This window comes from Chenopodium album, chromosome 9, assembly GCF_948465745.1.
Source record: "Chenopodium album chromosome 9, dcCheAlbu1.1, whole genome shotgun sequence".
Lineage (NCBI taxonomy): Eukaryota > Viridiplantae > Streptophyta > Magnoliopsida > Caryophyllales > Amaranthaceae > Chenopodium > Chenopodium album.
Window position 1 is genome coordinate 30,191,158 of NC_137842.1, and position 72,089 is coordinate 30,263,246.

The window sequence follows — 72,089 nt, forward strand, 5'->3', positions numbered from 1 at the left end:
TTTCGGTGATGATGACTTCGGGGAAGGCGGACGTGCCAGCCGCCTTTCCTTCTTCAACAGAATGGACCATCTTTTTGAGATGGTCCTTGGTGCCTCGCATGGTCGGTCCACCTCCGGCAAATCCGTCTGTTATTATTTAAACCGGCTCCTCATCGGTTTCGGAACTACTAGTAGGCTAAGGAGTGTTTTTGCTGGACTCCCCCAGATTCTCTTTTGAAGTCACCTTGAGCTTCACATAGGATTTTAGTACCCCTTTTCGGCCAGATGATCAAGCGTCCGCTTAAGGCTGAAGCATTCATTGGTGTCATGGCCGACATCCTCATGATAATGGCAATGCTTACTTTTGTTCTGAATTGGAGCGAAACCTTTAATTGGAGTTGGCTTCTCTAGGATCAGCTAATCCTTTATCTCCGTGTGGATGGAGTAGCTATCCTTGTAGAGCTCGTACCTTAGAACGTACGGTTTCCACTCTTTTTTCTTTTTGCTCTCTTCATGTTTTAGAGACGGCTGAGTAGGCTGACTCTCCTTCTGCCTGTCAGACTTTTTTTAGTCCGACTGCTTATTTCAGGAAAAGAGTTTGGTCACCTGTATATAGGATTCCACCTCCATCAAGGATCCTTTGAGGGTTAAGATTTTCTTGCGGACGAGTTTGAACTTAAGGGTTGACCCGTCCTCCAGACCCTTGAAGAAGTCTGTATATGCTACCTCATCAGACATCCCTTGAATCTGGATTCTCACCAGATTGAACCGTTTGACGTAGGAACGTAGCCTTTCTGTATCCCCATGTTGCATATTGCTCAAGTTGAGACTAGTTATCTTTGCAGGGATATTCATATAGAAGTTGGAAGCAAACAAGAACACAAGCGTCTTGAAGCTGTTCATACAACTAACCAACACGTTGTCGAACCACTGTTGGGCTATGCCTTTCAGGGTAGCTGGGAAGCAGTGACACCATGCGGCATCATCCAACCCCTGTAAGCATATGAGGTGAGTGTATACCAGAAGGTGATGTTCTAGGTTAGAGGTACCATCATAGGTCCATACCAACACATTCGTAACCTTGGCTAGCTGTTCGGCCTCGGATATCTCTCTGGAGAACGCGGAGGGCTGTATTCTAAGGTTTTATAGTCAAACCTACCAGTCCATTGGCTGATAATCATATGTCGCCTATCCTTCGAATAAGGAAGGCTGGATGTAAGGCAAAGCAGGCGGCCTCTATGATGGATGGGCCATAAACTACGCCAAGTTAATTACATGGGGTCCCGAATGGACAACAGGTCCGCTTGGCAGAGTCCCATGTATAGATTGAGAATTCCACACTGAGGTATTCTTGAACATATCAGATAAGTCGACGTGGATGTCGACTCAGACAGCTACTAGTTCTTCTTTTTCCAAGTGTATTGCTGAGCATTAGAAAATGTCTTTTTGTTGTCGTCCGGCTGCACATGCCGGATGGCTTTACTTTTTTCCTTTTTTGGGAAACGGAGCCTGGGCCTTCTCCTTCAAAGCAGGATGAGGAGTGGGCTGGCGGTCCCTGACCAACTTTTGTTTCTCAGCTTGAGCTGGTTTTTTGGCCGACTTTTCCTTCCTAGGAGCAGTCGTCCTCTTGGTGATTAATTCTTTGATTTCACCCATGAAACTTGTCATGAATTTTATGAGCTCGTCTCGGGTGACAGGGGCTGATCTTGCCGCCTGATTAGGATCAGACTGCTGCCCAGGAGGCTTGCTTGTTCCCGCATGCTCAGCATTCCGTTCCTGTCTCTCCTTGTGACGGATGCGTTTAGAGATGAATGACCCATCATGGGCCACATAGGTTTTGATGTCTCCATTGTCACTAGAGTATTGGGAAACCATCTTTGGGGTACTCTCCCTACAGACGGCGCCAAATGTTTTTGGTGTTTTGTGTCCCATAGGAGAGTTACAACTCAAAGAATGGATCTGACAAGGCCACTTGTACCTTCAAAAAAAATAAAGATCAGGATGGTCGGAGGTCCGCCTCCGAAGATTAAGTTAGTACGGATTCAAAGTATAACGTGCGAAAAGTATCTTCTCGGATTCCGAGATTAGGTGTTCTTTATTTTTTAGAGCAATAATTGTTGTAATGATTAAGACGTTGCCCCAATAATTGGGGGAATCTCCCTATTTATAGGGTCCTAGAAAGGAGTGCCCTGTCCTAGGTTTTGATTACCTAGGAATTAGGGTAGCGCCGTTTTGCGGCGAACCATGGGGTTTAGGCCTTGAAGGAGGCCATTTCCCAGGTGTCATATCTACATGACACGTGTTCACATCTGGGGAGTCCATTTGGACTCCTTGTAAATTGACACGTGTTACACTCTCATTGGGCCACTTGGCGGGGCATAAATACCCAAATTAGTACTCATCACTAGGTTTGGTTTTGTAGACACCTAAAGATGTCTCCCCATAACCAAACCCGATAATAAACAACCTTTCACCACCATTATTGGTCGGGTTGAGTATTTAATCTTTTGAGTGCTTAAATCCATGTTTCCATTAAATACATTTCATAAACCAATCAATTTCCTAGGTCATTTCCCTAAACCATAACTTGTTTTCCTCTTTTCATGTCCACATCATAAAACCGAGAGAAATTGATTTTATGGCATAATAATTTTTTTCCAATTATTATTTTGTTGGATAGGCCTTGAAATAATATTTCCAACCATATATTATAAGCCCAGTTCCGATTAAAAACGAAAAAGATATGAGCAAAATACTAAACTCGGCCCAAAACCGACACCCTTCTACTAAAACGGCCATATCTTAAAATCTACAAATGATTTTGACCTGATTTTAACTGGGTTGGAAATAAGACTTGATAAGATTTCTAATGATATATTATACGCCTTATTCGTTACAGATCAGTAGTTATTACCGCGAACATTGTAAAAGAACCGTGTCATGGCAAAATCTGACGTGGCATGGTGCCTGGTGTTGTGACACAGTAATTTACAACGTGTCATGATGCTTTTTTTATGTTTTTATGCGTAAAAATCTACCGTGGCACGGTACATGTTGTCGTGACACTTTACCTGTTGCTGGACAAGGTATTTCTCACCGTGTCAAGGTGCTTTTTCCGTGTATTTTCCACGTTTTCTCACGTGCTTGTGAATCTGGTTGCGATTTGGGCATACTGTAAACCACGACATGGCATTGTGTGTCGTGCCACAGTGGATAGTACTGTGTCACAGTGCCCGTCCCGTGGCACGGGATGACTCTGTGTTTTCTCCGTATAATCCTTAACGTGTTTTATCTTCTGTAGCATGTTTTTTGTCCCACGTCACACCAAGTTGTCTCGCGTCACACTAATTTTCCCCGTGTCACGGCATATTTTGCCGTGTCGTGGCGTCCTCTTCTATGTCGCGGAAACCTCTATCAAGTCACGGTGCCCCAAAACTAGGGTTTTAATCTTTTTAGGGTTCCGTGTGATCCCCTACTCATTTTCCTCTATAAATACCCCCCTCCTTTCTGCAATTCGGGGCATAAAACCATTCTCTCTTCCTCTCTTTTACACCAAAAATCATTATCCTCTCTCTCTCTCTCTCTCTCTCTCTCTCTCATATTCTAAGCCTTAAACCCATATTCTTAATTACACCATTCTTCCCTTATGCACTCCAAGGAGTCCATACTTAACCCGAGGTTCCGTCCTTAAACCATGGCGTGAAAGGTACGAATAACTGAGTGTTTGGCCAAATAAAATCTACATTTATTAAATTTAATTTTCATTTGATTTATATTTTTTATTGAAGTTACTAATAATTTATTCATGATGTAGCAATTTTAAGGAACGCGCGGAATGTGAGTAATTAATTAATTTAATTACTTATTTTATTTTAATATTTCTAGTATCATGATTAGGTTAATTTATATTTGATTTGACTAACGTTTTATTGTTAAATTGCTTCCAATGTTAATTTTTATTCTATTATTATATTTATTTATGATCACCATATTGCATGTTAAAGGGAATATGTAATTGAAAATCGCGCCTAATAAGATAATTTGGACGACCGGTTTAGGTACCTTTTAATCTTGTTATTGAATCAAGTGATCAAAAATTTTAGATTATGTGTGCATTAATATTCAACCAATTTAGCCTAATAATAGTTTGGATCGAATTAAATCTTTGTTTGCATGCCTTTGAGATCGCAGGAATCACTTTTCACAAAAAGAATCGAGTAGAGGCCAATACGGGCGAATGTGACTCCATGACTCACTTCGTACCATCATCTCCGATCCTCCTTTCGTGATTCCGAACTATATGGAGTTAGTAATCTCATGGATTATGAATGGGGTGTAACCTTCACGGGTCAATCGTTGTTACCTATCGTTGTCCCTTATTCGTTGTTGCCTTAAATGATTAGTGAACGGTTTACAAGTATCTTAAAAACTTGTTGCGGCTCCCTACTTTCCTTGTCCCTAGTCGTATTATTTCAATTCCCACTTCCTATGAGTGCCAAGAATATTCACCACATGCTTTAACGTAGGCGCACTTCGAACGACGCCTACAGGTTTTTAGTGGGACATAATCAGGTGTCTACAGAAGCCCCCACTTTGACTGAGTTTAGAGAAATGTAAGATTCAAAAATGAAAATCGAAGTAGTCGATAGAGATAGAGATGATTCAGAACGTTTTGCAATCCTAAATCATTCTTTTTAACGCCGATGCCTGCAAAAAAAATGTTAGTTCCACAACTAAAGGAGTTAATAGGAAAGAAATGTGTATCTGGCACTAGTGCATAGCAGCAAACACGTTTGTTAGTTTTCTACACCTCAAGAAATCAACCGAAAGATAATTTTCCATGTCTCGGGATTCTATCGTGAACCACTACGCCTCGAGCGACCTAATAGATAATGATCTTCCACGTGTCGGGAGTTTTATCGTGAGCTTATACGGCTTAAGCAACCCACAAGTGAAAGATGACAAGTTTCCACGCCGTAGGCAACATGTCATAGACTTCTACGTGTTGAGCAGTTTTTTAAATGATGATTTTCTACACCCTGGGAAGTTTAATAGTTTCCACGCCTTGGGAGTCGTATCGTGAGTTTTTACGACACGAGTAGCCTGCAAGTGAAATTCCACAAAGTACCCACGCCTTGGGACACAATCGCCAACTTGTACGCCTTGAGATGTGTGCATCGGTCGACAATTTTCCACATCTTTGGGAGACTTGCCTTATAATTACAGATCTTTACACCTCACTACCTCAAGTGATAACTCGATAATCTATAAGATACCTAAGACCCATCATGGATTAAACCATGTCTAACAGAGTTCAATTTCTCCTCTCGGACACTCCCTTCCATTTTGGACTTACGGGAGGTATCAATTCTAAGAGAATATCATGTTCTTTCAGTTGGTCGTCGAATTTGTACCTGAAATACTCGCCACCTCGACCCGGTCGAAGGGCCTTGATTTTCTTTGCAGACGTTTCCACTTCACGCTAAAATTCATTGAACTTTTAAAAGGATTCAGTTTAGTGCGACATAAGGTAGACATACCCATATCTACTAAAGGCATCCATGAATTTGATAAAATAGCGATAACCGTTTCTTGCGTATGTGCTTATTAATCCACATACATCCGTGTGTATGAAACCCAATAAGTTACTAGCCCTTTCTCCTAACTTGGAGAATGGTTGTTTTATTATCTAGCCAAGTAAGCATCCTTTGTAATTTTCAAACGACTCTAAGTTAAACAAATAAATAATCCCTTCATGGAAAGTTTCTTAACGCGTTTAATGTTTACATGATCTAGACGACAATGCCATAAGTAGGTTTTATTTGACTAATTGGTGCCTTGTCCCTCAGTTGGGATTGCCTTGCTTGGCCTTGTAGCACCAGGAAGCTACGCTCATATGTGGGCTTCTTGATGCGTTGCTCGCTGCTACGCGGCACACCATGCTTTGGTGCTAGAACCAGCTTGTGGGTGTCTGGCGTGTGAGCGACTAGGCACATCATCCCTCAAGCATGCTGGCCCAACATGTCTAGCACGCACAAGCATGCTGAGCTCGTGGCTAGCCTAGCTCTTGCATGGCTCAGCCATTGTAAGGCTACGGCTTAACCTTGACTTGTTGTTTGAGTAATTCTTGTCTTACGGATTCCTAAAATCGATTGGACGCTTGACGCTTGACGCTCGGCTTTAATGCTCAAAGTTTGGAATCTGACGTCTTAGTTCGTAAAATCTCTATCGACGTATTTAATCCTTTAAATTACTTTATTGCCTTTGTTTGGTTATACTATTGGGTGTGACCTGAAGGGTTCAGTTAAGAGCAAGCTGTAATATTAATTATACATTAATATTGCTGATCGGAAGCAACGTTCAGCGAGGCATTCTGGTCACTTGACCTCAATGAATAATTAGCTTTCCTAATTAATTTTGAACCCTCTATTGGAATATTTCACTTGTTCGAAGGACACTCTTCCTTTCACTTATGTTGATTATGAATGTTAAAATTTTGATATGACGCATTAATATTTTTTTTAAAACAAGATCTCACATGATATATTTTCTTTTGTACAGAAGTGTAACAAATTATAATTGTTTTTTAAAAAATAAAATAAGCTAATGGAGAATATAATAGTTTTCATTGAAATAAAGTTTCATAATATAAATTTTAAATAATTTCATTAATATTTAATTATATAAAAGTAAAGTCAAACAAGTACATCAGTATATGTGAAAATTTAATTGTGTAAAAAAAATTTAATGCAAATTGTTGTAATTATTATAGGGAAATTTTTAATTTTAACACCACAAAATAGTCTATAAAATCGATTTTAAAACTACACAAATAAAATAAAAAAAAATAAATAAAGCTTTTATTTTAACATCACAAGAAGTTTAAAAAACCGTTTTTCATCATCACTTAAATACTTCATGGATGAAATTCTTTAGTGGGCCCCACATTGCTCACGTGTGTCAGCATATTATTGGAAGAAAATTTAAAAAAAAATAAAAACAGTAAATTAGCCCAGCCACCACATCCCCACGCCGCATGGGCGGCGCTGATCACTGCCCCACCAGAACACCCCTACTCCCAGCCAAATACACCAGATTCTCCGCCTTCTCCCTCTCACTAAACCAGCAACCTTGCGCCAACGACTACAAAAAACAGGTGGCCGTTTTTCGAATCACCCTAAACCGCCACCAACAACGGGTTTTATGGGTCAAAAACGATCGATTTATGTTCGAAATCAACCACTTAGGCCCTAAACTGGTCGTTTTTTACTGTTAGTTGTCGTAAGTGGTGGTCGATTTTGGGTGGTTTGAAAAGAGACCGCCCATTTTGAGCGGCCGTTGGGAGGTTTTGTCAGTTTTGGGGAAGAGGAAAAGGAAGAGATGGAGTTTGCGGTTACTAGGGCTGGGAATGGTTGTGTTTGGGGGTAATGGCCAGTGCCACCCTGCCGACAGAAGGGATGGGTATAGCTGGGTGGTTTAGTGTTTTTTTTTCCTTTTTCTCTCTAAACTAATAATGTGAAGGCACGTGGCTTAATGAACCCTAATTAACAGATTTTTGGACGGCAACCGTTAAGTGGTGGTAAAATCAAATTTTTAAAAAAATTTGTGGTGTTAAAATAAAAGTTTTTTTTAATAGTTTTAAAATCCTTTTTTTCTTTGGTATATAGTGTTATAATTTAAAATTTCCTTGTTATGAGACAGATTGTTAATTATTATAGGACAGAAGGAGAAGTGTAAATCTTAAAAAAAAAAATCATTAAATCAATTTTAACACTTGAAACAAAGAAAATCCATATTAACTTTACTATTTAGTATGTGAAAATTTGTATCATACTTAGAGGTGTCAATTCGGATAATCGATCTGATGGAGTTTGGGTCGTATCTATTTAGTTCGGGTCTGTTCGGATTGGCTATGTTCGGGTTAAAATTATTCTTTTAACTCGAATCAAGTCGAGTCGGGTCATATTCAGGTCGAATCAAATTTGGGTCATGGTCTATTGATTCCGGGTCGGATATGGGTCGAGTCAACTCTAGATCTGTTCACTTGCGGTTTGGATAAATTCGAATCGGGTTCAAAACGGGTTTAAGGTTAATTTCGGGTTGGATGAATTTGGGTCGGGTTGATTTCGGTTTGGATGATTTTGATTCAGTCAAGTTCGGTTTGATTAAGATAAAGTTCATCCGTTGATCCATTAATTGGTCTATTTCGATTTAATTCCTTTCTGTGTTTGGCTGGATTTAGGTCGAGTTGACCAAATTCATATCCAAATAATTAAGGTTATTTTAAAACTAGAGTTATAATTGAGTTTTTACCTTATAATTGGGTTAATATCAAGTCGTATCATATATTTTATCGTTTGATTTTTAATTACGAAGTACGAAGTTTTACTTTTCTCATTTGATCAAGTTATGTGTAATTTTTATCTTTAAGACAAATTGAGATTGAATAATTATCGATGACTTATCATAGCTATATAAATTAAATAAACGATAATGAGCTAGTGATATATTGATAAATGATAGTTACTTATGGTGATATATACAAATAAGAATGTCATCTTTTCAAGGTTATTATAAATCTTCAACTGTATAATCTTCAATGTCATCTTTTAGATGAAACGAATATAAAGCTTAGAAAGTAATTTCATATAATTAGTATGCACATGAAGTATAAATGTTACTCCGGATTATTTCTTGTAGTAAAATAAGTTAACTTATTAATAATTAGTAAATACAGTAGTATAAGAATTGGAATAAAAAGGTCGATAATTAATTATGATTAGGTTAAATTCAGATTGGGTAAAAATCAAATCCATTTAAAATCAAGTTGGGTTGATATCAGTTCGGGTCAAAACAGATCGGACTAGATCGGTTATTTTTCTGGTCAAATTCGGATCGGGTTAAGCTTAGGCCGGGACAAATCGGTTCGATTTGAGTTTAAGTCGGGTCAAATCAAATTCGGGTTGTGTTCATTTCGGATCAAAACGGTGTCAGGTTAAGTTCAGATCGGGTCAAGTTCGCATTCGGGTCGAGTTTAGTTCGGTTACAAATCCGGTTTTGGTCTTGATTTCTCGGATCAAATTAGATTCGTTACCGTTCGAAAGGATAAATTTTTTCGGGTCATTTTGATTTTGACACCTGTAGGCATACTATTAGAGAGGAAGAATTCGTACAAATAGAGTATGAGCAATTGAGAATAATATACAAAGTGGTTGATACTTTAAACAGATGAACGTGTAGGTCTAAATCTCGTAATCATTCAATAATATCTAAAGCAAACAAAAAGGAAGATAACTTATTTTTTTATTACTTATAAAAATCTATTGTTGACTACATACTAATTAACAATATCAAATTTCTATCTTTCAAAAAACAAAAAAAAAAAAAAAAAAAAATCAATCAAATTTCTAGTTCATCTATTTCTTGCCGTTGTGAATAAGAAATGCGATAATGATCTCATGGGCCGGTGGGTGGGGCCACACATTGCACCCACTCAACAAGCCCTCATCTTGTCAATCACTAATTGATTTTTTTTTTTATTCTTTTTTTAAATTTAAGTAAAAATTAATCAACAAGATTAAACTACTTATGTTTCTTTTAGTAGTTTTAAACATTGCTCAATTGCTCATAGCCTCCAATATATCACTGTTATTTACAAAAATAAGATATCCTAAAGAAAGTGTGTCCAATTTAGTTAGTTCCCATGAAGCTGATAAGGATTCCTAGACAATAAAATGTTATCTCAACGATAAAACATTCCCAAGGTCAAGATGCTATAAAGAAATAATCAAGTACACCAATTTGACAATTTTAGTGGTAATACAATGTTCCAACGATGCAAACACTTCAACAAACAATTATAATATAATAAACCATTATGATATACTTTCTCTATTATGTTTTTTCTTTATCAACAATTCTCATTTTCACTCTAATTTTCACTTTTGTTAATGTATTATTACATTAACTAATATCTTTAATTACTAATTTGGAAAAACCAAATAAAATTAGAATATATATGAAAGCATAATCGAAATTAGTGAAACAACATAAGTCATGCCTATATTTTTCCTTATTACAATAAATTATCAAAAATGGACAAAAAATTGTAGTTTATGTAATCAATTGATGTACAAATTAAAACGTGACAAGTAAAAATAAACAAGTGTATAAAACTTTTTAAATGTATAAGAAAATGCACACTTTCAAATATGGAATGAGTTTAAGATTTATAACAAAATTATATGCTAATCGGAGTTGTTAATAATCTTTCCTCTACCATCTTCTTCTATATATATATATGTTTCCTTATTCTGCATTTACCTTTCTGTTCATAAATAGTAAATTTCCTTTTTTTTTATTTATTCTTATAAGTTTAGGTATAGTTCTGAAAGAAAATTTTCCTAATATATATATATATATATATATATATATATATATATATATATATATATATATATATATATATATATATATATATATATCATTAAATATTGAAGTTGTTAACCACAGAAAGTTTGTACTTTCTAGGCATTATGTTGCTTTAAATAACATGTTTTTTATAATTGGGTCAATCCCGTGATTAGGCAAGGTAAAGTCTTTTTCAAATTATAAACAAGACATGGAAGAAAACTTTTGTTTTTAAGAATGCAGCATGCAAATAAACGTCAACAAACAACGTTGGTAATTTGATTTTTGCTTCATATGTATGAAAGCCGAAAGAGTACATTTTTTTCTTTTTTTTTTTTTTTTTTTCTTTTTTGCTTTATACTTGTGGAGTGCTTTCAAGTCAAGTTTTCATAATGTAAAATGCTTTTATGTTTCATTGGTCCAAAATTAATGATTATTAAGGCCCTGTTTTTTTTTAAGCTTTTGGGCAGATCAGAGCAGAGCAGATTTCAGAAAAGCATAATAGATTAAAGAAGAGTAGATTGAAGCAGAGTAGAGTAGAGCATAGCAGAGCTGAGCCGAGCTGAGCATTAGATTTCATTATTATTATTATTATTATTATTATTATTATTATTATTATTATTATTATTATTATTATTATTACTAGATATAAGCCCGTGCGATGCACGGTTTTTAAATATTTCATTTTGTATATTTTTTTGTAATTTCTTAATATTTTTTGTTTTTATTTTCTATTTTATTATTTTAACATTAATTTAAGGTAAAATATTTTGTTAAGTTTTAAATTATTCTTATTCAAATTTTACATATATAGAACTTGAATTTATAAATTGAAATAAATATTATCTCATTAATTGGATAGTTAGATAAAATCATTAAATCAAAATATATTTTTTTTATTTCTAATTATTTGTTAAAATAATATAAATCCTAATGTAAAAGATAATTTTTTTTTTTTTTTTCATAATTTAAATCTTCAATTACTATTTTTTGTTTTCAATTCTCAAATTTCATTTGTTAATTTTTTCTTAAATAGCGATGAAAATTTAAATTCTAAATTAATATATAAATCTAATTAATCATTGGTCGAAATATTACTTTTTCTTATGTGGCGTGCGATGCACGAATTTTTATATACAATTTGTATATTTTTTTTTGGTAATCTCTTAATTTTTTTTCTTTCATTATAAGTTTTAAAATTTTGTATGAAAATATCATATCATTAGATATTTACATAAAACCATTAACATCAAATAATAATTAATATTTTTTAAATATCAAAATATAATTTTAGTTTTTTAAATAATATAAATCCTAATATCTAAAGATAATTGTTAGTTTTGTAACAAATAAAAATGATAAAATTTAGTGTTCTTAAATAATTCAAATCTTAATAAATTACTGTTCGTCGTTTTTACCTACGTGGAAAAAATTTAAAATTTTATTCGTCACTTTTGTTTAGGTGGCGAGTGATTTTTTTAATTCTAAAATAAAATAGATATTTAATTTTTAATTGGTCGAAAATATACCTTTTCTTATGTGGAGCTCCTAATGCTCTCCAAAAATTCCTACTTTATTTATATATATTAGATTATTATTATTATTATTATTATTATTATTATTATTATTATTATTATTATTATTATTATTATTATTATTATTATTATTATCATTACTATTACTATTACTATTACTACAACTACTACTTTTACTATTATTAATACTATCGCATTATTATTATAATCATTAAATATTATTATTATTATTATTATCATCTGATATTATTTTATTATTGTTCTTAATATTATTATTAAAAATTAATAATTAGTATTATCTTTAAATATTAGATATTATCTTTAAATATTAATTTTTATTATAAAAAATCAATTATTATTATTATTATAAATAATAAGCATTATTATTACTATTATTATCATCATTATTATTACTATTATTATTATTATTATTAAATATTCATTATTATTATTGATATTATAATTATTAAATATTATAATTTTAATTATTATTATAGTTATTAAATATTAATTTTTAATATTATTATTAAAAATTAATTATTATTATTATTATTATTATTATTATTATAATTAAATTTTGTTATTATAATAATTCAGTATTAAGTATTATTAGCAGAGCAGAGCAGATTTCAAAAGAGCAGATTTCAGCAGAGTACAACAGCTCTAAAGAATATGGCCTAAGTTTTTTTTCGAAGATTTTAAATATATATTATGTGTATACAAGTAAAATATTATTAAGACAATTTGAGAGAGTGTTAATGTGGTTAGTGACCATGAAAAAATCAATATAAAGTAAGTTCGTGTTCTTTTGAGCATTGCTCTATTTTGCTTTTTTTTTTCTTTTTTTTTTTTTTTTTTTCTGCTCTGCTCTATAGTGTGGGAAGCATTGCTCTGCTCTACTAAAATCTGCTTTGATATGCTGAAATCTGCTTTGATGTGCTGAAATCTACTCTGCGGCCCATAGACTCAAAAGAACAGGGGCTAACTAAAATACATATGTAGGTGCTTAAATATTCAAATAATGTAAGGAAGAATTGCACAAGATAAAGGGGAATGTATAGAAGCAACACAAGCACAAAAATGAATAAAAAAACATCGCTTTATTTAGAAATGTTATGTCAACATACATTAGCTATATATATCATGCAGCAAATTTAATTTACAACAATGAAAGTAGTAAAGACTAATTATAATTTTCAGAAACTCAAACCAAAGGCTCCTTCTAAAATTTATATGTAAACTTTTATAAACTTCAATTATCCATACCGAGATAACCCTTTTAAGCATAAGCTAAACCTAGTTCCCTTTTTTTTTTTTTTTTAGCTACGAAAGAACCGTCCTACCATTCTGTGACTTCTCACAAATCAACTTGGCACCGATTAGTGGGCTATATACTTTGAGTAGCCAATTCCAAAAAACAAAAAATTGAAGAAAAAAAGGTCAAAATTACAGTTAATTAATTATTGAACTGAAATAATATCGTATTAAAATGGATTTTGTTATTAATTTTTCAAACCCCAAGCAAAAACACAAGTAACCATATTAAATTACAAGTAACTAAATTGACCTAACTGAAATACTATAAACTAGATGTGTGATTTCTTGTAATATTTGAACTGATATAGTTTGGATATTTATTTTGTATATTCCTAGTAATCCCATAATCTCTAATAATTTATTTTTGCTATTCTAATTTTTTTACATAAATTTTTTGTAAATGTTTGAAAAAGGTAAAATTTAAAAAAAAAAAATCTTGAATATTTAAATAAATTGATTTTTTTTAAACAAAATAAATTGATTAAATTTAGTATTCCATTAAACAGTTACTTATGTAATACTTGAATTTATTTATTTAAAATAAATTATGAAAACATTATTTTATTTATTGGATATAAGTATAAAATCATTAATGTCAAAAGATTTTTTTTTTTTGAATAAGAAAAAATAGAAAATAATAATCCCACCTTTACCAATTCTTCCCAAAATAATCTCACCTTTTGTTTATTCCAAAACAATCCCACCTTTCACCATAATCTTCTTTTAACAATCCCTGACCAATTGGATGGTTTTGTTAACCGATTTTCTTAGATCTTTTGCCACATGTTGAATTTTAATAGGTTTATTCTATTTTTTAATAATTAAAAAAAAAAAAAAAAAACCAAACCCTTTCCACTACATTCCCCTCCCCATACTCCCCCTATCTTCCCTGGCAACCCATGGCATCAGAAATCCAATAGCAACCCTGAAGCCCCAATAATAACCCCTGAAAATAAAATACCGGAAGCCCGACAACAACCTTGGTACTCCACATTTGCCATCGCAACTTCACATCATCGTGTCGGCCCGGCCATTGACGGACTTCTTTAAGGTCGAAGCTTATCTTTCTATTCATCAAACTTCCTTCCTCTCTTTTTCATCAATCAATATGCTATTTGTATCTAATTTAATTATATATATAAATTAGGGTTTTAATTATTCTAAGTGAGGGGAGAGTTACAGTGACGGCTTCACAAATTCAAGCTCAACATCTAATAGGTGTGTTAATGGTGTTGTAATCCGGTTTATTGAATGTGGATGACGGCGAGACATAAATATTATACAGTATAGTAGGTGTCGTTTGAAGTGCGGTTACATTAAAGCATGTAGTGAATATGTTTGACACTCATAGGAAGTGGGATTGACATATACCATTAGGGTTAAAGAAAGTAGGGGGCCGCCAACAAGTTTTTAAGGAACTTGTAAACAGTTCACGGATCATAAAAGGCAACCACGAATAAGGGACAACGATAGGCAGCAACGATTGGCCCATGAAGGTTACACCCCATTCATAATCCATGAGATTACTAACTCCATATATTTTAGAACCATGAAAGGAGGATCAGGGATGATGGTACGAAGTGAGTCATTGAGTCACATTTGCCTGTATTGGCCCCTACTCGATTCTTATAGTGAAAAGTGATTCCTACGATCTCAAAGGCATACAAACAAAATATTCAATTCGCTCCAAAGTATTATTAAGCTATATTAGTTTAATGTTAATGCACCACATAATTCTAAAATATTAGTGATCACTTGATAAACAATAAGATTAAAAAGGAACCTAAACCGGTTGTCCAAATTTATCTCATCAGGTGTGATTTTCAATTAAATATTACCATTAAACATGCAATATGGGGATCAATAAATATAATAGAATAAACATAAATATAGTGAGCAATTCAACAATAAATTGTTAGTCAAATAAAATCATTAAAAACCTAATCATGATACTAGCAACAAGAATAAAAAAAAAAGAGTAATTAAATTAATTAATTACTCACATTTCGCGCGTTCCTTTAAATTGCTACATCATGAATAAATTGTTAGTAACTTCAATAAAAATATAAATCAAACTGAAATTAAATTAAATTAAATTAAAAGTAGCGTCGATTTGATCCAAACCCTTTGTTAATTATACCTTTCACGCCTTGATTTAAGGACGGAACCTCGGGTTAATTATGACTCCTTGGAGTGCTTAGGGAGGAAAAATGTAATTCAAAATACAGGTTTAAAGTTTAGAATATGAGATACAGAAGAGAATATTTTTGGTGTAAATGAGAGGAAGAGAAATGATTTTTGGTGCACTGAACTGTATAAAGGAGGGGGTATTTATAGAGGCGATGAGTAGGGGATCACAAAGAACCTAGAAAAGATAAAAACCCTTAAAAACACTATCGCGACACGGCACAATTTAGTGTGATGCAGTGCAATCTAGAGTGACGCGGGAAATAATTAACTTAGGGAAGATAAAAACGCATGAAGGGTTTACGCGGAGAAAACACGGAACAGCCCGTGTCACGGAATGGGCACCGTGACATGGGAAATTGTACTGTGACGCGGTACAAAATCCCGTGGCGCGACAACTATTCCCGTGAAAAGGGGGATTTTCATGCAGAAAAAACATGAAAAAAAGCATCGTGACATGTTGGGAATTACCGTGTCACGGCACCAGGCATCGTGCCACGTCTGATTTTGTTGTGACATGGTGTTTTTACACTGTGTGCGGTAATTCCAGTTTTGTATGCGTTTTTAAAACCATGATAATTTATTATCCGTGACTTGGAATAAGGGATATAATATATAATTGAAAAGCTTATCAAGTCTTCTTTCCAAAAAAATTAGAATCGTGTCAAAATCATTTGTAGATTTTATGATATGGCTTTTTTAGTAGAAGGGTGTCGATTTTGGGCCGAGTTTGGTATTTTGCTCATATCTTTTTTGTTTTAAATCGGAATTGGGCTTATGATTTATGGTTGGAAATATTGTTTCAAGGCCTATCCAAAAAAATAATAATTGGATCAAAATTATTAGTCCACAAAATTAGTTTCTCTCGGTTACGAAAAAAGGAAAAAAAGTTATGGTTTAGGGAAATGAGTTAGGAAATGGATTGGTTTATGAAATGTATTGAATAAAAACATGGATTTAAGCACTTAAAAGATTAAATACTCAACCCTACCAATAATGGAAATGAAATTTTCTTCATCATTGGGTTTGGTTTTGTGGAGACATTTTTAGGTGTCTACAGAAGCCCCTATTTTGCCCGAGTTTGTAGAAACGTCAGTTTCAAAAACGATAGTCAAAGTAGTCGATAGAGAAGGAGAATGATTCAAGACATTCTGCGATCCTAAATTACTCTGTAAACGTCGATACTTGCAAAAAAAATGTTAGTTCTACATATAAAAGAGTAAAGGGATAAAATGCTTATCAGACACCAGTGTATCGGTGCCAAATGAGTTTGGTAGCTTCCTATGCATAAAGGAATCCACCGGATGACGTTTCGTTGAAACACTTTCAATGCCTGAGAAAGTCGACTGATGAGTTTGGTAGCTTTCTAAGCCTGAAGAAACATATCGGATGATACTTTCCATGCTTGAGGAAAGTCGACATATGAATTTGGCATTTTTCTATGCTTGAAGAAACCCACCGATAATACATTCCATGCTTGAGGAAAGCCGACAGATGAATTTGGCGGTTTTCTATGCTTGAAGAAATCCACCGGATAATACTTTCCATGCTTAAGGAAAGTCGATAGATGATTTTGGCAGGTTTCTATGCTTGACGAAATCCACTGAATGACACTTTTTATGCTTGAGGAAAGACTTGATGATGAGATTGCAAGACTCAGTGTATCGAGAACCTTGCGCCGGGAATTGTTTTTGCTTGGGAGATGATCTTTAAAATGATGACGGTTCGCTTGTCCCAAAACGTGGGTTGTAGATGGTTCGCTTGTCCCCGAACATGGGATGTAGATGGTCCGCTTGTCACCGGACGTGGGCTGTAGTTGGTTCGCTTGTCCCAAAACGTGGGCTGTAAAATATTTGCTTGTCTCCGAACGTGGGATGTAATGGGTTTGTTTGTCCCCGAACGTGGGGTGTAGATGGTTTGCTTGTCTCCGGGTGTGGGCTGTAGATGATTCGCTTGTCCCCGAACGTGGATGTAGATGGTTTGCTTGTCCCCGGATGTGGGCTGTAGATGGTTTGCTTGTCCCCGAACGTGGATGTAGATGGTTTGCTTGTCCCCGAACGTGGGTTGTAAAAGGCTCGCTTATCCCCAAACATGGGTTGTAGATGGTTCGCTTGTCCCCAAACGTGGATTGTAGATGATCCGCTTGTCCCCGGACGTGGGCTGTAATTGAGACTTGCAAAATAAAATTTGCTAAAGGACTCGTATGGACTACGATTGACTTGACCAACTGACTTGACCAAGCTTGACTTGACATGACATGACATATGTATAACTTGTAGTTGTGTGTGTATATGGTGTTTGTGTGCAAACACAAGCAACAGAAATGCAAAAGTAAAAATTTTCCGTCATTTTTATCATGAGACGAGTGGAAGGTACCGACTTTCTCCCGAAAAAGAAAGACGTGAAAAATGAATTTTTGTTTTTGAACTTCCCAAAAGAAAAAGATGAATAAGGGAAGAAGTTTTGAACTTCCTCCTTGAGAAAGACGAAATGAATCGTATGGATTGAATTGCTTGTCTTTAAAATAATGTATGCATGATGCATGTTCTTAGGCCAAGAGGATAAGGACAATTACATCATGTGAAACGATAGATGAATGAACTTAGGTCATGGAGCTAAGCATCATATATGGTGTAAAGAAGCGATCTTGAACGTCACTTAGGTCTGGAAGCTAAGCATGTATATAAATGAAGTGATTGTTGCATAATGAATATTGCTTAGGTCAAGGAACTAAGCACAATATGCTTTGTATGATTAAAAATCATTGATATATAAATGTTGCGTGCTCGGCACATTATGCGATGCGTGAAACAATGAACATTGCTCAGGTCAGGTAGCTAAGCAAGTATGCAATGTTTCTTCTAATGAATGTTGTCTTTAAAGATGATGAAACACGCATAGTGTTGAAACAAGGTTTTATGATAAAGGGTTCTTAAAGGGAAGGATGATATGGATATGGATGTGGGAGTGAAGTGTGTGAATGTTATACTAAGGCCGGCTGCAAGGGTTATGGTGATGGAAATATACGTGAGAAGAGTCAAAGATGATGACTCTTTAGGCTGGGTAAGCTAATGTGATGTGGGTTCAATCCCCCAAGTCTAGCTCTAAATGTTTAGGGATAAGCATTGGAAATGACTCGATCATGTGTGGATATGAATATGAATGTGGCCGCACCACGATGTGAGGCTAAGTTGCCTACGTATCCGTTAGGAATCAGGCCAAACGTAGCTCTAACCAAACTTTGCACAAGTGTATGTACACCTCAAAGAGGTCTTTCAAGGGTTTTAATGTGGTTAAGTTGATGGTTTAAGGAAGAAAGGGGTAAAAGGCTTTAGACCCGTGAGCAGCCCCCAAGTTATGCAATTATGTATTAGACTTTGCAAGTTTTATTTTTAACATTTCTTTTTGCTTTAATTTTTTTTTTTTTTTAATCAATGTGGGCAATCTTAATTCAAGATGAGGTTCCATGGTGTATGCTGTTCGCAGATGATATCGTTTTGGTGGATGAGACTAAGGATGGGGTTAATGTCAAGTTGGAGCAATGGAGGCAAAGGTTGGAATCTAGAGGGTTTAAGCTAAGTCGGAGTAAGACTGAATATTTGGTATGTCGTTTTGGCACTCAGAGGGGGACAAGCAATGAAGTGGTGAGTTTGGATGGAAAGGATTTGACCATGAGTGAATGTTTTAAGTACCTAGGGTCGATCATCCAGAAGAATGGTGACATTGATCAAGACGTGACCCACAGGATTAAGTCAGGGTGGCTTAAATGGAGAGCGGCCACGGGAGTGCTATGCGACCGCAGCATTCCCTTAAAGTTGAAGGGAAAATTCTACAGGACTGCCATAAGACCAGTGTTGCTCTATGGTACAGAATGTTGGGCTTCTAAGAAAGAGCATATTAAAAAGATGGAGGTTACGGAAATGCGCATGTTAAGGTGGATGTGTGGAAACACTTTAAGAGATAGAATCAGAAATGAGGTTATTCGCAAGAAAGTAGGTGTGGCGGGCATTGTAGATAAATTAAGGGAAAATCGTCTGCGTTGGTTTGGACATGTAAGACGGAGACCCGAGGGTGCACCGGTGCGAAGAGTGGAAGAGTGGGACCATGGAGGGATTAAACGAGGAAGAGGGAGACCAAAGATGACTTGGTTGGAAGGAGTGAGGAAGGATATGAAGTGCATGGATTTACGTGAGGATGAAGTTTTGGATCGTAAGGGATGGAGGAGAAAGATTTATGTTGATGACTACACGGAATAATCAAATTTGGTTCATGTTAGCCGACCCCACTTTTGGGATTAAGGCTTTGATTGATTGATTGATTGAATGTGGGCAATCTTAGATCATGTGGTCCATCACTCACTTAGCATTCATGTTTCTCAGGCATGGTACCAAGAACTTGATGAAAGACGCAATTTGAGACGTGTTCATATCAAAAATATTGGAACACTTGCCCTTAGCTAATTTTTTTTCTATTTACTTATTATTTTCTTTTTTTTATTATTACATTTTTTTGTTTGAACTTGCTTTCTGACTATTACACAAATTGCACACCTTCCCATCCCAGGTTTAAGTGAATATGGGTTGAAAAAAAAGGTCAATTGTTAGATAATGCTCAAAGTGGTTGATGAAGAAATGGATATGTTATTGAACGGTTAATAGGGAATGATAGGGTTGCAAAGGTGCCTCAAGTCATTGGTGTACCTTGTGTTTAGTTAGGTAATTTTTTTATTTTTTAATTTATTTTTGCTAGTTACGTGATCGAATGTAAGAAAGAGGTGTTCATTTATGAAGAAGGTAAGAAATGTGACACATAGACACATGGATAAGAAGAACCTATGCTAGACTTTTTAGGGGGAAGGGTTTGAAACAAAAGAAGAAGAAAACATGAAATCTTGGTGAGAAGCTTGCGTCGTGATTTGTCTTTATGGCTGTTTATGAATAACTTCTTGCCGCCTGGTGAGGAAAAAAGTTTCTTGTTGTTGATGCTTTGATTGGAAGTAAAGAAGGAAGGAGTGACGCTCCCCTTATTCTTCTAACTATTGCCTAGTTATTTTAGACTCAAGTACTGTGTAAGGATGAACTCACTTAATGCATTCACTCAATACTTGAATAAGGAAGAGTGTATGAAACAATTTTGAAAACTGATGGGAAATACTTCGCTCGTTCCGATTACGACGGAAAACGACGCATGCATGGTCCTAGTATACGATCATAAACAATATAGTGCATTACTCAAAGACAAAGTATGTGCAATGACTCAACATGTGTGATAAGGTGAGTTTATTAAGACTCGCGGTATGATCGCATGGCTAGACATGAGGACGTTGTGAAAAACAAAGGACCCAATGACCAAATAGCACGGAAGACTAAAAGACAAACTAACTTGATTAATTTTGTCCAATTTTAATGTTTACGCTATTTACTAGGTGAAAACAGTCCATTGGCAATTGTTAGTCATAAATAAGATCAACCACAAACACAAAGAACACATGTTAAGGTTAGCGCAAAAATCGATCACAAGACACTAGGAAGAGGACTAGAATTCTAGAAGAGTTAGGACTCATGAGTATAAAAAAAATAAATAAATAAAAATAAAAATCTAAAATTCTATGTTATACGAGTTGACACGAATTAAATGACTTGGCTAAGACTAGCTTGGCACGAAAAGATATAAAAAAAATTAGAAAAAAGAAAGTTCACTGTAAAAAGACACCTAAACTAGACAGGTTGTAGTACATCGGTTATAACTTTTGATCTGTGACTCTGACTGGGAAAAAATTAACGCCAAATGAAAGATAAAACTTGGGGCTACAATCCATAGGTTGCACGACACGTAACTTTCTCTAGAACTCTGGATATGACCAAAACAAGTTTAATCTTGTGTAGTATAAGGGAATAAAAATCAGGGTGACTCAAAAAGTAAGTAAAAAAACTTTTATGACTCGACTCTAATAAAAAAAAAGGGTTTAATAAGAGAAAAAAATAAAATATATATATATATATAAATTATAATAATGCACATATAAGCACATTGTCACAAATTATGCAATGAAGTTCGCAACCTAAAGTCAAGTTCTATATTCGGCTATGGTCAAGCTTAAAAGGGTGTCAAAGGGTACCATGGTTAAGAGTTTGGACGCGTTAGCAAGGCAGCCTCCCTTGAGGATGTATGCCAATGGGCAGCTCCGCGAGTTCGTTATGAAATCGAACTCGACTCCATGGTTTGAGTGCATTTAAAAACTCGGATGAACCCTTATTGCCCTGAGCGTTTTTTGGTTGATAGAGCTTAAATTCCTCGGGCTAGCCACATACGTAGAACACGTACTATTGTGGCAAAATAGGTAATCTAAAATGCATATGCATATGTGACAATGCCAGTTAAATAGCAGGAATACAATTCAAGAATCTTTTAAGTCTCATCCACTAATCTCAATTAAATACCGATCACTTAAATCGATAAATAACCAAGAATCCTCCCCAGTGGAGTCTCTAAATTGTAGGCGTTGTTTGAAGTGCGCCTACGTTAAAGCATGTGATGAATATGCTTGGCCCTCATAGGAAGTGGGATTGACATATACGATTAGGGACAAGGAAAGTAGGGAGCGGTCAACAAGTTTTTAAGGAACTTGTAAAGCGTTCACAAATCATAAAAGACACCCACGAATAAGGGACAACGATAGGCAACAACGATTGACCCGTGAAGGTTACTCCCCATTCATAATCCATGAGATTACTAACTCCATATGGTTCAGATCCACGAAAGGAGGATCGGGGATAATGGTACGAAGTGAGTCATGGAGTCACATTCGCTCGTATTGGCCTATACTCGATTCTTATAGTGAAAAGTGATTCCTGCAATCTCAAAGGCATACAAACAAAATATTCAATTTGCTCCAAACTATTATTAAGCTAAATTTGTTTAATATTAATGCACCACATAATTCTACAATATTAGTGATTACTTGATTAAACAATAAGATCAAAAAGGAACCTAAACCGATTGTCAGAATTATCTCATCAGGCGTGATTTTCAATTACATATTTCCTTGAAACATGCAATATGGTGATCAGTAAATATAATAGAATAAACATTAATATTGGAAGCAATTCAACAATAAATTGTTAGTCAAATAAAATCATAATAAACCTAATCATGATACTAGTAACAAGAATAAAAATAAGAGTAATTAAATTAATTAATTACTCACATTCCGCGTGTTCCTTTAAATTTCTACATTATGAATAAATTTTTAGTAACTTCAATAAAAATATAAATCAAACTGAAATTAAATTAAATTAAAATAAATTAAAAGTAGAGTCTCTTTGATCCAAACCCTTAGTTAATTATACCTTTCACGCCTTGATTTAAGGACTAAACATCGGGTTAATTATGGACTCCTTAGAGTTCTTATGGAGGAATAATGTAATTAGAAATATAGGTTTAGGTTTAGAATAAGAGATAGAGAAGAGAATGATTTTTAGTGTAGAAGAGAGGAAGAGAAAATGATTTTTGGTGCCCCGAAATGTAGAAAGGAGGGGGGTATTTATAGAGGCAATGAGTAGGGGATCACATGGAACCCTAGAAAAGATTAAAACCTTAAAAAAAGCATGCCGCGACACGGCACAGTTTAGTGTGAAGCGGTGCAATCTAGAGTGACACGGGAAATAATTAACCTACGTAAGATAAAACGCGTGAAGGATTTACGGGGAGAAAACAAGGAACAACCTCGTGTCACGGAATGGGCACCGTTACGCGGTGCAAAATCCCGTGGCGCGGCAACTATTCCCGTGACACAGTGGATTTTCACGCAGAAAAAACATGGAAAAAAGCACCGTGACACGTTGGGAATTACCGTGTCATGGCACCAGGCACCGTGTCACGACACCAGGCATTGTGTCATGGCACTAGGCATCGTGCCTCGTCAGATTTTGCCGTGATGCGGTGTTTTTACACAGTGCGCGGTAATTTCAATTTTGTACGCGTTTTCAAAACAATGATAATTTTTTATCCGTAACTTAGAATAAGGCATATATTATATAATTGGAAATATTATCAATTCTACTTTCCAACCCAATTTGATATATGCTTGGAAAGCTTATTTCAAGGCCTATCCAAAAAAATAATAATTGGATCAAAATTATTAGTCCACAAAATCAGTTTCTCTCGGTTACGAAAAAAGGAAAACAAGTTATGGTTTAGGGAAATGAGTTAGGAAATGGATTGGTTTATGAAATGTATTGAATGAAAACATGGATTTAAGCATTCAAAAGATTAAATACTCAACTCGACCAATAATGGCGGTGAAAGGTTGTTCATAATTGAGTTTGGTTTTGTGGAGACATTTTTAGGTGTCTACAAGTATGAAAGTTGTAATGTGTTTTAAAGTATATATTTAAAGGAATGGTGTCATTCGAACAAGTGTATTATTCCGATAGAGGGTTCGGAGCTATTAGAAAGCTAATTATTCAGTTAGATCAAGTGATCAGAATGCCTAGGTCGAGGTTGCCTCCGATCAGTAATATTAATGTATAATTAATATTATAGCTTAATCTTGATTGAACCCTTCGGGTCACACCCAAGCAACTAACGATCTGACACGACGCATTAAATTAGAAGGAAAAAATGAGTTGCTTAAGTAATATAGACGTCGAAAATCGAGCTAGGAGCGTCGAGACCGAGCGTCGCAAGTCGGATCAAATTAATAAGAGACGAGACGGTAAAATCAAACTAATTAATCGACAATTACCAAAATACCCTTAGCATCGGAATGCCCTGAGAAACCGAGTGCTAGGGCCAATTAGTACTAGCATGTGCACCACACCTAGGCAGCGTTGCTAGGTGCACATGTCTAGCAAGCACTAGCCTAGGCAGCGTGGCTTGTTGCGCATGTGGGAGCTTGGTTGAAGGCCAGCCTGCCTGGCACGCAAATACTAGCATGGCACGCACATAGCAGCAGCATTTATGGCTCTCTAGCATGCTAGCAAGGCACGCGCATAGACGCAGCAGCTATAGCTCACCAACGCTAGCAAGCTCGCATATAGCAGCAGCCATTATGGGGCGCCAAGCAAGCTAGCAACAAACATAGCAGCATTGCTATGGCAGTGCCAGCTGGCGCAAGCTGGTTGGCGCATGTGGCTTTCTTTGGCTGGTTTTGGGGAAGATTGGGGAGGAAGGCATGGTCCCTTCCCTTTATGGTCCTCACCTAACCTCTCCTTGTGCAATTGACACTTGTTTATTAATTAATTGTTGGCTATTTTCTTTTATTTTTGATTTAAAAATAAAAAGAAGAAATTGATTTTACCAACTCTCCCACATCGACGGGAGATTGGATTTCTCACTTGAATATTCCTATGAATATCCCACTCGGGAGTTGGGAAAACTCACTTGAGTAAGAGCTCAAAAAGGCATCTCCACTTGAAAGAAAACCTTTAAGCTAATTAATTACTCAAGTAGTGTTTTGGTCCGACTTGGCTAACCTCCAAGTAAGAGGCCGGTCGGGGTCGTGTTGTGTGTAGATATCATCGGAGGTCGTTGCGTTTGTGAGGCTTAGCTTTCTCAAGTAAGAGCTCTGTTGGTCGAGTGAAGAACGCTTCAAGGGTAATTTAGTCTTTTCTCTAATATTGTTATTTATGTCTTTTGGTTGTATTAATTGTGAGTTTTTCCTTGGGCTCCAGTTTTATTTCCGCGGTGAGTTAGACTCATCAAAACTCGACAGTGGTATCAGAGCCAGGTTCATATATTTTTATAACTAAAAATTTTCAAGGAAACTTTATGGCTTTATTTTTCTAGTTTTATGTTACTAATTAGATTAGTAGCTCGGTTTTATAAATTTTAATCCTGTTTTATGAGATTTTTTGGCCTTGAACCCAGATTTTCACTCAAAAATAGTGAATTTTGGGTTAAAACAGCCTTTTGGAAAGCTTTCAAACCTTTTTGAAATGTGAAAAAGCCAAAATTTGACCAGAAATGCCTTTTTCCGAGCGTTTTTTCGTTTTTGACGAAATTTTTTTAAATCTTTTAATCTTGAATCATAATGGCATATTTATGGTATTTATGTATTTGCTTCTTTCCTTATTGCTTTTACATTTTTGGACCTCTTTAAGCATGGTTACTTTGTAGTAATTAGTGCTTGAAAGATTGGTTAAATTTTCACATAATTGCAAATCTATTACATTAAGTGTGAAAAAATTATTATTTGAGGCTTCTAAGTAGTAAAGATCCAATCTTAAATTGGTTAAAGTGGTTGGAACTTTAAGTTACTAAATTCCATGATTTTTTGTTGAACTCCACTAGTAGAAAAAATGCTTTTTGTAACTGGCGAAATTGGCTTTTTGTAACTAGCATTGTTGGTTGCTATTGCCACCGTTACAACTAGTGAAAATTATTCGTAACTGGCTTATGTTAGTTACTAATAATGTACTATTCGCAACTAGCTTAACCTAACGCCAGTTACAAATAGTCTATTTTCCAAGTTAGAAAGCATACTATTCGTAACTAGCGTTAAGTTACGCCGGTTACAAATAGGGAACAATTTGTAACTAGCATAACCTAACGCTAGTTATGAATAGTGTATTATTAGTAACTAGCAATTGTTAATGCACTAGTACATAACTAACTTTAAGTAACACCCAAAAAGTGTTACATAAAGTGGTAAAAGTGTTATTATAGACAATAGGTAACACTTTAGTGTGTGATACATCCGCCCATGTTACCTAAGGTCTTATGTAACAGTTTGGGTAACTTATGGTAACACTTTTAAAAGTGTTACTATAAACCCTTGTATGTAACACTTTTTAATATTTTTGGTATCATTTTTAATGTGTTACTTTTTATTTCTTAGGTAACACTAACTAATCTTTAGTAACATTTTTCAATCTTATAGTAACACTTTATCTGACTTTTTGTATCACTTTTGCAAACTAATGTAACACTTTGTTAGTTATTAGCTAGGTAACATTTTTCAATCATATTATCACACATAGTATCACTTTATTTGACACTAGTTTTGTGCCCGTGCGATGCCCGGGTTATTTATTGAATTTTAAGATAAATTTTTAATCTATATGTCAAATTTTAAATATATATCGTTTATACAAAATTAGTTAGGAATTGATGTGTTTTTGTGACAACTTAAACTATGTAGTAGACATGTAATGATTAATAATAATAATATTGGTGAAAAATATTTCTTGACCCGTAACCTGAAATTAAATAATGACCCTGTTTGAAATGACTTGTGACCAGATCCGATTGACAATGATGGGTCTACACACAGTAATAAAATTATATTAGATTGTGAAGTATATATTATTTAAATTGATTAGAATATATTATAAATAATGGATGTGGTGCATTTTGAACTAATTCCTTCACTTTGAAAAATATTATGATACAAAAAAAAAAAAAATTTATATGATAATTTATGCGAGTTATAATCTAATTATTTTTTGAATAAAATAATAATTCAATTTGTACATATGAAATATTGGTACTTTATTGAAAATAAAACTCTAAATTAATAATTTTATTCTAAAATTCTATCGAAATTTGATTGAAAATAGAATTATAAACTAATTTTTTTATCCAACAAATTGAATTCTATATAACTCTATCCTACGTGGCGCGACACTTGGCGAAAAGTTGAAACGCCAAGTGTCGCTGTCTCGTCGCCTGGCTAAAAGTTTAGCTTTATATATTAGTTATATGATGATTTTTTTATCCTACAAATTGAATTCTATATAACTCTATCCTACGTAGCACGACACTTGGCGAAAAGTTGAAACGCCAAGTGTCGATATCTCGTCGCCTAGCTAAAAGTTGAGCTTTATATATTAGTTATATGATTATGTATCCCTTTTTGCAAATTAATGTAACACTTATTAATTAATAAGTAACATTTTTTATTATTATAATAATTATTATTACTATGAATATTATTATTATTATGAATATTATTATGAATATTATTATTATTATTATTATTATTATTATTATTATTATTATTATTAAATAAATCACAAAAATGGTACAAATTACTTCACCACAAGCAATATTCATTATCAATAAAGTAAATTTAATCTTTAATTGATAAAGGTGAAGTCAAATACAAGAAAAAACAAAATATATCAAATCTTAGTAGTACTCCATTACACTATTACTATAAAATTAAAAGAAAAAAAAATTGCTCGAAGGAAAGAAAACTAATGGAATCAAGTATCTCTCTATCTTCTACTAATTGCTTGAAGATTTACGAGTATCTTTGTCTTCAATTAATCTGCACAATAAGGGGGAAAAAATCACACTCATAATACAACTAAATTAATCAAATATGCTACAGTCTTGTGTTTGAAATTTTACATCAATCGTACACTTAATTAAAAAAAAAAAAAATCAATCGAATATACACTAAAGTTAAACAGAGAGACATAATTAGGCTTGACAAGTGAACACAAAAGATGAATGTAATAGGCCATTATGAAAAATAACCATTGCCATCTGATCATATGATATATGAACTTAACATATTTCTAAAAAAATTTAGCATTGCGAAAGTAAATTAAATCGAACATACAGCTTGAATCACAAACACAATTACATCCATTTCAATAGCAAATCTATATGTCACACAAGTAATGAATTTCCGAGATTTAAACTTCATATCACTGAATATCCAATAATTCAACCGTAATACAAATCAGTTCATACCCAAAAATCATATCAATTTATATAGATCAATTAATGAAAAAAAAACCCATAAGTCAAATTCCATCAACTAATTTTGATCATATAAAAAATTTCATATAACATAGTCACAAGACCATTTAAGTTATTTGAACAACACACGACAAGCGTAACCGGTATTTCCCCAAAATTTGAATCGATCTACAAATAAGAAAAGGAGGGAAAATTGAAGACCTATACGTACGAGAAACACGAAAAATGAGAACTTTCTTATATTTTTCTTTGTTTAATCCCAGATAATAGAGGATGAAGAATAGAAGTTGAGGATAGCAATAAAATGAAAAGAGGGAATAGAGAAAGAGGAGGTGGGAGATGGGAATATCGGGATGGTAAGGTTTTGATTAGTGGAATGGTGAAAGAAATATAAATAGTAAGTGATAAATCACATAAATCAATTAGAACTATCACCATTGAATAACTAAAGAAAATGAGAGAGGAAACAAATCAGACTGCAGCCTGATGTTGCTGCTCCTTCAAACTTGCAGCCTTTTGCTAACTCGGACCCCTAGTCTCTACCCTATTTCCTATTCTAGTTTAAATTGTCCTCCAGTCTCATCAACAATTATTGTCATGGCCATCACAATTACAGCGAAAGAATTTCGCATGCATCAGAATTGGTTGAAGTAAATAGATAGTTAGAGAATGTAACAAAACATTACAGTACCAGAAACATCACAACATGCAACAACTTAATAATAAATTCTAGAAAGTTAAATATTGAAGGTTAGATTAAGCTTACATTTTAGAAGGATCAGCACTGGTGTATCCAGTTGGTTTCAGAATAGGAATCAAAACCTATACAACATTCAAATCAGCAAAGGTAAATATTCATCACCCAACTTGTTCAAAGCAAGAAATAAGATTGATTCATCAAACAAATTTAAAAATCAGGAAAAAAAAAAGTATACATAAAGGGGATGGGGCATGAAATTACCTCTCCATTAACAACAAAAATTGGAGAAATTTCGACAAACTATGTCATGCCAAACAGCCCTTAACTACAAGCAATAATCAATCAAGAAAGTAAGTAATTAGAAAGAAGAGGGGAAGAGGGAAGGCAAACTTTTTTACATACAAATTCAATTCATTTACTTCGTATATAAAACAAGATACACAAATTAGTTTCCGATCAATACATTTGTAACCCACCACAATGGCAATATAATCTAGATCTACACACCAATCCAAGTTGCAACTTCGGTATCAAAAAAACATAACAAAAATCAATTGAGAATCACCAACAATTAAGATGTGTCAAATCAAAACCATTAGCTAAATTGATTGGACTACACTACAAGCATCAACAAATTAAAGTCTTACGCAATCACACCACAATATTTGAGAAGAGAATTATCAATTGTCACATAGTCACATCGCTCACCTTGAAAAACAGTAACCCATTCCAATCTTTTCATATATAGATCAATTCCCTAAAACTTAGATTAGTTTATTACTAGTGCTATTATTACTAGGAGCTCGTTTCCCTATCTCCCTACCCCCATTAACCCCTTACTGCAGCATCAAATTTGAAGAATTAATATAAGCCAACAGTGGAAATTATTTTTTGAAAATATAAGCATCAAAACTGCAAAAATGGAAAGAAATAACTTAAGAAACTATTTTCAGAAAATAAGATAAATTTCTTTTACTCACCGTATCAAACATTCCCACCAGTCCATAGCCATCCAAACCCTTGACCGAAAGAAAAAAGCAAAGAGACAATGGGAAATTCTAGAATGAAATGCATGATTCACATAGTTGAAAAATATCAGACAATTTAGGTTTGAAAGAATTATGAGGGCTATATAAAGAACAAGTATAATTCGGGATATGTATGCAACCAATATACAATCAATTTGGAGGTACGAGGTAAAATACCCCTCACACCAAGACAAGCATGGAACTACAATGAGACTATAAAATTCACAATTTCTAGTACTTACCTGTCATTAACAAATATACAACAAACAAGTAAGTGATGCTCTCTATATTTATATAGAGGGGGTATAAAATAATTAAAGTATTGAGTCATCTTTGTTTTAGTATTTATAGAGAGGGGGTATGAGGTAATTTAAGTATAGAGTCATCTTTGTTTTAGTTAAACTAATGTTCTTTTCTGCTTTCCTCATAAAACTCCTTTTTACGAATTCAACAGTGAGAGTTGATTACATTGAACTCTTACCTCCAAAGCTTGTTGCTCAACAATCCACTGTATGTAAGGACAAAATCAACCAACCTAATAGACAAGGTATTGCACAATTATATTTGCAGCCTCTGTCTTGCCTACTCATGTAACTAACTAATATGGATTTTCTTGCATTAAGTGTCATTCATCACTACCCTGTAGAAATGAAATGTGAGTCTAATTCAATAAGATTTTAATTAAGCAAAAATTGGTCATATATTCTTTGTTGTAGATCTCAGAGGCAATATTTAGTCCACCTAAATAAAGGATATTTTCCATTGGTACCCAAGCTGCAATGCATGAACAATTGTGATCAAGATTTGATAGAACAAGGCGTGCAAACATAAAACTAATTTCTATGAGCTTGTTAGATGAAAATGAGACATGAATTGTTTAATAGATCACAAGTCTACTGGGGTCTACAATATAGCTAGCAAAGTAGCAATTGACAGGATAATCATGATTCATGATCATAGAACAATCAATTTCTTCTCGCCTTCTTTTTTACGACAAAGTGGAGTATCAACCATGTTTAAGCAAATGTTCAATCACCCAACCTAACTTCAACATACTTCAAATACACAACGTCAAATCAATCTCCTTAACACATCCTCTCTTGAATTAACTGCTTCAAAGAGATGTTCAAACCAACTATATATTCAGCTGAGAAATTGCAAACCTTTACACACACAATCAACTCCTTTCTCCTCAATGCAGTCAATAGACTAGCTTATTACACTATCAAAACTTTAAGCATGGAAGAGTATGAATACATCATCACACCCTGATCCAAATTTATCATAGCCAAAAAATCTGATAATAAACTATAATTCAAGCCAAAAATAAATTGGGTACCTCAAAAATCAAAACCCACTTAACAAAGCAACATAAATAAAAATTGGATCATCAGATCAAGAAATTGGGTCATCAAATTAATAAGTGGGGCAATGACGATACACCCACATAACATAATCAAAAGATAATCAAAGAGTTTTAGAATATGAAATCAGGGAATTTTGATAAGAAAATTAGAAGTATATTGTCGATTAATAAAGGGTGGGTTGAACAATCAATCAATTTTAATAACGTATTTAAGCAAAAAAAAAAAAAAGTTCGCTCAATGGAGGAACCCCAAATTGATTAATTATACTAACAAAAATGCGGGGCGTCTCTGCTCCACCCATTGTTATGGACACCATTGATGAAACTTTTAAAAATACCTAGAATTTTTTGCCTTTGAGAAGAAATAGGAAGGTGTACTATAAGGAGACGAAATTGCGCGCGGTTGTGGTTGGTTTCCATTGAAATTGAAATCAATAATCCAACAAAAAAAACCTACATAAAATTAAAGATTACCTTTCACGGAAAGACTCCGATCCACTCTAAGAGTAGCAACGGCCGCTAAGAATGCTAGATTGACAGACATGTGGATCGTTGCCCAGTGGGAGGTCGGTGAGAACTTTTTTCGCCAGTGTGGGTGGGCGTCAGCGTGGGCTAGGCGACAGTGAGGAACCAACTGAGATTTTGAGATATTAAGGAATTGGGAACGAGAAATAAAGGAGAAAAGATATTTTTTTTTTTTTTTTTTTTTTTTTTTGAGGAAAGAGAACTCAATAAGAACGATTATGTTTTTATTTTATTTTTTAGTATCAAAATGTTACAACCCCACATAAAATCAAAGTGTTATAACTAAGTGTTACCTAATATCAAAATGATACAATCAAGTGTTATCTAATATAAAAGTGTTACAACCAAGTGTTACATAAAACTAAAGTGTTACTCAAGTGTTACTTATATATCGAATAAGTTCATAACTATAAAAGTGTTACCATTTGGTGTTACCTAATGTCACTTTTGTACTAATGATGCCGATTACTTGTAGTGCTTATTATTTTATTTTTTTTTAAAAATTAATGGCAGCAATAGCTGACGCCACTAATGCCACCACCCATATGCTACATTTTTTTCATGTGAAGAAACATAAATTATTAATCAACTCTTATAATGAATAGGAAAAATTGCTCCCATTAATCTGAACTTTGCCTCATCCGCTGAAAATAATCCCAACTTTCGTTTATTATCTATTGCACCGAACTTTGGGGGGTATTAATTTTCGTTGCACCCAAATGACTTGCAACCGGTCAATCAGGTAAACATTTCTGAATTATTTGGGTGCAACGAAAATTAATACCCCCCAAAGTTCGGTGCAATAGATAATAAACGAAAGTTGGGATTATTTTCGGCGGATGAGGCAAAGTTCAGATTAATGGGAGCAATTTTTCCTAATGAATATCAATATAACCAATGTAAGACCAAATTTACTCGGACGTCTAGAAATACACCAACTATAAAGGACATATTATTATCCTACAATAATGATAAGAGATGTACAATGAGATCAACAAAACAGATTAATCTGAGAAAGTCTTGTAATCATCATCTCGTAAGGTCATATACAATTTTGCAGTTGCTTAATTGTAGAATAACCTTGACATATTATTGACCCATGCATCCAAAACCTGCCTGCCTAATGGTTCACATAGATCAATCTCAAAGAATCTCAAGAATCTTAGCTCATTGGATATCCTAAATAGTTCCAACAATAAAAACTTAAGTTTTTACTAAATCAAGTAGTGATGGTGGATTTCTTTACTTTTTGAATATTGAGAAGCTTTGGTGTTGAGTATTAAGAGTGCATAAATGCTATGTGAATAGAAACATGTAAACTATTCATGATGCATGCAAGGAACTATAAAATGTTATTAATCAAGCTGCATGAGAAGGGGGGAAGTCACCCAAATGCATCATATCCAATACAGGCACACATAATAAGTTCTACCAAGAGCCATTATTATAAGCAAGTTTAGAGATTAACATCAACATTCACCTCACTAAGAGAAAATGATTGAAATAGGGTAGATGCAACATAACACTATACAAGTATATTCTCAGAATAATGGGATCTATCTGTCAAATAAAAAAATTAAAAAAAAAAAAGAATGATGGGCCTAACCTCAACATCTCAGGATATAGAGCACAAAGTATCAAACTGCGTTCATGGCATCATCATCTCACTAGATTTTCTGTAAAAAGAATCTTGTTGAATAGAGAAAAGCAATACATGATTAGGAATTTAAGGTACATACTCGTAATCTCTATGTCTCTTAGTCGAAAGAAATTAATCATAATAGTACAGTAATATAGCACAGTAAAGAAAAACAAATTTTTGTAATGTAATCACCATGTCAGTCTGAAAACTTTTGCAAGTTTATCATGACACACACACTAATTTGTCTATATGGCTTCAACTAATGTCTTACACTCGACACCACAATTTCTGTAGTTCATATATTCACTATAACAAAACAAACTAACACTTATTTGGTAGAAAAAAGTTTTCAGTATAGTGAGCAAACAGTTATAAAATAACACATTATTGATGCGTCTATTTTATATAGTATTTTACCCCGTCCCTTGGTCATAATTAGTAGTGTTTTTGGCTCTTTAGAGCCACTTTTATTACTAATTGGTGTTTTATAGTGTTTTCGTAGATTTGGTTGACTTTTGCAGGGATTTGCACTTTTGGAGCATTTTCCCGAGATGTTATGGAGCATTCACGAGCACCGGAGAAACACGGCCAGTTTTTATAGCCCAGGGCCGGTTAGAGCCATCAAACCGGTGATTAAGGGCTCGGTATATGTGATACTGGGGCATTTGGACCGAGTATTAAAGACCCGAAGAGGAAACTCAGATTGGCCCGAAGAATTAGAGCCCAATCGTAGTCCAATTAGTGGCTCAAGAGAGCTGCCCGGCCAAAAAGGCTGGCGCCCGGAGGCGCGCCCGGCCGGGCGAGAGAAGCAAAGGTCAGCGCCCGAAGACGCGCCCGGCCGGGCGCGAGAAACATACCTGAAGGAAAAGGGCGCCCCCGATCGGGCGGTGCCTCGCCCGATCGGGCGCGTGTTATTATTAGGAGTTAATAGCATCATTTAAGTTTGTTTTAGTTTAGGATTCGTACGGAGTATAAATACTTCTCCGTAAAACGATTTTAGCATCTTTCTTTTTACCTTCTTTTACTCTTTCTTAATTATTTCTTAGATTTTCTCTCTCTACTTAGCTTTTAGATTAGTTTATTTCTCTTATACTTTGTTCATTATTTGATTCTTAATTCCAGATTTATTTTGGTAACAATTTCTCTTCTCTTAATCTTAGTTGTTTGTTTTATTCCCTTGATGATGTCTTGTTTTATTGCTTTGATTAGTTTAGTTTCTATTATGTGTGAGTAGTTCTATTTCTAGGGTTTATGGGGATCCATAAATAATATGAAGGGGTGATTTATTGTTGTTGATTGTCAATGCTGGATTAATTTCCTATTGATTGATTTAATGCTCTGTGACTAGATTAGGCCTGATCTTTTATGCATGAGTTTGACAATATTGATTCGAGATTCGACAGATGAGAATTGATGTTTAGGTCTATTTTCAATAGGCAGGTTAATTTATAAATGATTAAGTCGAGATTCGAAAAATGAGATTTAATACCGGTATAATTAATTGTGTGATTATAATACGTAGCGAAAGCCCTTTATGATCTGATTAATGTATTCATTGATGATTGATTATTATGTTTTACCCTGGAATATTATTTATTGGTGAACCTATGCCCTAGATCCTTGTATTCATTGTTTTCTCCCTATTTTTAATCTTCGTAGTTTAGTTTCATATTCAAATATATATATTGGTTACCTCATAATCTAGATTATATTAGTTAATTAGGAATAGAAAGACTCGTTTCTTTGTGGATTCGACCCTAATTCCCTATCTACATTACTTTGAGGATTTAGAAATTACTTTTGATTAGGGGATACGACTTTACCCTGTCAAAATTTGGCGCCTTTGCCGGGAAAACGGTTTTATTTTTATTTCTGATTATTTTTGTAGTCTAGGTTATTTCTTTTTGTCTCAAAGAACGTTAGTTATTTGAGTCAAATCTCATATTTGCTTTCAGTGTTTTTTGTTTATGCCCAGGTATTCCAGATCAGGGTACATCCCATTTGATCCTGAGATCGAACGATCCTTCCATAGACAGAAGAACCTTTACAAGCAAATTCTGGCGGACTCTGGTGATAATAATAATCACCGCGATCCTCCAACTGGTTCAAGCGATTCAGAGGTATCATCAGATCCAGAATCAGAGATGACGACTCCAAAGAAGCTTAGTGATTACTCATAACCAAAGTTTACAGATTTTCCACATCTCACTCCCACTCCGGCTCTTGATGGGGTACAATTTGAGATTAAACCCCAATTTATAACGATGATAGAGAGGAAGCAATTTAGTGGAGCCAAGGGTGAAGACCCAAATCTTCACATTGCAGACTATTGTCAATATTGCAATACAATCAGGCAAGCCGGGGTCACACAAGACCAAATCAGGGAGATTCTCTTTCCTTTCTCTTTGACTGGAAAAGCTCAATTGTGGTTTAATGGTTTAAATAGAACTGCACTTGGTATAACTGACTGGGAAACTCTTGTTTTGAATTCTTATAACAAGTATTATCCTGCAGAGAGAACAACCGTTCTACGGAGTGCAATTCAGAACTTTCCCCAAGAAGCCGATGAAACTATATATGAGGCTTGGGAGAGGTTCAAGGACCTACAAAGAGAATGCCCCCAATCATAATTTAGCACAATGGCAGTTAATCCAAGCCTTTTACAATGGCATTGGAAATTCATCTAGAATAATTTTAGATTCTGCAGCTAGTGGGAGATTTATGAATCTTAATGTTGAGGATGCAGGACAGGTTATTGAAGATATGGCGATACATAATTCCCAATATGGGAATCCTAGAGGCTTTGCTAACAAGGGGAAGCATAGTGTTGACTCTGTATCCTTTTTGCAAGCTCAATTGACCTCTATTTGCCAAAAATTAGATAATCTTAGCACTGATAATGTAGCTAATGTTTCTGCAATTAATAATAATGCTAATGAGGCTTTCTGTGAAAATTGTGGAATTATAGGTCATTGGGAACAAGATTGCAGGAGTTCCATGGAGCAAGTTAATGCCTTTCAAGCTTATAGGCAGAATAACCCATACTCCAACACCTACAATCCTGGGTACCGAAATCATCCGTACCTTTCCTACCGGAGTACTAATGTTCAAAATCCACCACCACAAGAACCACAGGCGCCACAGCAACAGCAGCAGAAATATTACCATCCCAATGCTGGCAAGAAAAACCAATCACAACAATCCTCCTCATCTTCCGACCCTACTTTGGTAGAAATTAGAGCGATGTTGGTTAATATGCAGAAGCACATGGAGAGTAGAGATGCGCAAATCGATCCAATTCTAGCACATAATAAAATTGTAGATAATCAAATTGCGCAACTTTCCGCTACTCTACAAGCCCGCCAACAGGGAGCTCTACCAGCACAGCCGACCAGGCTTACGGATCAAGCCTATGCAATTACTCTAAGGAGCGGTTCAAACTATGAAGGGCCCCCTATGCCCAGAGCTGATGAACCTGTTTTATTAAATAATGCTAATCTTGATTCCGTTAAACCTGACAATGTAGCTACTAGTCCTACAGGGCTAAAGCATAGTACTAATATATCTAATTCTACATTGCAGGGTACGACTCCAGAGAAGGTGGCCACTCCAGATAAGAGCAATAATGCTCCAAAGCCGATTATCAAACTTCCATTCCCCAATCGTCAATTGAAAACAAATTTGGATAAGCAGTTTGGTAAATTCCTGGAGATGGTAAAAGATTTGAAGGTAACAGTTCCCTTCACTAAATTAATCACACAAATTCCTTCATATGCAAAATTTATGAAATAAATGTTGATAAGAAAAAGGTCTATTAGTGAGGTAGAGACAGTAGCTTTCACTGCAGAGTGTAGTGCCGTACTTCAGAATAAATCTCCACCTAAATTAAAAGATCCAGGTAGTTTTTCTATCCCTTGTCATATAGGCAATCTAATGATTGATAATGCATTGTGTGATTTGGGTGCTAGCGTAAGTGTTATGCCATTATCTGTGTATTCCAAGTTGAATATGGGTAAATTAAAATCTACTAATATTACTCTACAAATGGCCGACCATTCTTTCAAATACCCCTTAGGTGCTTTAGAGGATTCCCCCGTTAGAGTAGGTAAATTTTATATACTCGTTGATTTTGTTGTTCTTGATATGGCTGAGGATATGTAAACCCCAATTATTTTGGGTAGACCATTCCTCAACACTGCAGGAGCAATCATAGATGTGAGAAGTGGCAAGTTAACACTATCAGTAGGGGACAATAAAATTATTTTTAATCTTAATAATACCCCTAAAAGCCCCATGACAGAGGAGAAATGCTTTAGTGTTAATGTGGTTCATAATTATTCTAACAAGCCCTAAGCTCTTGAAAAATATCCCTTGGAGGCGGTATCTTGTGTTGCATCCCTTTCAGATGAGATAGACAAATGGCATAAGGAAGTTGATGCAATGAAAAGAGCCCTCTACACTGTTGGTCTTGGTTTTGAGGACGGAAAGGTGGAATCAATCAAGCAAGTTATGCAATTTGAGCCTACGGTAAGTGTTCTGCCAGATCGAGTTGCAAGTGTTAAATGCAATGACAATTTGAAGCAACCCTCGATCAAAGAAGTATCTTTAGTGCGTAGCATTGAAGAACTCCCAATCGAAGTCAAGGAGGATCCACCAGACAAAGTGAATTGGCGTCCCACAGGGCATGTCAGGAAGCCGCGTCGCAGCCAAAACACCGCTAGACCGGTTGAGAAACGTCCCGATCAAGCGTTAGGCCAAGGGTCCTAGCTAGTTATTGTACTTGGTAAGAAAGTCGTGCGGGACCTAGATAAACCAGTGCTTTGCGGGAGGCAACCCGTATTTTAATGCTTTTTAGACTAGTATCTCTTTCTTTTTCTTATGAGAGGAGAGATGAGGGAATTTAATGGGTTTTATGAGTGTTTATACAGGTTTAAAAGAAAGGAGTTAGCCAAAATTTGAAGAAAAGAAGAAAGTAGAGATTTCGTCAATTAGCCTCGGGCCCGACAGGGCAAAGCTCGCCCGACCGGGCGCGAGAGCTAGGTCTAAAAATCGAGTGTTTTTGCCCGACCGGGCGATGGGCGCCCGACCAGGCGCGAAACTCGTCGTATACGGACATATTCGTCCGCCCGATCAGGCGAATCTCGCCCGACCGGGCGCGAGAAGAGACGAAAATTATTTCATCAGATCGCCCGATCGAGCGAAGGGCGCCCGACCGGGCGCGAGAGTTGAAGGAAATAAAATATCCAGATCGCCCGACCGGGCGCGAGGACACGTCCGCCTTCTTCTTCTTCTTCTTTCTTTTTCTTTCTTCCTTCATTTCTCTTTTCCTCCATAACTTTCTCTCTCTAAAACTCAAATTTCCTCTACCTTCTCTCTAAGTTTTATCCTTCATTCCTCAACCAAATCCAAAACTTTTTGAATATTATTAATCCTCTCTTGACTCTCTATATTTCTATATCAAAATTTTCGAATTCCATTCAAATCAATTTGCATACCCATTTTTACCATGGCTTCAAAGAGGGCTCGTTCTATTTTCGGTAGGAGTTCTAGCTCGAGGGAGGAGTGTGACCCGGATTTGCAACTCCCGTACTGGCCGACGATCCGTATTTCTATCCAGGAGCAAAGGAGCGGCTATAACACCTAGTCGGGCGCGAGGTAATTCCTTCACGGTGGTTACACCACCCTACTTTAGAATCATATGGTTTGTATGATTTTGTGAAACGATTTTTAAATGACATAGGCATGAGAAAATTCGTTGATATGCACTATCCTACATACCATGAATTAACTTGTGAATTCTTGTCTTCTTTGAAAGTTGTAAATAGTATAAATGGACCGAATTTAATTTTTAGGTTGAACAATAGGAATATTAGTTTAACTTATGTGGAATTTTATAAATTGTTTGAATTAAATTCTTAATTACCTCACCAATGACATGCTGAATATAAAATGGGTGACATTTATTATGCTCTGACTGGTTTGCTTACTCCTGACCCCCAACATGCTAGTACCAAACCTATCCATCACCCTATTCCAAAAATCTGGCAAAGATTTACGGGTTTGTTTTTTTGGGTAGGAATGAGCCCCATAACGCCCAAACTAACGAACTAGCTGTTATAGGACACTATGTGTATGGGTTTGGGAAATCAAACATAGGTAGGTACATTATTCACCATTTGAGCAGACATGCCACAGCCAGTACCCAATCTCGCACCCCCATTCGTATAGGAGGCCTTATCACTAGAATAGTAGTGAAAAAGGCCGATTTTGTTGAGGGTGGACCCCACCAACTGACCAACTGTGGACCAGATACCTATATGACTACTAAGTATTTTGAGGAGTTAGGGTGGGTACGACCGGATATTGAGCAGACACCCCACTGGTGTATTAGGACTGGGACCGAGAAGCCTTTGCCCATCTTTCCCTTACCTAGTCCTGACTTGACCGCCTTTCCCCTAGGGCAACCATCCTACACGTATGACCTTTTAGTTGCCAACGCTAGGGGGCAAGCACCACCAGTACCACCACCAGTTCCACCACCCCAGCCTCAGCCTCAGCCCGAGGTGGCGTTTTCTCCACCTCGCATGTCTCACTCTGTCCCTCATGTTGACTCTGACCCAGTTTGGGACCTTTAGAGTATAGGTCAGGCCTTAGGACGTATCGAGCATTCCCAAACTGACCTTAGGAGGATGGTAGGCTCCATAGACTAGAGGTTAGGGTACCTGGAGAGGAACCAGGGTAGAGCTCTCTACCATATTTACGATGATTATGCTCGTCGGGGAAACATTCCCAACGATGCTATTTACCCTGACTGGTTTCAGCCTCCACCCTAGGGGTACGATAGGGATCCCACTACCCATGGTATTTACACTTACTATTCTGCCTTCCATGGGTACGGCCAGGACATTCCTTTCGGGGGACCGGCGGGGGGGAGTTTTCATGCTGATTATTTTGGTGGTAGATCTTCTGGTGCAGGTGGCAGTGGAGGTGCAGGGTTCGGCTCCATGGATGAGGATGATCAGGACTAGCTATGCTGGGCTAGTTCCCGAGCCAATGAGAACATTGTCTGATTCTGGCTTGGGGGAGATTTTGGATTTGGTATCTTTCTTTTTCTCTTTTCTTTTATTTTTGGTGTGTTTTCTTAGTTTAGATTTATTGATTTCTAGGATAGTTTTATTGCTTTCTTATATGTGAAAAATACAAAAAAATTGAAAAATAATAAAAAAAAATCCAAAAATACGTTCCAATGATTGTAAATCATGCTTCCCTGTGCCCCATACTTGAGAAAATTTGTTTGATTCTTGGTATATGATGATAAGCATTGTGGATTAGTTGATCATGATTTGATGTTTGATTGCCTTGAAACCTTAACATGCGTCAATTTTGCCCAACTACTTGTGAATATAGTGCTTGACTAGTTGATTTGGTTAGGAATGTGTGTTAGTTCCTGGTATGTCAATGAATTTGAGTATTGGTTTGCAACTATAAGTAATATTTATATGATTCATTATTATGCAGATTGAGGAGGACGAAGGCGTTCATTCTTTTAGGTAGCCTCCAGATGATTATAGATACATTTGTTCCCTTCTTGCTACCCATGTTGTTGCCTTGACTTTTTGTTGTTTATTAACCACATTACAAGTCTATTTTGCCCCATTGGGTACTAGTCTCAAGCTTGGCTTGGGGGAGCTATTAGTGAGTGTGGTGAGGGAGTTTGTAGTGTGCTTATTATTTGCACAATTTTGGTGGGATTTGAGAAGTTGTTTTGTTTTTTATCATATTTATTTTTGATGAGTTTGAAAGTATTATTTTCTTGAAAAAATAAAGCATGAAGTCATGAAAAAAAAGAGAAGTTCAAGAAAAAAAAGTGAAAAAAAAAGTGAACTTCAAAAGAAAAAAAAGAACAAAGAGAAAAAATGTTCAATGTTCAAATGTTCTAGTTGGAGGTTGATAAAAAGAAAAAAAATAAGAGCTTCAATGAAAAATTCAAGTTTGGAAAATAAAATTGTTTATTCACTCCAGTTCTTTATTATTATATCTTATGAGTGAAATTGTAAGAGTTGGGATTATTTATATTGTTTGGAGTTGTATTAGGTGGATTTTTGTCAAAGTTGAGTTGTGTAGGAGATGTTGATCATTATTTATTTTGATCATGGGTTTTATTAGGATTTGATCCCTTAAGCATAGCTTTTCTCCCACTTGTTCCCAAATGATTCCTACCCTTTACCCTAGCCTTACATTACAAGCTTTAAAGACCTTCCGACCTTTGTGCATAGAGTTGTATGAATGTGAAAGTGTTGTTTATCAATGCAAGTTATGATTTGACATATTTCGAGTCGACTAGTACGTTGAGCGTTCATTGTTTTATACACACGAGAGTGTGAGTTGGGAGGGCATTGTTCACATAAAGGGGTTGGTTGGAGAGCGATCGAGTACATCTTTTACTCGCCACATAAATGAGAGTTGAGTGTGTGAGCACTAGTCTTGAATTCTATATGCTCTTGTGCTTTGCTCTATTTGACAATTGTTAGGGAAGAAAGGTCTATTAGATGGATTTGATTGGTTGATTTTGAAGCATGTTTATTTAATTTACCCCGCATTGTTTGTGCTTGATTTTTACTTTTTGGGTGAAGCATATTTATTTATTCATTGATGAGATCTTTGCTTAGGGACAAGCAAAGGTTTGGCTTGGGAGAGTTTGATGTGTCTATTTTATATAGTATTTTACCCCCGTCCCTTGGTCATAAGTAGTAGTGTTTTTGGCTCTTTAGAGCCACTTTTATTAATAATTGGTGTTTTCTAGTGTTTTCGTAGATTTGGTTGACTTTTGCAGGGATTTGCACTTATGGAGCATTTTCCCGAGATGTTATGGAGCATTCACGAGCACAGGAGAAACACGGCCGGTTTTTATAGCCTAGGGCCGGTTAGAGCCATCGAACCGGTGATTAAGGGCTCGGTATATGTGATACCGGGGCATTTTGACCGAGTATTAAAGACCCGAAGAGGAAACTCAGATTGGCCCGAAGAATTAGAGCCCAATCGTAGTCCAATTAGTGGCCCAAGAGAGCCGCTCGGCCAAAAAGGCTGGCGCACCTCCGCCGGGCGAGAGAAGCAAAGGTCGGCGCCCGAAGACGCGCCCGGCCAAGCGCGAGAAACATACCTGAAGGAAAAAGGCACGCCCGATCGGGCGCGTGTTATTATTAGGAGTTAATAGTGTCGTTTAAGTTTGTTTTAGTTTAGGATTCAGACGGAGTATAAATACTTCTCCGTAAAACGATTTTAGCATCTTTCTTTTTACCTTCTTTTACTCTTTCTTAATTATTTCTTAGATTTTCTCTCTCTACTTAGCTTTTAGATTAGTTTCTTTCTCTTATACTTTGTTCATTATTTGATTCTTAATTCCAGATTTATTTTGGTAACAATTTCTTTTCTCTTAATCTTAGTTGTTTATTTTATTCCCTTGATCATGTCTTGTTTTATTGCTTTGATTAGTTTAGTTTCTATTATGTGTGAGTAGTTCTATTTCTAGGGTTTATGGGGATCCATAAATAATATGAAGGGGTGATTTATTGTTGTTGATTGTCAATGCTAGATTAATTTCCTATTGATTGATTTAATGCTCTGTGACTAGATTAGGCCTGATCTTTTATGCATGAGTTTGACAATATTGATTCGAGATTCGACAGATGAGAATTGATGTTTAGGTCTAGTTTCAATAGGCAGGTTAATTTATAAATGGTTAAGTCGAGATTCGAAAGATGAGATTTAATACCGGTAAATTAATTGTGTGATTATAATACGTAGCGAAAGCCCTTTATGATTTGATTAATGTATGCATTGATGATTGATTATTATGTTTTACCCTGGAATATTATTTATTGGTGAACCTATGCCCTAGATCCTTTTATTCATTGTTTTCTCCCTATTCTTAATCTTCGTAGTTTAGTTTCATATTCAAATATATATATTGGTTACCTCATAATTTAGATTATATTAGTTAATTAGGAATAGAAAGACTCGTTTCTCTGTGGATTCGATCCTATTTTCCTATCTACATTAGTTAAAGGATTTAGGAATTACTTTTGATTAGGGGATACGACTTTACCCTGTCAATTATATACCAGGAGCAAAGCATATAGTTATAAATTAACTTATATATTTTATATCAAGAGCATACGTACAATGACCAAATAGATACTATGCATTTTGCATAGTACTGCTCTAATTTTTACATTCATCTTTTTTATCTTACATGTAAAAACCAATATTCACCATTCGAATGATGTAGTTTTAGCTCTTAAGAGCCATCAAAATTATCTACCTTAAAAACGACATCAGTTGTGTTACTCTTCAGTTTTGCACAGTGGACCTAAATTAGAAGAGAATAATGCAAGAGATGCATAAGATTAACTAATGATTTAATGAATTTCAAACACGAGTTTGAGATTATTTGGAAGCAGTAAAGGCCAATTTTTTTCACATACTAAATTGAATTGAAGCAATTGACATCAATCAGGAAAAAAACGACAAAATAATAACTGAATTGCAACATTAATTGCCAGCAAACTGAATAGCTCAGTTTTGGAAGCTAGCCCATCGAAACATCACCATTATCGCCCTCACCACCTCCACACCTAACGCAACATCATAAAATAAAGAGTAAAAAGACTGGATTATAAGCAAATATTGACACACTACTTAATTTTAACTAGTAATTAACTTTTTTTAATATAAATATTTGCACAGTTGCATCTTAATCTTTTACTTAAGTTTCACAAACCCTTGATCATTTGTTGTTATAATTATTTTTTAATATATCAAACAAAAACATTCAAATGCCACGATTTAGTCCAAACAAAAGAATAAAACTAAATCTATTTAATGAACAAAGCTCTACCTAATTAAAACACATCACTTATTGTAAGTACCAAAAAGAAACGGAATTAAGAAAATTAAGCAAGATATAGCCACATTAGGCAGTAAAACAGTCATAAAGAAAAATGTCATCAATGATACAAGCTAAATTAAAACTACCGAATTTTAATCATAAGTCAATACTTAAGTGGTCTCAACTCTAGTTATGAACTCCTAACATACTGATTGAAATCATTTAACATCTGAACTCTAATTATGTATTCCTATTTCTTTTCTTTAATTTTTAATATATCCAAGTTTCCAAAACACAAATAAATTTCAACTAAAGTTAATATCAATATATTATACATAGTTATGAGTTTTTGAGTTTTGAAGAATGTAAGTACAAAGATGTGAATAATATCTCTAAACTCATATTTTGTATGGATTGTCCAATACCCTAATTTTTTTATTTTATTCAACTAGAGGTAGAATTTGTCGCACAAGATTAAGAACAGTCAACATTTCTTAATTCTAATCATTTAAGTGGTTAAAAAAAAATCTGAGCATTTGTCATATAATGAAATTAATTATAAAATTTACATAAAATTGAGTTTTGCACTACAAGAAAAATCACTTTTCGTAGCGATTATTTCGTAGCGATTGTTCATTCGCTACAATATGCAAGTATGTTTGTGAAATAATAAAGGATGTCGTATCGTTTTTACAATCGCCATGGTTTTTCCATACAAAATCGATACAGAAAGCATAATAATACATATACACACTATTTTTACACATTTATATAATTTTGAGAAATCGTATCATTTACAATCACCACTAAATCCTAAAAATCGATACGAAAAGCCTTTTCAACACTACATATATAAATATTGTTTGACAAAGAATACATAAAATATATCATAGCTTATTGGTGAAACATTTAATATAAGAGTTTGAGATTGCATGTTCGGATCTTGTAAAGATCATACGCATGTTTTTTTTTTTTTTTTGAAGAAAATGAGTTGAACATTTATAGCGATTGTAATCGCTACAATAATCACCACGATTGGATGTAGTTTTTCGTATCGATTATTGAGGCCAACCCCAGCGATATTGAAAACCACTACTAAAGGCTAAGGCAACGGGGGATATTGTATCGAATGACCATTCGTTGGGAAAGCTTTTTGTTGCAATTACAATCGATACTAAAGGTTAAAATAATCGCTACGAAAAGGTTATTTTCTTGTAGTGTTGAAGTAGGATTTCTCAAACTCTCTACAGAGGTTCTAATCATGAATTCACAACCCAAGTTCCTATTGATTCAACATTTTTTATTTACTCGCGGCACCCTAGCACTAGCAAAGAAAAAATAGACTTAAAATTTATTGAAAACTTATCAAAAACCACATTTCATCAGAAACTCCCAAAACATCAAACCCTAAAACATAAAAACTAATAATCTCAAGATCAAATTCCCGATCCAAACAATTTAACCAGCTCCAAATTCAATCAATTAGAATCAAGTTGAAACAATGAAAACCTAATTACCTGAAAAAAGGATGGAGATCAAAGACCATGTTTCTGGGCATGATCAAGATGACGACGTTCTTGGGAAAAGCAACAAGGTAAGGGAAAGCCATACCACAAAGGCAAACATGGTAAAGAGGCGTGATTGAATCAGTCTCAATGTATTTGGCATGGTAACTGTCGGTTCCTTAAGGTAGGAGAAAATAGCATAGGCTTCACCTTGTCGGGAACTTCCTTCATTGTAACACCTCGAAGCTCGTTGACGAATCTACGCACGCTATTATTGTTCGATGAGAGGATAAGAGAGAGAAATTAGGGATCGAATTTAGATGGTAATCCTAGGTCAAACATCGAATTTTGATTGTAACAATCGAGAAAGTGAATGATGGGGCAAAGCAAGAGGTAAAAAAGAGGGAACGGGGCAAAAATGTACTTGTACTTTTTTAGGGGCAAAAAAAGTCACTACACTATTACTAAGGGATTTCCATATAGCAAACTTAGCTTTTCACTTTTAATAGTTATAGATAGATAAATAGATAGATAAAAAGAGTTTTAGATGAATAGATTTCAATGCGAAATTCCCTTTAAAAAAAAAAATTCCAACTAGAAATTGTTTCCTTTCTTTAAAAAAAAATAAATAAATTTTTTCCAGTTTCTTAATATTTGTAACCGACATTTGTAAGTTATTTACAAACTCTTTGGTCAATGTTTCTTTGACTTAATTTTTGTAAATGGCATTTGTAAGCTAGCTACAAACGCTTTGGTCAAAATTTCTTTGACCTAATATTTGTAACTAGCGTTTGTAAGCTAGTTACATAGTTTTTAGTCAAAGTTTCTTTGACTTAATATTTGTAACTGGCATTTATTTAGTCAAAAACTAATAAAACTTCTAACAATGATAAACCACATATTAGTAACTGACATTTACTACGCTGGTTACTAATGTCATGAAATTTATAACTGGCATTATCTTAGTCGGTTACTATTGATGCTTTCGTAACCAGCATAACATACGCTAGTTACTAATAGGGCGTTACAAATAGTATTTTTTCTACTAGTGACTTTTTGTTTTAATCATTTATTAAGTTGATTGGAATCATAAAGTTTTACTTTTGTGATAGAATTTTAAATTATCTTCATATTGGAAAATATAGTTTTCAAAGATTCACGAGTTAAAGTAGGAATCTTTATTTGAATTTTGTGTTCATAATTCCAAATCTCTCTTTAATTTTGTCAAATCTCATAATAAATTTATGTTTGTTAAATTAATGTTGAGAATAGCCCTATTTATATTATTGCATCAAATTGAACCAATTTTATTAATGAGTTCTTGAAAATAATTTTAGTTTTTTTCACTTGAATGAATTTATTAAGTTGGACCTTATATTTTTTGATTTTGCTCATTAAATTAATTCTAAAATTAATTTGAAAATACTTAATTAAGTCACAAAAAAATTTCAAATTAATCCCAAGAGTATGGCATGGAAACCAAGGCTAGACCACCCTCAGACATTCGGGCAGTACAGCAGCCCACATGTGGCTACCAAGGGATGGTTGTTCTTAGTGCGTGCCGCACTCAAGTGCATGGCTAGTGCACAGCAAGGGAGCAGCAGTAACAAGGCAGCAGCATGCTGCGGCTGTGTAGCTGTACTTGCGCTGCTTCTTGGTGTGTGAGCGCTGCTTAGTGCATCAGGGAGGCCAATGCACGAGGGCTGTGCGAGCATAGATACCAGGCAGCACAAGCCTAGCACAACAAGGCCAGTGCCAGCACTAGGAGCCTCGCACCCCCTGCCAATGCTTGGTGCCTAGCAAACCATATATTGTTGCTTGGTGCTAGGCACACGAAAGTGTTATGCTATGTTTTATGTTTTTAGCCGTTTTATTTATTTTAATTATGTTTATTAGCTTTATATAAAATTTTGGAGGCTAGGCCTCAATTTTGATCGACACTTGCAAATTTTCATTTTGGCAAAATTTTTTATTTACCAACTTAATTAATTGGATTAATTAAGATGGATGCGGAATTTAGTGGAAGATTCAATTTTAATTGCGCTTAATTACATAATTGGTTAAACAATTTTGGCTAGTTTTAATAAGGCACGTTAATTGGATTAACCACCTAAGTTAGTTACTAGTTTACGCGTATTTGTGCATTGTTACTTGTGTGTCGTTGTAAAATGCATAGGCCATTCACAAATAGTGAATGAATGAATGGAATGGATATTCTCTCACAGGTTTTAAAAAATGGCAACTAGTGGGGCCCGATTAGGATAAAAAATACGGACTGCGTTCCGTCATGTATTTTTGTCAATCTAAATACGGTATGCAAATCATTGAGTATTTTTGTACCTTAATATTTAGATTTGTCCTAATTGTAGAAACTAGTATTTGCATTATTTTGGTCATGTCTTGAGAACGGAGGTTCTTTGAAGACGAAGCTACGAAGCTACAAATGAAGACCCTTGAAGACTTGAATAGTTGCCAAATACATCATTTACTTATGTTTTCGATATATATTTATGATTATATATATGAATAAATATCTTAGTGTAGACACCCATTTGTGTCTCCCCAAAACCAAACCCAGTGATGAGTGCCTTTCACGTCGAATCACAATCGAATGAAGTGAAAGTGTGGAAAGTTTAGTGTTGCAGATTGTTTTAATTTCTTTTCTCTTCTCTCTGTTTTTGAAAACCTATTTTAAGAAAACAGCCAATCCAGTTTGGTTGGTCCATGATATGGGTCCAATAGTAGTGTAGTTGGATGGGGCTTGAAAAGAGCTTTCCAACGATATATTATAAGCCCAATTCCGATGAATATTGAGGAAGTTATGGCCAAATTACTGAACTGGCCTGGTTTGAGCCTTATATGCGGCCCAATGATCTAGGGGCCTAAGATGGATTTTTCATTCCTAATGTAATTAGGAATGGTTTTAGTCTTCTAGATTCTTCTAGAAGGTTCTTTTCATTCCTAATTTAATTAGCATTGATTAATTGACTTTTGTTGACTTTTTGGAGTTTTTATCAGAATAAAAGAACGTTTTTGAGGAAAATACGATTTTATCCTCCTGTACGGCAATTTCTATATGATTTTAAGAAAACGCGTCAATTTCTTAGTCAGTGCCAAACGCCAGCTGTAGCGCCTAGCGCTAACGTCAGCGTTTGGCGCTAACCTGGTTTTTCGCGTCAGAACTCTATTTTTGATTTTTTTTTTATCTTTTTGGCTGAGTTTCTCTATAAATAGCTTCCTAAAAACTCTGCTTTCATTCACCAACTCTCATCAAGATTTTCTTGATTACTCTCTCTCTCCCTCTTCTAAACTAGCTTTCTCTCAAATATAAAAATTCCGCATTTATTAGATTTAGAAACACCTAGCCATATTCGAAGTTGCCTTCGCCCTAGACGTGAAAGGTTTAATTTCTGAGGGTTTGGTCCCAAATCTCTCTTTCAATAATTTAATTTAATTATTTGTTGTTTATTATTTTCCTTGAAGTTACTAACGCGTGTATTTTGTTATTAGAAAGAGGTACGAGGCATCCAATTAAGTACTTTAATTGTTTAATTGTTATTATGATGTAGAAATCATGCTTAGATTGTTATTTTAATTCCTAGTATCATGTCTAGGGTAACTTTAATATCAAGTATGATTAAAAGTATGATGCCTTTTATATTCTTCCTAATATTTATGATTGTTAGTATCATGTTAGGGTTAAATATATGATTTTTATTGCTTAGTGACATGCTAGGGTTTGTTATTAATCTTGTTAGTATCATGCATATGATCTTGCTATTAATATTATGCTTTAATATGATTTTGATTATTATTATAATTGTTATGATTATTTAATCATGATTATTTAATTTGTTATTACGATTATTATTATTTTTATGGTTATTATTATGTTGCTTGATATTTATTGTTATTGCTTGATCACGCTTTTTGTGCATTTTTAAAGGGAATTCGTATTTGTAATCACGCTTAATAAGATAATTAATAATCTTGTTTAGGGTTAATGTGATTATAATTCAAGTGATTGCCAATAATAGTTTTATTTGTGTATTAATATTTAACCAACATAGATAAACAGGTTTAGGGTTAATCCTATTGATTGTATGTTAGTCAGAAAGCGCACATGAATACGATCAGAATAAAGTAGAGGTCTATTATTAGGGCAGGTTCAATCTCTTTTAGGTTGGATTTGTACCTTCATCCCCGAACCTTATTTGGTTTAAGACCTTATGGAGTTGACGATCTCTTGGATCGTTAAGGGGTGTAACCTTCACCTCGTGAACGGTTTACAAGTTCCTAAAAAACTGGTTGGTGACTCTTTTGCTCTAGCTTCCTTCCCTTTGGACGCCACCGTACTTTAGTGTATGATCACAGCGGGGTTCAAGCTAGGGATTAACGCTTGAAATATTCCCTACAGTTTTTGGCGACTCCACTGGGGAGGATTTCTATTTTAATTCCTGAAATTTATTTCGGCAATGATTTAGAATGAGTGGATGAGACTCGAAACGTTCTAAGTATTTCATGTGCGTAATTTTGATTAACATTATTGTCATATGCATAAAAAAAATCTCATTGGAAAGACCATCCGTAATGAGTTAAAACATAGGATTTTACGCGTAGGAAATTTGAGGAATATCTTTCACAGCTAAGACCGAAATAACACTGCGCGAAACTGGAAAATTTTATCGAGCACAAAAAGCTGCTGAGGCATGTAGGAATTAGCGTCAGCAAACAGAAAATTAGCGCCAGAATTTTGACTGTAGCGCCAAACGATAGCTCTGTCGCCAGGCGCTACAACCAAAATCCGGCGCCAATCTCTGTTTGCTGGCGCCAAATTCGTCCAATACCGAGCCAGAAATATGCGTTCTAATTTTGACCAGTTTTTCGTATTGTTTGCTCGATCCTACTTTCTGATTGAGTTTTTCTCACTTTTCTGAAACCCATATGTGTTCTACATATGGACATAACCCTCTGGGAATTCATGCTCCATCTACCTGATTGAACGCTCTGAGCAACAAAGGGTACATCCGAGATTGTTGAATTCACCAAACCATGGAAGCGAGTTTTCTCTAAAACTCGCGGTGTCCCATCCACTCACGCCAACCCATCACGATTAGGCTTCCGCGCGGTGCATCTGGACGATTAACCATGGACCCTCTATTGACTAAACCATATCAAAAGAGCCATGGTTAGGTTTCAAACTCATTGCATCATATTGTGCCTACTTGACTAATTGTGCATTATTTGTTGTGCATATGGTATATGTTTTTCTTAACCGTTTGTTTGACTTGTGTTGAGATTAAATAAATTGATGACTAAAAGAACTTTGCCCAATTAATTAGTGTAAATAAAGTCTTATATTTTAACAAGAATTGACCTAGTACGACTTTAGGCATACCCCTGTTGATTAATAACACCGAATACAGTTTCAGATTGAAGCTCCAGCAATGGCGCCAAAGTCTGAACTGTAGCGCCACTCTGTGGAGGGTGGCGCCTGGCGACAGTTCTGTCGTCTGGCGCTACACTGCAAAGAGAGGCGCCAGTCCTGTCGTTTTGACGATAGTTCGGATTATTGATCGAGTCATCACCTTGTGTCTAATTAACCAGTTTGCTAATTAATTCGGTTAAATTTTACTGACAATAATACTTTGTTAAGTCATTAATTGAGTCTAGGCACTAAGTCCCATGGTCTTACACAAGAGTCCAAGCATGTCACTTACACTCAACGCACACACCAATACACATACTTTGACCATGTCTAAGAGAGTCTTGTATGCGCGTTTTTTCCGTCATTTTTTTAGGGGGTTAAGTCGGATATTAATCCTCCAATTTAATTACCATACTTAGTTCTTAAAAAAATATATACATTATTTTTGCCAAAAATATGCACCTAGTTTTTTTTTTCCTCTTTAAAACCGTAAAGTCAAGGTCGATTGAGTCAAGTAATTAAAACGCAAAATGGTTTAAATTACAGCGCGTGGTCAAGAAAGGAAGGGCGGTTAATCAAAGACAACCTCTTCGTACAAGTCCAACTTTTCGAAAAACCCATAGCTCGTAAGAGGAAAGCTAGGACAGTAATGGCAACACAAGAAGAAGTCAATGAGCTTAGGAACCAACTGGTTACCGTGACTGAGGCACTAAAGCTCCTAACACTTAAGATTGATGATCCCGTGAAACAACAACAGATGGACCTCATGCAAGAGAGTCTAAGCAAGCTATCTAGCGACTACAAATTTCAAGGGATTAGTTCACAAGGGGTCTCGGTGGACAAAGATCTTCTTCCGCAGAAGTTCAATGCCAACGACATCCCAAAATTCAAAGCAACCGATAACCCTTATTTTCATTTAAGAGCCTTCGAAACAATAATGAGTATCAAGGGTATCGACAAGAAGGTGTTCCCCTCTCTGTTCTCACTATCTCTCGAGACCGTTTGCCAACAACGGTTATTTTCTCTTGAGAAAGAAAAAACCTCCACCTGGGAGTCCATAGCAAACGCTTTCGTTGATAGATACAAATGCAACATTCAAGTTGAGACTGACCATAGGGAACTTGAAATCCTCAAGCAGAAGGAGAACGAAAGCTTCACCTCCTTCTTTAACAAATGGAGAGAAACCTCAGCTAAGATGATTGAGGTTCCAAGTGAAAAAGAGTCTGTAAGGTTATTCATAAAAAACCTTCAAGAAAAATACTCCAAGCATCTCAAGTATCAAAATAATCTCCATACCTTCAAGGCCGTCTACGACATTGGAATTAATATTGAAGACGACCTGGCTAAGTTAAAAGCTGGCAACAATAACTCTAACAGGGGTTGGAAAGGAAAGAAGAACGACAATCCTTCTTCTTCCAAAACCACCCACTCAAACAACATTAGCACTTTTAACCTAGGTGAAGTCCTTGTTATGAATAATCAAGAACAAAAGAAACCATTTAGGAGGAACTTTACTCCTATTGGCATGAGTTATGACACCGCATTTGATGGATTAAATGCAAAAGGTCTTGTAACTCCCATTGGACCATTTGGGGACCCACCAGTCGAAAAGAGGTCGGCTAACTGGAACCCCAATGCACATTGGAAGTATCACCAAGGTAGGGGCCATCTCACCAAGAACTGTTGGAAGCTTAAATATCCAAGACTTAATCGACAACAACAAGCTTCCATTTCCCCCTGCCAGTAAGAAGCCAAGTATTGATAATGCGCCTCTCACTCATTCCTTGTCTATCTTTGATGAGGAAAACGAGGTTGACCCCTCGTCTTTCTTTAAACTTATTAAAGAAATCCATGCCATCGAAGAAGAGGAGGAGATCTTTTTCGACGCCATGGATAACCTTCCAGAACCAGCAAGTAAAGAGGACATACAATCGCTCACACTGTCTATGATGGAAGGATCGCATTTGCTACATGAAACTCTCAAGGCTATAAAGGAACTTCAGAAGAAATATGACGAGGTTCCACTCCCGAAAGATGAACCTAAGAGAGAATTCACACCCATGGGAACGACTTATGAGGCAATGCGTTTTCCTTTACAAGTCACCGAAAAACCCAAGAAGAGTAATTGACTCTACACTCCAATTGGGATCCCATATATACAAATGTTCAAAATGCTATCTGAGAGTGGCGAGATCAAACCTCTCGAACCGAGACCATTCGAATCATTGAAAAGGACAGATAGATATTACTTTCAGTATCATCAATCAAGGGGTCACACTATCGAAAACTGTTTTAAATTTAAGGATTTAATTCAGAAAATGATTGATGAAAAGAAACTAGTCCAAGTTCCACAAGAAGAGGATGAAAGTATTAATGGAGTTTGGGACAGTGACAAAGAAGACGTCTACTTAAAATACATGGTAGGACCTCCACCTTCGGTGTCATACGCCATGGATGACTTTTGGGTTGAAGAAGATTCATCAATAGACGCCCTCACAAGATCCGGGAGAATGCAACCTCCCATTTTAACACAACCCATGCCAACCACATAGCAAGTTCCCATGCCTATCATTGAAGATAATGATATCGCCAAGCAGTTTAAGAAAACAAAAGTTGAAATAAACGTATGGAAACTTTTGGCGACATCCCAAGAACATAGGGTTGACGTAATGAATTCCTTGGACAAAATAGGTATAGATTCTGACACCACTCCTGAGGGGTTGGCTAACTTCCTCACGAGTGATCTACCTAGTCCAATAAATTTGATCACCTTTTCTGACAAGGATTTACCTCCAGAAGGTGACAAACACTATAAGGCATTAAACCTCACAGTAGTTTGCAAGAGAATGAACGTCCCTATGACTCTTGTAGACAATGGATCAGCCATTAACGTCTGCCACTTAGAACTGCGAGGATGCTAGGTATAAGGGATGAAGATTTAACCTCGTTAACACAAGGAATAAGGGCTTACGACAACACTCGTCGTCAAGCTCTTGGTAAAATTACCATGAATGTAACGATGGGAGCAATAGAGCATGCTACTACTTTCCACGTAGTAGACGTTAAAGCTTCATTCAATCTACTGTTGGGACGCCCTTCGCTTCATGACCTAAAGGTCGTCCCCTCATCTCTCCACCAACAAATAAAAGCCATAGTTGGGGGAATTCCTATCACCATTGATGCTTCTGCTATGAGAATCAAGTCTATAGAAAATCCAATAATTAACGAGGAGCACGATGAGGATGATGAAGATTTGTGGGGCTTTAACGAAGAGATCTCCTTAATCCAGGAGGATGAAAGGACCCCTCTTTGCCATGACCCCCATTCTAACATGATCGTATATGCTATTCTGAAGAAACAAGGACATTTTCCTGGGATGACCCTAGGAAAGAAGAAAGGAATAGAAAAACCGCTGGAGTCACCTGGCCTCCCTAAATTAGATACTTTCGAACTTGTTTTCGAACCGACTCAGAAAGATCTTAAGCGAGCCCAGGAAAAATCAAAGGCAGGTAGGGACGCTCGCATTCAAAAGAAAGAAATCCCAATGGATCAGTACCCTCTTACACTTCATGGTCAATTCATAAAAGAATGAGAGGACTATCCATGCCATGAATTTCCCGAGCCATTTGTCGTAAACGGCATAAGGCAACCGAGATTTGAGATTTTCTTGGATTGCTATTTCACAGATGAAATCCCAACTCCTGTCCATAAGGAGAAAGCACCCCCATGCTTTGACTTTAACGTCATGGGATTATTATTTGGGCGAGAAAAGGATGAGCCAACTTACAAAGAGGATAACTCATCGCTCATTCAAACAGTCCTACAAAGAGAAAGCTTCGATCCCTCAAAGCTAATCACTCTAGCGGAAGGATCATTACAAGGGTGGCGCAAGACCGTCAAGGTGACTACTCCAAGTGGAAGAAAGATATCCATCACGACAGGGAAAGGACCGATGTTTGAAGAGTCGTCTGAGTCAGAGTCAGAGTCAGAGTCAGAGTCAGAGTCTCTCCTATAGAGTCATCTAGGTCTTTAGTAGTAGCACCTTCCCCTTCTATCTCTTCTCCTAGAATAGTTAGTGATCAAGTCCCTGAGGACATATCACTCTTTGATGTAATGATCTTAGAGTACAATAATATAATTTCTTCTCCTTACTTCTTGTGTTCTTCTCTAACCCAAGATGACGAGCATTGCTTAACTAACAATGAAAAAGACAAAGAACTTATTAAAGCAATGGAAACACTCAAAAAGAAAACACCGGTAATTGCAGAAAGTGAGACGGTTGATATCTCAAATGATTCAACCAATAAAAGAGAAATTAAAATCGGACTAACACTTAATGAACAAGAAAGAACCGATTAAATTAACTTACTTAAAGAATTTATCGATGTATTTGCTTGGTCATACGAAGATATGCCAAGCATTAATAGAGAAATAGCTCAACACACTATACCACTAATTCCAGGAATGAAACCTGTAAAACAAAAGTTACGTCGAATGAAACCCAACGTAGCTCTTAAAATAAAAGAAGAGGTCCAAAAACAAATAACTGCAGGTTTCATCAAGGTATCTAAATACCCAGAATGGGTTGCCAACGTCGTCCCAGTTGTGAAAAACGATGGAAGGGTAAGAATGTGTGTCGACTATCGAGATCTAAATAAGGCAAGTCCAAAGGACGACTTCCCTTTACCACACATCGATATTCTGGTTGATAACACGGCAAATCACGCACTTCTCTTGTTCATGGACGGATACGCAGGTTATAATCAGATTCTCATGGCAGAAGACATGGAGAAAACAACTTTCATAACACCATGGGGCACTTACTGCTACACGGTAATGCAATTCGGGTTGAAAAACGCGGGTGCTACTTACCAACGTGCAGCGACTACTTTACTCCATGACATGATGCATAAAGAAGTCGATGTATATGTTGACGATATGATTGTAAAATCAAAAGACCGCCCAGGCCATCAAGTAGCCTTAAGAAAATTTTTCGAAAGGCTAAGAAAATACAATATGAGGTTGAACCCATCTAAGTGTGCTTTTGGAGTCACCTCAGGCAAGCTTTTGGGTTATGTCATAAGCTCTAGAGGAATAGAGACAGACCCAACCAAGATCAAAGCGATCATGTTAATGCCACCGCCCAAAACCGAGAAATAGATTTGAGGATTTATTGGCCGGTTGCAATACATAAGAAGGTTCATATAAAAATTTACGATGATATGTGAACCAATCTTTAAAAAGCTTAAGAAGAATATACCAGTAATATGGGATGACGAGTGTCAAAAAGCCTTTGAAAAGATCAAAGCCTATCTCGCAAATCCTCCCGTATTAGCACCGGCACTTCCCGGAATACCTCTTAGGTTGTACTTAACAGTTACCAAAGAGACAATGGGAGCTATGATAGCACAAGAAGTAGAAGGCAAAGAAAACGCAATCTACTATCTAAGCAAGAAAATGCTCGAATATGAAGCACGCTATACACCACTTGAGAAGTTGTGCCTCGCCTTGGTGTGGGTCATAACCAAGCTAAGACATTACATGCTAGTGCATACCGTCTTTGTAGTCTCTCGATAGATCCACTCAAGTATCTATTCGAGAAATCTACACTCAATGGACGCATATCAAGATGGATAGTCAATTTTGCCCAGTTTGATGTAAGGTTTATGCCGAAAAAAGCTATCAAAGGATCTATGGTGTCAGACTTTCTAGCGGACTTTCCAATAGAAGACTCGACGCCGATACAAGACAATGAATTTCCAGATGAAGACTTAATGGTCACTGAAGATGATACTTGGACCTTATACTTTGATGGAGCCTCAAACCAAAAGGGATGTGGCGTTGGAGTATTACTAGTATCACCTAAAGAAGAGCATGTCCCAATCTCCATAAATCTTGACTTCGACGTTACCAACAGCGTTGCTGAATACGAAGCATGCGTGGTAGGCCTTGAAACAGCTTTGGCATTGGGAGTAAAAAAGTTACGGATATTCGGAGACTCTTCAGTAATCATCAATCAAATATCCAAAAGGTGGAAAGTAAGGAGCGAAAGTCTAGCCCCTTACCAAACCTATCTTGAAACTCTTACCAATCAATTAGAGAAGGTAGAATACAAATATCTACCTAAGGAAGAAAATCAATTTGCTGATGCCTTGACAAGACTAGCCTCGATGGTTAGGATTCCCACAGAAATCGAGCAAATGCCTCTAACTATAGAAAAAAGGCACAAACCAGCATACATTCAGGCTATAGAATATGATGAAGTAGTCCAAGACGAAGAAGAAGAACAGTCGTACACGGATATACTTAATTATGTCACCAAAGGAGAATACCCTCCCCATGCTAACAAAAGAGCAAAACGAGCTTTAAGACTCTTGGCTTCCCAATATGTACTCATAGACAACGAGCTACATAAAAGGGTACCTAAGGGTCGAGCTCTCTTATGTGTAGGAAAAAAGGATGCACAAAGAGGAATGAGGATAGTCCACGAAGGAATTTGTGGCACTCACATAAATGGCAAAATGTTAGTCCAAAAGATAATGCGAGAAGGATATTATTGGACTACAATGAATAGGGATTGCCATCAATACGTAAAAAGATGCCCTAAGTGCCAAAATCTATGCCAATCTACAACATGTTCCTCCATCCTTGCTCTACACCTACACGTCACCATGACCATTCTCTACATGGGGAATTGACATCATCGGCAAAATCACTCCCCTAGGAACAGGAGGCCACGAATATATCCTAGTAGCAATTGATTACTTCACAAAGTGGGTCGAAGCGTAATCATACGCTAAACTCACCGCAAAACATGTAGCACTCTTTATCGAGAGAAATATTATTTGTCGATACGGAGTCCCACATGAAATGATAAGTGACAATGGAACTCACTTTCAAGCCGAATGTGAAGAATTGCTACAAAAATATGGCATTCAACATCATCATTCTTCCCCTTATAGGCCTTAAGCAAATGGAGCAGTCGAGGCAGCTAATAAAAATCTAAAGACTATCATCGAGAAAATGACGAAAAATTATAAGGATTGGCCTGACAAACTTCACTTCGCATTATGGGGTTACCGCACGTCAATTCGCACATCAACAGGAAATACGCCATTTTCCTTGGTATTTGGAATGGATGCCGTACAACCTGTCGAACTAGAGATTCCATCTCTACGCATCGCGTTAGAGAGCGAACTCGATGAAGTTGAATGGGCTAGAGCAAGATATGAAGAGCTAATTCTACTCGATGAAAAACGACTAGAAGCTCTACATCACACTCAGTGTTATCAAACTCGTATGGCTAGGCATTTTAATAAGAAGGTCAAGACAAGAAACATCAAAGTAGGAGACTTGGTGTTAAAAGCATTAAGGAAAAATGTTTTAGATCCAAGGGGAAAATTTAGACCTAATTGGTCTGGACCCTACATTGTCAAAACTATCCTGTCAGGAGGTGCAACAAAATTAACTGATATGGATGGCAATGAGTTCTCGAACATGACAAATCTTGACCAACTTAAGAAATACTACCCATAATTACTTGAGTAGGATACTCAAGAGAGTTACGTTTGGCTTGATTCCTTAAGAAAGGATACCAAGGCAACCCTTTACGGGTGCGGCCACTTTATTTTTTAAAAAATCTCGCATCCCAGGATTAATTAAAAATTCGACAGAAGATTGACGAAACATCGGCGTCACAGAAAAAATTCTGGCGCCAGACGATGGCAACCATCGCCTAACGCCAGATTGCCGCAACCGGCGCAAGTCGCAGATAGGTGGCGCCAATTAACAGATAAAATTCTGGGAACATTTCGGTGTTTTTCGGAAAATTTTCGGCTTCCATACTCGAAAAAATTTCTGGAAAATTAATTTTTTGGTTTTCATTGCTTTAATAAAAATAAATTTAAAGTAAATAATTTAATTAAAAGCTGGAATTTCATTAATAAAATAAATTACATTATTGATGGAATATAATTAAATATTAAATAAATTAACTTTAAAAAAATTAAAAAAAATAAACTAAGTCTAATAATTGGAAATTAAGCAATGCTCTAAATCTTCTTTCTCTTTCTTAGCCCTTTTCCAATTTTTGTCTGCTTCTTCCTCCTCATCCATAACCTTAGCTAGTAGGCATCTTTAGAGGATCTACATTCAATCTTGGAGTAAATAGTTTCCCTCTCAGCTAGGACTCCATGCTTCTTTTCTACCCAAGCTTTTTTTTTTGTGGTGTCAGCTTTCCTTTTTCCCTTATCCTTTGCAGTACTCTTCTTCCTAGGCATTATAGGTGTGTTGAACTCAATTCTTTCACCTAAAAGTTCCTTAACAGGAACTACTTTGTCACCTAGACGACTCTTCACATCAGTTTTACCCTGATTTTTCTTCATGTCCTTCGTGGTTTTCTTTAGAAGCCACTTTTTCACATCTTTGGGCAAGGAAGGAAGAACCTTTTGGGTAATTACCTCCCATAAAGGTCTAGAGCTCCAATAAGCATCAAACTTGTCTATTTCCTTGGAGACAGGGAACTCCCAGGGACGACGAAGATCTCCGGAAGGAATAATCTGAAGTAGGCCGTATTGTCTTTTTACCCTGCAGGGATAATAAAAAGTCATACGGCATAAGCTTGGAAGGCAGCAGAATGGTTGCTTGTTGACACCAACCATCCTTTCTATTTTCCACCAAGGGAGTATACTTCTCAATGTTGTCTGGAGGGCTAATTAACTCCAGTCTTTCCATTAGCCACATCTGTAAAAAAAATTGCAATGCAAATAAATTATTATTACTATACAAAAATATATTTTTGATTTCTGTAATTAAAAATATTATTTTTCTACCTGTAATAAAATTGGAGAGCCCCGAAAAGGTGCTTTTGGATTCCTCTTTAATTCATCAAGACTAAGCATAATCTCTCCAACTATTAAAGGCATTGGATTTCTCCCTGATTCAATTTGTTCTAATACAGTGGATATAATTGATTGACCCTCATTATTTTTACCACTAGTAAGAAAAAATTGATTAAGCATGCAAAACAAGAAAGCCCTTCTTCTATAAACATGGAAAGATTCAGAATAAGGTCTATCAAAATAATGGCGAGCAAATTCTTTCAAATTACCTATATTACCATCTACTATTTTTGATAGATCCCTGTCTTTTAAATTGAAGAAGCGTTCAAAATCCTTATAATAATATGCATCTATTCTAAGGATTACGACAAGATCTATTACAGGGAAGCCTAAACTAGCACCAAATTCTTCCGGCAAAGGGCTAATTTCATCATACCCTATTCTAAAGCAATGAGTCCCAATATTCTAGAGCGGTATGAATAAAATCTGAGTCAAGATCTACCCCTTTGATACCATAAATACCCCCCAAGTGAAACACATCTAATTCTTTTCTTTCTTTGGCATTAAGAGACCGACACCATTCATGGGTGTAGTTGGTGAAACTCTTGGTGACTAGAGACATGATGTTATTTTTCTAAAAGCTAAGAAATATTTTATTTGCTGAAATTATCAAGAGAATTGGCTGGGCAGGGGGCTATTTATGCACAAAATCGGAGCAGTTTTAATCCAGGAAGGATTCGGAGTCAGCGCTCTTTAGCGCCAGACGCCAACTATTGGCGCCAAGCGCTAAGTGTAGCGCCTGGCGCTACACCAAAACGCGTGGCGCCAGCTGGCGCCAATATGCCTCATCGTACGCGCTTTCTAAAAAATCGCGTTTTTGATTTGATTCAAGTCTGCTAACGACTTTACGGCTTCCTTATCTTTTTTTTAAAAAAATATTCAATTAATATAGCTATTACATTAATTATATTATTTTTTGGATTTTATTTAGACTAAATTCCAAGTTTTTATAAATCCAATATTTTATTTGACTTTTCCTTTTTTTCATTTTTTCTTTTTGGGAGAAAGTCGGATTCCCTCCATCAATAACAAAAATGACGGAATTTTCGCGCACAACTATTTGTCACATTTCCTTACACACATTATTTGTCACATTTCCTTGCACACACAAACATGCACATAATAACAATAATAATAAACAATGAAAAAACATGATAAATAAAAAATAAACTCATAATAGTATGTATATACAAATATGTCCAAAAAATGAGTCTAAGGCAAAGTTCTATACAAAGTTAAAATAAATAATAAAAGTACAGGAATAAGCTACGGCGCCGGGGGACGTATACCCATCATCGCATAAAACTCCACCGTACGAGGAGTAACCTCTCCACCAGCACCAGCTTCGGTCTCCTCGGGAGGAGGAAAACTCAACACGGGACCCGTCCACCCAAGATCAACCTGAGGCTGAGGCTGCGGAGGCTGCTGCGATGACGAGCCGACCTCGTACATCCCACCACCTCTAAGAGCCGAGGTAGCCTCTCCCTGGCCTACCGGCGCAACATGTGCACCCTCAGAGGAAGAACCGAGCCCTCTACCGCCTCGGTACGAGCAGCCTCAGAACGACCACCCCGACCTCCCGAAGTAGTACGACGACGTCTCGAGCTAGACCTCGCCGGATCCCTCCGCACCTCAGGTCTCGTGCGGGTACGAGAAGGAATAGGCTGAACCTGCAAAAAGAATTAAAATCAGAAACAGGCAAAATAGAAGCGGTAATGCAAAACATAAGAATGGAAGACTGCCTCCTGAACGGCGTCGTCCCGATGGCAGGTAGCCACATTCCTCATCCGGACAAGCTGGCTCCGAAAGGCATCTATGCATCGTGCCATCGCTGAAACCACCTCGCGTGAGAATTGTCAAAGAAATAAGTCAGTAAACATGCATAACGTATATGGACAAAAGTTGCAAATAAACAAGCTTACCCGAGTCTGGTGGCGAGGAATCGACCGCTCCACAAAGCGCTCGTCCACGGGAGCCGGAGGAATCATCTCCTCAATCGGCCCATATGTCCCCTGATAATGGATAGACATACGAGGTGGCACGAATTCAGCAGCATCGTCCTGACAAGGCAAAACAAAATCAATAAAGCATTACTTGGGGGCTACTTAACAAAAGATAAAAGCTGAAAATCATACCGCCACATCCTCAACAGGTACAGGAACTGGAGCAAACAACGGCAGTAGCTCCTCCCCATAGCATCGCCCAGGGATCGTGTAAGATCACCAAGGGGTACCAACTCCCTCGGACATGCTCAGCAACCTCGTGGCATTAAACATGTGACGTGGTGGAGGAGCGGGAACGACAAAGGTATCGGAGGAATGCTGAATAGCAACCCTCTCTCCAAGATATGAAGCCGCTCTATAGGTCCCTAAGAAATATTGACGCTCAGCAGAATACTGCGCGGCTAACCCAGGGACTGCCAGGTCGACCCACGATCGGTACAACACCTCAGGCTCCTATAAAGAGCGTCAATCAGGCAAGGATCTATCTAAGGCATCACAAAATGTCAAAAAGAATCATACCAAGATGATCTAATCTCGGACATAGACAATGGACATCCCCATACGGCGGCTGCCCCAGGAAGCTTGCGCGGCGACGGTCTTGCCGGCGCAGCTGAGGGGAAGTACTCGTAGAACCAGATCTACAAGAAACTAAAGTTATCAGCAAATGCTAACTAAAATGTAGAGCTAAACTTTATAAGGAATAAGGTTTACCTCTACGACCCTCTAAAAGCCGGACAAAGCAACATTCGACCCAAAGGACCAATGTCGACACGAGTCCCGCAGCGCTCGAATGAAATCAGCGTAGGCTAAGCTAGCCCAGTCATAAGTCCCGATCCGGTGTAGATCGTGGACGGCAGGAAGGTAGTAAAGCAGCGCCCTACTACCCTTGTCAGGGGAGAACGTCCCTGACAGCAAGATAAGTGCAAAGATGCGCACCCGCTGCTCTCGGGTAGTCGCACCATCGTCAAAAGCCGCTGCTAGAGTCGAGCGGCGAATCCCCCTAGCACTGAACTCAGTCGACTCTACCTCAGCTCGAGCCCGAATAGCAATCGGACCCAACAACTCCTTGACCTCAGGGGAAAAGACGTCGATCCCGCTGTCGAACGGTAGTGGCACGGAGCTAAACTCCAGTCATGTGATGAGACTGAAGTCGGTAGGAGTGACCATCATCTCACCCCAGGGAAAGTGGAAAGTGTTGGTGGTGTCCCAAAAGAACTCCACCAGAGCACGAACTACATGATGACACCCGCTAGAGGCAGCCATTGCCTCGGAGGTCTCGAACAGCGCAGTAAGACCGCAAGACTCTGCTAGAATCCAAGGGTGGATGGCTAAACACCTGTCTTATGCTGGGAGGCTTCAGTTGGTGAAGAGTGTGTTGTTTGGTATTCAGACATATTGGGCTCAAGTTTTCATCTTACCAAAGAAAATTTTGAAAGAGGTCGGGGCTAGATTCAGATGCTTTCTTTGGACCGGTTCCTCTGCCCCTGCTAAAAAATCTTTGGTGGCTTGGAATAATGTATGTCTCCCTAAAGTTTGTGGTGGCTGGAACTTGCTGTCTCTTCCTGAATGGAATAAAGCAGCAGTCACTAAGTTACTTTGGGATATTGCTCACAAGGCTGATAATCTTAAGGTTAAGTGGGTCCATATCTATTACTTCAAGCATAGAGATTGTTGGACCACCCCTACCCCTGCTAAATGCTCTTGGTTCTTGAAGAAGATTCTGAGCTGTAGAGATGTTGTGAATGATCAAGGGGGATGGGATGGCGCTATTAGACCTCAAGTCCCTAAGGTTCCTTGGAAGAGAGTCATTTGTCATAACTTGGAAACTCCTAAAAGTGTTTTTATCTTGTGGCTAGCTTTGTGGAATAGGCTTGTCACTAAGGATAGGTTGCTCCAATGGAACATTTCTTGTGATCCAAGGTGCTTCTTGTGCTTGAATTGTAACACCCCGACCCCAAACAAATTAGGGAGGGGCCTATTGTCACGAAATGCGCATCGAGGGCCAACAACTGTCCCCACAGACCAATACGAGTCCTTCCGGTGCATTTTGTCCTCACTCATGCGCACCCCGGGAAAACTTCCCAGGAGGTCACCCATCCCAAGACTAGTCCCAACCAAGCACGCTTAACTATGGAGTATCTTAGCAAATGAGCTCCCTAAAAGGAAGATGCACCTTGTTGATATGAGTAGTATATCAAATCCTTTTGAAGCAATCATGAGGGGTATTACATGAATAGCAATGAAAGTGTTCAACATCTATTCTTTGATTGTGAATACTCTAGACAGGTTTGGAACAAGGTGTTGGGTATTTTACATGTTTCCAAGCCTGTTCAGCAGTTTAGTGATGAGATTGATTGGATGAAGAAAATCTGCAGAAGTTCCAGATTGAAAAACAAAGTGATCCATGTAGCCTTTACTGAAACGGTTTATGGTATATGGATTCAGAGGAATGCAGTCTTGTTTAATGGGTGCTGCAAATCTGTTGATGCCCATGTTAGGGATATTATCTTTCATTCAGTCTGTAGAATCCCGGCGGGAAGCAAATTTTTGATTGTTTAGGGCTGCTTCTGCTTCTCTGGTTTTCTGGTGTTGTTGCTGGTTCTTGATATTTCTAATTCCTAGTTTCTGAGTCCTGGTTTCTAGTTTTGGGTTTGTTTTTGCTGGTTTTGCTTTTGTTGCTCTTTTGGGCTATTGATTGTTGTGTTGTTGCTGCTGGTTTGCTCTTTGAAGCTATTTTCAGTTTTAAAAAAATTACTTAGCTGCTGGCTGCTGCTTCTCTGCTACTGCTTCTGCCCTGCTGGTTTGTTGTCCTGCTTCTGGCTGCTACTGATCTGCTGTTTCTGTTGCCCTGCTGCTCTGCTGTTCTGGTGCTGTGCTGCAGGCTGCTGCTGCTTTTTTGCTGCTGTTGCCCTGCTGCTTTTCTGCTGTTGTTGCCCTGCTACTCTACAGCCTTGCTGCTTTGCTGCTGTTGGTGTACTGTTGTGCTGCTGCTGTTCAGTTGCTGTTGTTGTCGTGTGCTGCTGCTCCTCAGCTGTTGTTGACTGTTAAGCTGCTGTGATAGTCAGCAGCTGGTCTGCTGTTGCTGTTCTGTTGCCTGGTGCCTGCTGGTGAACTGATGTGATGCTGATGCTCAGTTCTGCTTCTGTTCTTGTTTTGTTGCTGTGTTGCTGTTTGTGTACTGTGTGCTGTTTCTGTATGCTACTGCAGTGCTGTGTTGGTTTTGTTGCTGTTGCAATTGTTTGCGGTTGCTGTTATGGTTTCTGCTAGAGCTGCTGTTTTGGTTTTGGTTGCTGCTGTATTGACAGGTGTTGCAGTTTATTTGCTGCTGTTGGACTGGTTTTTTTGGCTAGGGTGGCAGCTGGTTCTGCTATTGTGTTGGTTCTATTCTTGTTGCTGTTTGCTGGCTCTGGGTGGCAGCTGGTCTGGTGCTTGCTAGGTGCTGCTGTTCTGGGTTTGGTAGAGGTTTCAAGCTTGCAGTTTGCTTGTAGTTGCCTTGTCTCTAATAGATAACCTTTGTATGTTAGGCTTTGTTGTTTTGGTGGTTTTTGGGTTGTTTGCCTTGTAGTTTACTGCTAGTGTTGTTGTCTGGTCCTGGTCTCCAGAACCCTTCCTAGAAGGTGGCTGGAAATCTGATTCCAGTTTGTTCTAGGCCTTTCCTAGAACCCTTCCTAGAAGGTGGCTAGGATAGGATCTAGAACTGGTTTTTGGGGGTTGGCCTGTTATACAGGCCTTGTGGTGTTCTGGTGGTAGTTATAACTTAGCTCTTGTAAGTTGTAACTTTCTCTCGTTGGTAATAAAATCTTATTTTCCAAAAAAAAAAAAAGACCGCAAGACAACCATAGAAGTCTCGTCTGATCGTCTCTGGCTGTCTAGCCATGCTACATTGTGCAGAATTCTCAAAAATTAAGGTTCTATAGTATCTAAGGTTCGCCTAGCCGCATGATACTAAGTTCGCAAAAAAAAAAAAAACAGAGTACGTAGTACTAAAACAGAGCACAAATTCAAATTGAGCATAACGGCATTTTTCAAACAATCAAACAATTTCTTGCAATACTATAGTAATTATCGTGATAAATTGGACAAGAATTGCTAGCAAAAACATCAAGAACAAGCCACATTGTATTCCCGACCTTAAGAGGTTCAACAATGGCAATTTGTTCATTTCTTCACCAAATTGAGTCAAACAAGTCTCAAATTACTCTCAAGGCAATATATAAGCATAATCAAGCAATTTCATGGCATAAAATTTGATAAACAAAGAAAATTAAGCATTCTAAATTTCGAATTTTCAAGAAATTCGAGAATAAACACATGCAAAATTTATTAAAACCGGTGTGAGTTTGAAGGAAACTTACATATATCGGGAAAATGGATGGAATAAACTTTGATTTGCAACAAATTTGAGCGAATTTGGTTGAGAAATGAGTAAGAACGGATCAAATGAAGTTTTGGAAATTTTCGAGCAAGAAATGTGAAGAGCAGCAGTGAAAATGAAGAAAAGAAGGGTATTTAAGGAAAACCCGACTCTAGCGCCAAGCGTCAGACCTTGGCGTCAGTCGATAGGCTTTAGCGCCTAGCGCTAGGTCCAGAGTCTGGCGCTACAGCCAGATAAGTGGCGCTGATGTTATTTCAGCGGCGCCAGAATGTTTAGCTTCTTAGTACGATTGTTCTAATCTTTTGCAACATGTTTTGGGTTCCTTGGTACGCCTGTTACCCCCTCTAAGCAATTTGACACGATTTTTAGTAGTCGGCTTGATTACATAAAGTGATCGACCTGATGAAAGATCATCTCACTTGGCTTAAAGCGCCTAAGCATTGGCTCATCGCAAAAGGCACCGACATACTGGTTCATTCGCAAAAGGCACCGACATACAGGTTCATTCAGCAAAGGGCACCGACATACAGGTTCAAAGCAGTAAAAGCGCCGACATACAGGCATAGAAGAAGCAAAGTTCAAGCGAGCTTTTAAAGATCGACAAGCGGAGATCTTCGGTAATTTCCTTTGGAAAATTATCGCAACAAATGAGGATACCCTCAAGCGAGGATATCTTCGGCAGCGTTCCCTAGATTGTGAAGAGTTGTCACAAACAACTGAAGGTGATTTCGAGCGAAGTTGTCTTCGATCGTGTTCCCTAAGATGTGGAAGATGGTCATAAAGCGGAAGAGGATCGTTTCAAGCGAAGCAATCTTCGATAGTGTTCCCTGGTTTGTGGAATATTATCAAGGCGGAAATTGGAGGCAGTTACAAGCGTAGCGGTTTTCAAGCGGGATGGCATTCTCTAGCTTGCAGGAGGTCATTAAAACAGTAAAGCGGTAGTAAATCGGTTACTTTCAGAGACGTGTGCTCGACGGTGCAAGATACGCCTTTCTTAACTCTTTTATCTGTTTAACTAACGCTAGTTTGCAGGTATCGGTGTTGCAAGAGTGATTTAGGATCGCAGAACGTTCTGAATCATTCTCCGTCCCTATCGATACTTTGACTTTTGTTTTCGAAACTGGTGTTTCTCCAAACTCAGTCAAAGTGGGGGTTGTGTAGACACCCATTTGTGTCTCCCCAAAACCAAACCCAGTGATGAGTGCCTTTCATGTCGAAACATAATCGAATGAAGTGAAAGTGTAGAAAGTTTAGTGTTGCGGATAATTTTAATTTCTTTTCTCTTCTCTCTGTTTTTAAAAACCTATTTTACGAAAACAGACAATCCAGTTTGGTTGGTCCATTATATGGGTCCAATAGTAGTGTAGTTGGATGGGGCTTGAAAAGAGCTTTCCAACGATATACTATAAGCCCAATTCCGATGAATATTGAGGAAGGTATGGCCAAATTACTGAACTGGGCCTAGTTTGAGCCTTATATGCGGCCTAATGATCTAGAGGAGGGCCTAATATGGATTTTTCATTCCTAATGCAATTAGGAATGGTTTTAGTCTTCTAGATTCTTCTAGAAGGTTCTTTTCATTCCTAATTCAATTAGAATTGATAAATTGACTTTTGTTGACTTTTCAGAGTTTTAATTAAAATCAAAGAGCATTTTTGAGGAAAATACGATTTTATCCTCTTGTACGACAATTTCAATCTGATTTTAAAAAAACGCATCAATTTCTTAGTCAGCGCCAAACGCCAGCTGTAGCGCCTGACGCTACGTTTGGCGCCTAGCGCTAGCGTTAGCGCTTGGCGCTAACGTCAGCGTTTGGTGCTAACCTGGTTTTTCGCGTCAGAACTCGGTTTTTGATTTTTTTTTGTTTTTTATCTTTTTGGCTGATTTTCTCTATAAATAGCTTCCTAAAAACTCTATTTTCATTCACCAACTCTTATCAAGATTTTCTTGATTACTCTCTCTCTCTCTCTCTCTCTTCTAAACTAGCTTTCTCTCAAATATAAAAATTTCGCATTCATTAGATTTAGAAACACCTAGCCATATTCAAAGTTGCCTTCGCCCTAGACGTTAAAGGTTCAATTTCTGAGGGTTTGGTCCCAAATCTCTCTTTCAATTATTTAATTTAATTGTTTGTTGTTTATTATTTTCCTTAAAGTTACTAACGCGTGTATTTTGTTATTAGAAAGAGGTACGAGGCATCCAAGTAAGTACTTTAATTGTTTAATTGTTATTATGATGTAGAAATCATGCTTAGATTGTTATTTATATTCCTAGTATCATGTCTAGGGTAACTTTAATATCAAGTATGATTAAAAGTATGATGCCTTTTATATTCTTCCTAATATTTATGATTAATAGTATCATGTAAGGGCTAAATATATGATTTTTATTTCTTAGTGACATGCTAGGGTTTGTTATTAATCTTGTTAGTATCATGTCTAGGATCTTGCTACTAATATTATGCTTTAATATGATTTTGATTATTATTATAATTGTTATGATTATTTTAATCATGATTATTTAATTTATTATTACGATTATTATTATTTTTATGATTATTAATATGTTGCTTGATATTTATTTTTATTGCTTGATCACGCTTTTTATGCATGTTTAAAGGGAATTTGTATTTGTAATCACGCTTAATAAGATAATAAATAATCTTGTTTAGGGTTATTGTTATTATAATTCAAGTGATCGCCAATAATAGTTTTATTTGTGCATTAATATTTAACCAACATAGATAAACAGGTTTAGGGTTAATCTTATTGATTGTATGTTAGTCAGAAAGCACACATGAATACGATCAGAATAAAGTAGAGGCCTATTATTAGGGCATGTTTAATCTCTTTTAGGTTGGATTTGTACCTTCATCCCCGAACCCTATTTGATTCAAGACCTTATGGAGTTGACGATCTCTTGGATCGTTAAGAGGTGTAACCTTCACCTCGTGAACGGTTTACAAGTTCCTAAAAAACTTGTTGGTGACTCTTTTGCTCTAGCTTCCTTCCCTTTGGACGCCACCGTACTTTAGTGTATGATCACAGTGGGGTTGAAGCTAGGGATTAACGCTTGAAATATTCCCTACAGTTAGATGCATGTTTAGGATTTCAAATGTTGTGATCATTAATTAAGTTCACTTAAATCAACCAACATAGAAATCCTAGCTCCTTAAAATATTGAGTAAATTTTTTTATTCCAAAACAACACTTACCGACCTATTGAGAGTAGTGATGGGCTACGCCAAAGCGAGGCATCACTATTACTCCTAGGATACGTAAGGAATACCGGGTATGCATCGTTGTTTTGGTTATACTCTATAATATCTGTGATACAGTCCTAACATGTCGTTCCAAAGTGGATAAGTTGTTAAGCTAGCATTAGATGCGACGATCTATCTAACCAAGAGTGGCTTGGAGCCATTAGAAAAGAATTTCTTATCTTAGAATATTTAGTGTTTAGACAAGCCAAGCATACTTAACTACTCATTGATTCTTTGGAACTTGGTATCGACTTATTCTCACCAAATAGGGACAATTTAATGTGTGAATAAGACGTTTAAATAAGTTTGATTAATGCACATGATTTAAATCTTATTTAAGTACTATGTGTTTTGGTTTTTTTGTCCCTCGGGAGAGTTACAGCTTGAAGAATGGTCCGATGCGGTTCGTACCTGCAAAACATAAAGATTCTGGTTGGTAGGAGCTCCGCCTCCTACGATCAAGTTAGAATGCGATTAGGTGTTTTCTCCGACGTACGTGAGAGAATGTAGGGTATGCTGTAATAAATTATAGATGTCCCCAAAATGGGGTAATCTCCCTATTTATAGGGTCATCAGTAATAAATGTGCTCCTGATTAGGTCACTCTGACCTAATGTTGATGGGTTGCGCTGAATTACGGCTTTCTCGAGATTTAGGCCTCAAAGTCCGCCTTTTCTCTCAAATTTTGGGGAATGCCACGTGTCAAATGGGGATTGGTCCAATTCGGACTAATCTTGGTATGACACATGTCGCCACCTGGTTCACCCACGTGGCTTGGGTAAAAATTGCCCAAAACATTTGCCCCTTATAGATGTGACATGGCACGCCACGTGGCATCTGTGACAATGGTCACTCTATCACCGGTCACATTCTAGGGAAAATTAGGAAAATGCCCCTACATTTACCCCTCTATAAATACAGGTTCTACGCCCTTCTCTTTGGACGTTTTCAAACAAATTTTAAAGAGGGAAAGTCAAAGAAATTTAGAGTGAGAATCTTTAACCACCGTCTGTGTTAAAACACAAACTTCTTTTAACTAGCTTAGCCAGTCGGTTTAGCAACCACTTTTGCTACACACGAGCAAGATCACCTTCAACCCGCCTACTACACTTGGTCAATGCTTGCCCCCTTTCAGAGTCAGATTTAAAGGTACCGTCGCTACCCCCTTCAGCTCATTCTTACTTTTTCTGCTTGTATATATTTGCGATAAATGGATGCATCACCAACACACACGGCACAACCTCGATTGGTATCCACCCGGTCTCTAGGTACAACTTAGTCTAGGAATGGGAGTGTCGCCTCTGGGTGTTGGGACAACCCTTTCTAAGTCTCAGAAGACTTCATCTGCCCAGACGGCTCTAACAGCTTCGTTTGGGAAAGGCCGCATGCGCATCGGGGGAAGAGCATCACACTGAGAGGCTTTGGCCTTGGCTTGGACTTGGACTTGGCCAAAGGTGCTTCAGTCGGTCTCACTGTGCCTGTAGATGGTGCTAATCTACAGATTAACGAAGGTATGAATAATCCTTTTGAAACCCCGTCTGAGCTAGGTTGGCCTTTGCGAGTGAAATCACACTCTCAACAGACCTCTTTGTTGGACAACCGGCAACGAGTTGAGGCCGCCTATATAGCATACTCACCCACCATTACATGTGGTGCAGATCAATCCCCCCGATGGCCGGACGTGAAGGCGCATGCCAAGGCTATGCTTAATGCCATCCCGAGAGGGAGTAGGACGCCATTCCAGGCATAGAAATGTTCAACATGGAATTCATCTTGGTCATCCTGTCTGAGGTATAGTTTCTCTTTTCAAAATAGTAAGTACACTTTTGCCTGTATTTTTCACACCGCTTGTATTTGCATGATATTCTGAGGGTTGATGGACTCAAGCGGCCATACACTCGGAAGAGGGAGGAGGTAAAACAAGCAAATAAATCAGCCAGAGATTCTCACGACGTTGCTAAATATCAATGTACAATAAATGAACTTGAATCTAAAACCGTGAAACTGAAACAACTGGTGAGTATCAAAAACTTGATAGCTGCTATGGATACCGCCAAGAAGAGGGCCAACGATGTTAACACCTCCCTAAAGAAGGCTCAGGCAGACCTCAAGACCCTGAAACATGTTGCTAAGGAAAACACTAATCTTAAGGCAAACGTTGAACATCTAAAGAAAGAGGAAGCCTAGGTCCTTGAGGACTTCAAGGCCACCTTAGAGGCGGAGCAAGACCGCCTTGTTGCTGAGAACGAGACTGACTTTGACATTCGGGTGAAGATTTCATGGGATTCGCTATATCTGGGGAAGGAGTACAGTATTTGGGAGCTAG

General features: G+C 36.7%; 1 long non-coding RNA gene across 1 annotated transcript; it reads right to left on the reverse strand.

The window, feature by feature from the left end:
• Window positions 1-27,491: 27,491 nt before the first annotated feature.
• Window positions 27,492-31,915, reverse strand: LOC145559697 (uncharacterized). Its single transcript, XR_014092880.1, has 4 exons — window positions 31,711-31,915; window positions 29,104-29,167; window positions 28,909-28,964; window positions 27,492-27,702 (listed from the first exon to the last, which is right to left on the reverse strand). It is a non-coding gene; the product is annotated as an uncharacterized LOC145559697 (long non-coding RNA).
• Between the last annotated feature and the right edge of the window lie 40,174 nt (window positions 31,916-72,089).